Below are 71,592 nucleotides of genomic sequence, written 5' to 3'. Positions count from 1 at the left end.
TTGCGTTATGATAAACTACAAAATTAAATCAATATTGAGTTAGATCAACAAACCAATTTGAGGGTGGGGCTTATATAAAACTTGAAACTATATGGTTTTTTTTAGAACTCTAAAAATTGAATTCGCATGAAAACTTAATCAAATGTTAAGTTCTGGTTTTTTTATATAAAAAAGGTAAGCTTATGTTCTTTATACTTTAATTTTGTTTGTAAGTTTTTTTCTTTTTTATTCAATGGTGGGCTCAACAAATATAGAACTACATTTTTGGAGGGTAATATTCTTCTATTATATAATTATAATTAATCTTATTTTACTGAAAAAAATATTGATCTTCAAGTACATAATTACTATTTAATTAACAACCGAACTTCTCGCCATCCCATCCTTGACAAAATCAACCTTAAAAAGAAAAGAAAAAACTAACGATGTGGGATGTCATGGTCGGGTGGGAACATAATTGAAAGAAGTCGTCCCTTAAGAATGTCTACGTTTCTATGATGAAAGTACTCGAAAATCCTTTTGCTTCTCGTATCTAACCAAGACCATGTCGGGAGTAGTGACAAAACTATTTTGTTCATTATACATAATAAAATGTTGTTTTCAGCATAATTATAAATTTTATCAATTTTTTCACTGTATAAAGTTGTAGTGCTGGTAGAATTATAACTTTTTAGTTTTTTTTTAAATAAAATTTTTCTTATAATTTTCTCTCTTTATACTTGGTATTTTTATTATTTTACACTTAACCTATTTATTATATATTTTTTTTCTTATCTTCATTTTATTGTAATATTTTTTTAGTTCTTCCTTCTCTCTTTTTCTTTACTCTTTTTTTTTTTGGAAAAAAAATATAATTTTATTTTTTATTTTTTACACTTTGAATATTTATCATTGTACACTTGTCCTATTTATATTATTCTTTTTTTATTTTTATCTTTATTATTTTGTAATTTGTTTTTAGTTTTTTTTTCTTGACACTTTTTTGAAGAATTGTTATACAAAAACTAAGGAAATTGTGTTTTACTATAGAAATTACAACATTATTCCATTTTTCTACTACATTAAAAATTAATTTGAGATCTTATATGTTTTTATTAATGTATATGATCTTTATTGTATTTTATTATATATAAGTATCTACCTTTTGATTCACAGTTATATTTTTTACTAGATATTAATAACACTTACACATTAATATTTTTACATTAAAAAAAAAATTATTTGACTTGCAACGAGACTAGTTGAATAAACACACTAACACTTAATTTTTTTTATATTTATTGTCATAAATGATTACCGATATATTTAATTAAATGCATGCATATGATTTTAAATTTATAATTATAATTTTCATATATATATATATATATATATATATATATATATTTGAAAAACTTACATATTTGTTTCTTCCTTGCCAAAACAAAATTATTAGAATTGCAAGTCAAATAACTAGTTTATTATCTATTCTTCGAAAAAATGTTATTATGCATGTATGCGGAGAAACATTTCAACACCAAACATAATATTTAAGCTGTGTAATTAGTTTCTTCAAAAAAAAAAAAAAGTATTAATGAATAATGTTGGTATAATTAAATTTTTTAATTGAATTCAACAAAAATACATAGGTAAAACGACAAAAAACCAAGAGTACCATTGGTTATATTTTATTTTGACAATCTCGTTAGCAATTGTTCATTATACCAACAATACTCATCAATTAATTAGATACATCACTGATTTACAGGTCCCCGTTGCGCTGCAAGTTAAACAAGAAAAATATTGAACGAAATAAAATAATTTAAGTTGCAGAGAGCTATTAGACATTGATATTAAACTCAATTTAATAGGTCTACTTTAAAATCTCATGATCATACTCTTTTCATAGCCTGAATTTAAGATTATACCATATAAAAGTTATTTTTAATGTAATCTAGTTGACTTGGCATATCCAAAAAATAACCCGACTGATTTTTAAAAACAATTAAAAAATAATTAAAAAATAAATAATGAAATTAATAGAAAAAAAACTCTCGACTTAATTTCTTGCTTATCAAGAGTTTAAAATTAAAAATGTGAAAGTTGCTTTGATATTTGTTCAAATAATTTTGTTGGTTTAAATGCAACTTAGATGACAATTAAGAAAAGGATGATAAAATTAAGAAAAAGATGGAAATTTTTTAAATTAAAATTAAAAAAAGAGAGCTAAAAAAAATTAGTGTTGATGCTAAAAGTGTAGCACCATAAAGAATCTCAGTTTATAAGATAATAAATGTACTGAGGCAAACTTGCAATGTTGATTTTGTTTATTAAATCATTTTAAGAGAATATTAAGCAATGGCATGTAGTACAATTCCGATCTAATCTTAAGAAATTGCTTCAGATGTTTATATGAATTCACCATGTATAATCTTAAGATTCATAAAGAGTTAATCATGGAGTTTAATTTATTGATATTAATTTTTATCTAATTTCTTCACATATAGTTCCTTTAATTATATTTTCTAAATTTATTTATTTTTAATTAGTTATTGAATAAATCAATAAAAAATTATGTTATCAAAACTGACGAATCAATAAAGAGTTTATTTTCAACGGAAATAATGATATTTTTCTAAGAAAAGATTTTATAGTAATGAAAATTATATATAAAAAAAATTGCATTGCAATTTGAGAGCCTAATTTCAAATTAGTTTAGCAATCCACCGAACAAAGACAATTTCCTCACATTATGATATTTGGTAGGATTTTAAACTAGTGATCGAAATTGAGTTTTTCGTGGGAAAAAAAAATAAAATAAAACAAGCTTATAAGATGAACATATGATACGTGTCTTAGTTTTATTTGGTGGTCATAAAGTCTTCCACGCTTAGGAAACACTTAGATGATTCCTTATTACGGATTGGATTAAATTTTTTAAATATAAAAATAAATATATATATTTAATTATATTTTTAGTAAAAAAAAAATTTTTAATTGTGTAAGGATTAATTTGATATAACCTGGCTAACTTTGCAGGTTTAAAGATAACTCAGATATCCAAAAAAAAATATAGTTTGGCTAAAAAAATCAAGATAATATTTAAAATATATATATTAAAATGATAATATACTAGACCGACCAAGGTTTAACATGTCAAATCTGCAACTCTGGTCAAGAGACCATGATAGCCCTATAAAAAGTAAATGGAAATAAATTATGAAACTCAATTAACAATTAATATAATGTTGAAAGATGAAATTGAAAAAAAAATAAAAATAACTCAAGTTAACCTAGGTTAATTTGCTTATCCTGCAATTCAAGTCATAAGACTAAAATAACCTTATAGAAAGAAAATGTAAAAAAAAAAAATTATGAAAATCAATTCCCATTGAACCCAATATTAAAGGACGAAATTGAAAAAAAATCAATTAAAAAAAACATAAAAAAATAACCTTAGTTAACTCACAAAACTCATGACATAAGTCATGAGATTAGGATGACCTTATAGAAAGTTAAGAACAGTAAAAATGAACCAAGTCAACCTTGGTTAATATACCAAACCTATTATGAGAGTCATAAGGCTAAGATAACCCAATATAAAATAAATTATGAAGCACAATTCTTAATCAACCCAATGTTGAAGTATGAATTGAAAAAAAAATCAATTAAAAAAGGACTAAAAAATTACTCGGGTTAATCTACCAAACTTGTGACTTGAGTCATAAAACTATAATAACCTCATAAAAATAAAATTAAAATAAATCAGAAAGCCTAATTTTCAATGAATAAAATATTGAAGGGAAAAAATAATAAATAAAAAAAGAAAAAAAACACAAAGCAACTAAGTAAATTTGTCAAATCCTTGACTTGAGTTATAAGGCTCGAATAACTCTATAAAAAATTAAATCAAAACAAATAGTGAAAGTCAATTCCTAACAAATTAAATGTTAAAAGATAGAATTGAAATTGAAAAAAAGAGTTAATCTACTAAACTTATAACCTATATTATGAAATCTAATCCTCAATAAATTAAAATATATTATTAAAATAAATAGTATGTAATAAAGGGGTAAACAACCAAAACTTAATTTAATGCTTTTGTTAATCTTTATAATAATTATCAACGTACTAACCTGTCTTATCCTTATTTTTTTATAATTAAAAAATAATAAAGAAAATCAACTATATGGGACACACTAATAACATGTGGGACACATTATCAACCCCCCCCCTCTCTCTCTGTGTGTGTATATATATATATATAAACAAATTATTTTTTAAAAATTCAGTAGTTCAGTTTCTAGGAATAAATGAAGCATGGTTACAAAATGTGGTAAGTATAAATATTCTTCATAGGATCAAATTTCCTTTCCTAAAGAGGTTGTTTGCTTATTCTCATGAAAAGGCCCGTAGGGACCCTTAGAAAATGAAAATTAAAACCTAATTTTATTTCTCGCGCTCTAATCAATTTTCCCATGAAGCAAACAGAAGTTAAAGTCTCTTGCTGTACCTTCTAAGAAACCAAAACAGCGATTAAAATTGAAAACTTCAAAATAAATCAAAATGAAAACTTTTTTTTTTTTTTTAAAAAAAGAAGAAAGCAGTAAAAGACAACTCATAATGAATCCAGCCAAAACCAAGTCCCCACTAGACCCCACCACCACCGCTTCCCGATATAACCCACCAAATTTCCCATTACCCCCTCTAAAAGAAATTCCAATAGCCAAAGGGCTCTTTAAACCAACGGCCGGCGAGGTCCTCCGACCTCCGCCGCTTCATCCAGTTTCTGGGGCTGTCCCCATGTCCCTCCCCTACCCCCGCCCGCCGCCGCCACCTCGAGAAGAACAAATAGAATATCAACCACCCATACGAAAACAGCAACAACAACAACTACTAGGGCCGTCTCCACTTTACAAACAACATTCATGGTCACCTGATATTTACAGGGACGAGGCGTGGCTAAGGAGGAAAGGAAACTATAAGAAAAAGAAATGCAAAAGCGTTACTGATGAAGATCTCGATGAGCTTAAAGGTTGTATTGAGTTAGGTTTTGGGTTTGACTCTCCAGAAATGGATCAACGTTTGTCTGATACTTTTCCTGCTTTGGAACTTTATTATGCTGTCAACAAGAACTACCATGACCATTCCGTCTCCAAGCCTTTCACTGATACGTCGTCTTCGTCCATGGCGTCTGATTGTGACTCACTCTCTCCCCTAGGTAGCCCTCACAACATTTTTGGTCCAGGTAACTTGCTATTTAGCGTTTCAATTATTATCATGGATTAATCAAATCTTTTACTATATTCCGACAAATGACTCGAGATAAGGATGACTTACAAGAACAATCATGACATGTTTTTTGCTGTATTTACATGCAAACTAAAGGTTTTTCCCCCTTAAATTCTGGATTTAAAGTTTGTATAAATATATTACTGGATTTATTTGACTGTTAATTATTAATTTGTTTCTTGTGCGCAGGTGACAATCCACAGACGGTGAAGACAAGGCTAAAGCAGTGGGCACAGGTGGTTGCTTGTTCGGTGCGGCAGAGTTCAAGTTCAAGCTGATATGTATCGGAATCCAACTACTGTTAACCAAACATCCCAACTTGTTTGATATGATAGTGATTCCCATGCATGTATCCACGCCAGCTTTCTTTGTCTGGTTAGAGATACTAAAAGAAGAAAAAAGCAATAAGAAAAACCCCTCCATGTAAGAATTTATGAAAACCAGCTTGGGCCTGGATTGACTTTTTCTTCAGCTTGTGATTTATTGCTTTATTTGGGTATTTACTGCTGTTTGTTTGGTTGTTCATTTAGGTTTGGCCAGACCAGTAAGTTCTTGTCTGGAAATCTTCTGTGTAAATTAACGTCTAAAGAAGTTTGCGTGTTTTTTTTTTTTCCCTTTAAAAACTAAGGAAACATAAGGCATAAAGGTTCTTCTTTCTCCCTCTTTTTTTTATGGGAATGGGGTGTTCTCGAATGAGAATCCGTTTAACTTGACGGATACAGCTTGTTCTCTTTGATGGGTTGCAATCATTTCTTCCGTGAAAGGCAAGGTATTTCTCTTTTTAGTGAAAGGTTTGTGTTCTGTGCTCTGGACCGAGTTAGGCTTTCGGAAAGGAGAAACAATGTTCATTCGTTTCAGGTACTGGGAACATGCAGTGCAACTCAGCAATCGATTTGAAATTATAATAAAACTTTCTTAGAATTAATATTTTTTTAATATTTTTTATTGTTTTGATTTTTTTTTTATTAATATGGATGTTAAGCGTATCTCAATTAATTTAATGAACTCTTCTAAAAAGCAAATCTAATAACAGTTATAAACTAAGCTGGATACAAGAAGGATTTGAGGGCAAAATTCATTTTGCATCTAGTATGATTCAGGACAGATTGACTTGTGAACAGTGAAATCTTCTTTTGAATCTATGATGGCTACTACTGAAATCCCAGCTCAAGCATGTGGGCTGCCAGTGTCCATCAAGTAGAGCCATGTTAACTTTTACTGCTAGCTTCTTTGAAAGAGAATACGTAGTGTTTGAGAATGCGGTTAAAATTGTGTTTTTAAAAAATTTAAAAGGTTTTTTTTTTGTTAAAATTTAATGCAGTTTGTATTTTTTAGATCGTTTTGATGTGCTGATGTCAAAAATAATTTTTAAAAAATAAAAAAAAACATTATTAGCATGCATTTCGGTACGAAAAATTATTTGAAAAGTAACCGCTACCACACTGCCAAACACGCTCTATTATATCCGTGCCCTATCCATGCCCAATTGTCGTCCATGTGTGTATAAAATGTGTTCATGCTCTATGTATTCGAAATGTTGTATGAGAACCAGTTTTATTACCCTAATTCAATTAAATCAAGGTTAAACCAGACCTTGAAACTACATTAATAATCTCCAATTCAAGGAAAAAGTAACTTATTCAAATGCTTTATATTGGAGGTAATTGTGCTAGTGTGGGGAATTAAAAGGAGCTATTTTTTGCCAAGATCATTAGTGTGAACTACATCTTAAATAGTATCACGTATGCTAAGACTAAATGACGATTGAAATCTCTATGAAAATTATATTATAGTTTATTTGGTAATGCAGTAATAATTATTTTTTAAAATATTTTTAATTTTACTTGAATGACATGCACATTATTAAAATGATATGAAATCATAAAAAAAAAATTAATTTAAAAATAAAATTTAAAATCTTCCAAAAATATTCTTAAATGACATAAAGAAACACGCCAGTACAGCTGCTAATGTGAATGGGCAACTTGAATTATCATTTTGAATTGGATGCTTGGTGAATCATGAAAAGGCAAAGTGCTCATAAAAGGTTTGTTTAGTGCTGCCAACTATCACAGGGCCATGCAAATAAAAACTTCCGACCAGATTTAGACCCTTGTAGGCCTTGATGGACCCTATTCGGCTGCTAATCGATCGATACACCAATGAGCTGTATTATGACCTTCAAAAGGAAATTATTAAGCCCATTGACCTGGGTCCATTGCCAGGTACCACAACCTCTTAAACAAGTTAGATAGTTACTAGTTTTTTTTTTTACTCGCACCGTAGATCATTTTTTTTGGAACAATTTTTTTTTTTATAAAAAAAACTAGAAAGTCAGAAATTTGATATATAATAGATGAATAATGTTAAAATTATTGACATCATCATTTATCAAATGAAATTTAAATTAAAAAAAATATATATTGAGATACTAACACATTGGATTGACTAGAACCAACTATATTTAATCTACGATCCAGAAAATGAACCCCTGAAAGTACCATGACATCCAAATCAAAATAAATTAGGAACTCCAATTGAAAGTAACCAAATATTGAAAGCCTAAAATAATAAAAAAACAGTCAATAAAAAAAATAACTCAAGCAAACCTAGAAATGTTTCCTTCAGGTAAAATGCTTCTCATCCATTTGACAATTCTATCATAATCGACCTCAATCAACCCATGATCTAACTTGATGGTGAACAATTATGCAATGACCTATAATTTACTATGATTTGTGCAACAATTTCATAATGATTTGTCAAAATCTTTCAAAAGATAAAAAAAAAAAAAAAACATAGCTGCATCTGCATTCGGTTCATCATCTATGATTAGACATTGACCGACATGACCCTAATTCATTCCAATTGTATCCATAACCGTAGTCCTATAAGGATTACTATTGTCATTTATAAGTCCATGCACGTTGCTAGCACTAGAAGTTGAATCAATCATCATTTTTACCATGGTCTCGTGAGGAATATATGATTCTTCGTGTGCATACCAACACATGTATTGCTCCATGAACCTTTTTTTGTAGAAGATACATCGTTACAATAACTGAATTAAAAAACTTTTTATTTTTACACCTCTTGCATGGATATTTTATATCGCTTTTACTAACATTTCTCAGATTAGATATTTCATAATTAATAAAACCCTGAACCACATTACAATAATCCAAACTTCGTAATCCTTAAGGTGAATCTCGATACATTCATGAATGATCATCCATCACTTTTATCAAACCTATATAAAATAATGATGACAACATGTATTAATTAATTATGTTAACTAAATAAATTTACAAAAGTATTGGTTTAACTCAAAGATTATTCAACCTATTTTAATATTTTTCTTAACTCATTATCAATTATTTACGCAGATGTAAATTTGTATACATTTACAGAAATTATAACTTGGAACTGAAATTGAAAAAAATATAAAACATATCTATTAAACAAGCCATTATTTATTTCATCACAAAACATCTAAGTTGGTAATTCGACATAAATAAATTTGCAAAAGTATTGGTTTAACTCAAGATTATTCAACTTATTTTAATACTTTTCTTAAGTACTCATTATCAATTATTTACGCAAATGTAAATTTGTATACATTTACAGAATTTATAACTTAAAAATAAAATTAAAAAAATATAAAACATACATGTTAAACAAGTCATTATTTATTTCATCACAAAACATCTAAGTCAGTAATTTGACATAAGTTTCAACAATTTACTAATAAATATAATTTTATAAAATCTAAATCAAACCATAACATATACAAATCATAAATCCAAACAACAAGTTTATTTGAGAATAATAATAATAAAACAAGTAAACACCCAAAAATATATATATATACTACAAAAATATGCAATAAAAATCAATATTTTAAAGTTGTGTTCAAATTAAAAAAGGATAGATTTGCTTATTTAAAGTGGAGAATTTTCAATAAAATTTCAATTAGAACACAAATGTTGATAAATAGAGTATTGTGGTGGCTAGAAAGGTTCTGAGAGGTCGAGTTATATTGAGATTGGGAGGGGGGAGTGGCTGTTTTGTTGTACATAAAAATTTTACAAGGAAGAAGTAAAAATGAGGGAGGGGAAAAGAAGGGTCAAACGCCAGGTCATTTATTAAATATTATCGATGGATTTACCGATAAAATTATTCATTGACACCAAAGTAAAAAATATCAACCTCAATATTCATTGACCCCAAAGTTAGGAATATCATACCTTTTCTTCACGTAATATTTATCAATGTCAAAGTTGAAAGTATTTGTAGTTGAATATTCACTAGTGCTAAAGTTATTAATATTATAAGCAGACCATAAAAAACAAAACAAGCCTACTTCAGGTAGGATGCCTAAGGGATGATAATATCTTTTATTTTGCATAACCAGTCCTATATCATATAATCTTTGTTGATTAGTAAAGTTCTAAGTGACCATAATATTAGGTGGCGACTCTTTAAATTAGACCTTCCCCCACAAGGACAAGATGCCAGATATTTGTTTTTTTCATAATATGAATTTTTAAAGGTTGCCGTGATGTCGGGTGCAACAATACTCGTGTACAAATATCTGGTTTTATTATATATATATATATATATATATATATATATATATATGACTATGTATAATTTCTATTTAAAATATTCACATAAAAATAAAACAACCATTTGATTCTTCGCTTGAGTTTGATTTGTGGTGACTTGATTTATTTGTAAAATCAAGCCATGATTTATGCTTTATAAGAAAATGAATTTAAGTGTGTATTTTCGTTTTTAAAGCATTGTTGAATAACTCTTATAAAACATTTAGGTTTGATCCAATAAAGCTTTTTAAAAGGTGGGATTGAGAATTTGACTATCATATAAGCTTTTGGAGAATTCAATGAAACCAAACCTTTTTATATAAATTATTGTATTTTTTAAAATTTTTTGTTTTCTGGTTTATTTGAATATGTTCTTGTATTTTGCTCTTTCTTTAGTTTTTTTACATTGTTATTCAATCACAAATTGATTGATTGATTTATCAATAGACCTCTGGCTAAGCAATAATAACCTCCACCATCATGCAACAGGTTACAGGTTTGACTATTGCGTAATAGCTAGTTTGTCATGGACATTACCAACTAAACGAGTGTATTTGCAATGCTAATTCATGAAATTGTTGGAGGGCTTTTTTTTTTCTTTTTTTTTATTGCTTTTCTATTTTCACTTCTTGCTGTTAGATTGATCTTAAATAGGAAAATTTATTCTTTATGGTTTTACAATAAGGAGATAAGCATCATCACGATTTGAAAATTATAAAAGCAAAAGTAAAATATAAAGAACAAAACAATGCTAATTGATTATAAGATGATCTTCGCAAAGATAATCTAGAATCTTTATCCTTTTTTAAAAATCTCACTTTGATATAGTATACCCCAATATCTCTCATTTTGGAATTACACACCTAATTAAAAAAAAATAGAAAAAAAAAGATAAAATACATACACCTAGAATCCCAGTAAATATATTTTATTTGAACCTTGATTCAATTGCTGAAAGGGTGTCATGCCCTCTAAATCTTCTAGTCCTTCCCTTGTTTTATTTTGGAAATTAGACAATATATAAGTTAGTTAAGTTATGGTCTTGAAGAAATAAACATGTCAAATAATGGTAATGTCCTAAATATTACCCAATAGCTTTTTATAGTATGGCCAGACCCGCAACCTATTGTAGTGTAGTTTGTTATAAAATAACAAATTATACTCACAATTAAGTAACTATTACTTGAATATTAAAGGAAAAATGGCTCATGAGCATGGTCATAGACCAAACTCTTTGGATGATTTTTCATCTTCGAAGTTGAAAATGAGGTTAGAATTTTTTTGACAAAATTTATATAGAGCTTAAGACAAAAGGTGTAATACTTTTCATCACAAGTATAAATATGTGTGTGGACAATATGAATCATGTTTAGGATCTCTACAATATATATTATATGAAGCATTAGATTGAGAATGGATTTGTCATCTTTATAAAAGTGTATTAATAGCTTGTTAATTAATATTAATTGTAGGCAAAATGATTCAAATTGAAAGAAATGCAATATTAGTCATGGTTGCTTATGTGGGTTATTTAGTTTGTATGATTCAATATATGTTTCGTATTGAAAGACCAATCATCTAACCATGAAGACGTGATAAAGAACAAGAATGTCAAGAATTGCTAATAGAATTGCAAGCAAATAATAACTCATATTGTGTAATAGTAATGAATTTTTTATGATGTATTTAGCTGATTAGTTGAAATATTTCTTAGGAGAAAACTTCATAGGGATAGTCAACACAATGTTGTTGAGGAATAAGTTGCCCAATTCTACACATTTTAAGTGGCCAGTTACGTACTTGATCATACAACTTTTTTTTTTCTATTAGTCTACTAAGATTGTTAGTCGTAATTTTCATTAAGTACTCAGAGCTCTAATAACATTTGAAGATCAATTTTTAGTTTAACCAAATGGTTCTACAATCTCATCACAAATACTTAATAATGGAGGGAGATGTATCAAGGTATAGAGGACGAAAATGTTTTCCTGCGATAAATGTATTGGTTGTTTGCACTTTTGACTTAAAACTCACTTATATCCTGCTTGAGTGGGAGGTTTCAACTTCAGACTCAAGATATAGCAACTGGATCTCAAGGCGAGAGTGCTAGATAAAATGTTCGAATATGAGGGGGAGGGGAGGAGAGAGAGGGGGAGAGAGAGAAAAGAGAGATGAATATTAATGATATTGATGAGGTGCAAGCAAATAATGAGATTCATGTAGAGAATTTTAATCCCTATAATTGTGAAAGTGCTTTATCAACACCAAGAACACAAGGTTTATTATCATTTACTCTATAATTGTCTAGAACTTTATCTTCAAAAGGTACAAAATGACAAACAACAATGACAAATGATTATTCTTCATAATTAAAAATAAATGATTAGTGCAATGCATAATATTGCACAAGCTAGAATAAACACAAAACATCAAGTTTGGAAGTTGATCAAGATAATTGAAGCAATGGGAAAATTGGGATTGGAGGGATCAATTTTTTTGAAGAAGTTAAATGGCTTGTAGATCATCCCAATCTTATTGGAATATTTTTTGAATATCCAAAAGAGCCAAGCTTTAAATGATTGACGAAAAAAATAGGTTGATAATATATTATTAATGAGTACAAGTTAAGTATGAGATTTAGAACTAATATTTATGTAAATGTCAAAAACTTATTTTGTATGGTGATATTATTTGAATTATTAGAACTAAAAATCATAGTATCTTTATTGAGTTATTAACATTGTTAAAATTATGTTACTAACTTATTATTTTTTTTTTATTGTGATGAATGGATGATTCCAAGTTTAAAGTTGTTGCTTGAAATTTCTACTTGAATTGTATAGTCCTCATTTAGTCTATCATTTATATTCTTGAAATTTTCACTTGTATTGTACTAGAAAGCTGAATCATAAGATAATGCCATCATGGGTTGCTTGGTTATTACTTTCATTTTTCCTTCCACAATTCACAAGCCTAGTAGCATATATGTCATAATAATTCTACTTGGAATCCAAAACCTACGCATTAGGAAACAAGCCAATAAATCTTTGCAAGTTTTTTTTTTTTTTACACATATATATATATATATATTATTTTAAAAAATATTTAATAAAAAAATAATATGAGATAAATATATTTATATTTTATTTGAAATGACTATATTTTATGTTATTTTAAATAAATATAAGGGTCTTTGTAATAAAAAATGATTTATGTAACAAAAATGAATTCTAAATTAAGAGTAAAATAATCAATATTACTAATTTAAATAATTTCTATGGATATTTCAAATAATATAATTATATTTAATTATGTAATTTCATATTTTATTTTAAATATACAAGTTTAAAATTGAATTCAAATTTACTCGTCAATTCAACATATTAAAAAAAAAAAAAAAAAAAAAAGCTGTTAAGTAATAATAATAGTAAAGTGGATAAACGGGCTCCAAGCCCAATTTGGTTTCCGCGTTGACAAACTCTACCACTGAAACAGAAGGCGTAAAGGGAAAGATAAACATCATTAACGACAAATCAGACAGGCACGGTTTCTTCACATTGCCTAAGATTTCAATCCCAGGATTTTTTTCTTAATCTCATCCACTGAAAACTTATGGTTAGTTTCTCCATTCTTTCCCACTTCTATTTTTCGTGAATTATTTGCTGGCTCGATTTCTTTTGTTTGCTCTGCATAATTTGCGTGATTCGATCGCTGTCACTGTTTTAGAATAAACCCCATGTGTAATTTTTTTTGTTATTTGATTCTAGTTGAATTTATCCGGGTTAAATCTTATTTAGAATCATTATTTTTATTTATTTTTAATTAGCTTCGTAAAAGATGTGAAATCACGAATACAAGCTTGAACTTTTTATTTGCTTATAGTAATTTTTAGTTAAGTGCATTGAGTTTCATTTGAATTTTCTGCACTGGGTTTGGAAGAACTTTCCACAAAGGTGATAAATTTAATGGTGAAACAAGTTTCACTGCCACAAGTTTGGGCGGAGGCATGGAGGATTGTGTGAGATCTAATATGAGTATTCTATAATAGTTCAAATTACAATGGTCTTTTGTTTAGTATCATGTTTTTGTTTGTTTTTACCTGCGGTTAATTTTTTAAGATTTGTAATTCTTGGTTTATTCAGACTAATAGTTTCAAATATTTTCTGAAATGTGAATGATGGTTAATTTATTTGCTGAACTAAGTTTTGATTATGCGTATTCTTGAACTTTGTGCTTCTTCAGGCAAGTTTTTATAAAGGGCAAAATAGGAAGGATAAACCCAGAGGACGACATCATGGGTTGACTCAACAGAAGAAGCAGGAAATTAAAGAAGCTTTTGATCTGTTTGATACTGATGGCTCAGGTACTGAAATTATCAGTTGCCATTTGTGCTTTCGATACGTGTGGTATTTTCCTTTTCATTTATTTGTTTTGTTTACTGCTGTATTTTCCAGGCACTATTGATGCCAAAGAGCTGAATGTTGCCATGAGGTATGAATACTGGATCATATTTGATTGGTTTTTGCAAGCTGTGTCTTGAAATAATTATGACTAAAATATGTGATAACAGGGCACTTGGCTTTGAGATGAACAATGAGGTACCCGCTGTGCCTAACTTTGTGCAGATGTTGAGCTTTCCATTTATCTATTATGTTTTAGAATACCATTTCTCACAAGATGGATATATGTGTGGATGCTATATCATCCTACAAAATTTGTGCATGCTTTGGAATTATGTTCTTAACTTGTAAATGGCACAATGTAGCTTATCATTTTACTTTGGATTGGTTTCATAATTCATGCATATATCAGCAGGTCCATTCTTGCAAAGCATTTTTGAAGTAGGTGCATCTCTTAAAATAGTTGTAAGTTTTTTGGAAAAGGATATTGCAGTGGTCTGTCAAACAGTTTCCATCATTGTCTCCATTCCCGCACAGAAGTTTTTTTCACTGGTCTGTCATACAGCTTCAAGAATAGCCTAAGTTGGTCCTCTTGTTCTAAGGAGATCAAAAGCCCTTCTGCATACTCTTTAATGGTTTGAAAGTCAATGTCCCCACAGCAGTTGTTTTCTCTCAAGAGAAATGGAAATTGTCTAAAGATAAGTGTTTGAAATGGTATTCACTGAAAAAACGCAAGGAATAAGCAGGAAACTTCCTCTATTTTGGAGGTTCTTATCTTTTTCTTGTCTTCAAGGAACCTTTTCCTCTTATCAGTGATCATTATTAATCTACATCTCAGTCTTTGGTTACTTTCACTTTTTTGTCTCATAATTGAAAAAGGATAAGCATTTGTAGCACATAGAATCCTATTGGCATATTTATATGAAGAATTGGCTGTTTGAACAAGGAGATGATATGGGTTTGAAGACTATTGGAAAAAAAAAAAACAATGAGAGCCATGTGGTAAACTTTAACCAAGCAGATATCTTCTGCAATACATTGCTTGATCAGTTTCTTACCTGACATACATCGTCCTGAACTTAAGCTTCATCCTTCTTGTGAAACCTGGCTGCATGGTTAACATATTTCTTGATTATGCCATTCCAGCAAATCGAGCAAATGATTGCAGATGTTGACAAAGATGGCAGTGGTGCAATTGATTTTGATGAATTTGTGCATATGATGACAGCCAAGATTGGAGAAAGGGACACAAAGGAAGAGCTTTCAAAAGCATTCCGCATTATTGACCATGATAAAAATGTGAGCTTTCATTGATTCATTGTTGATTTTGCTCGTACTTGCTGAAGACTTATCATCTAATTCATTTTGCTTCAGGGAAAAATTTCTGTAGGTGACATCAAGCAAATAGCCAAGGAGCTTGGCGAAAGCTTCACTGAAAGAGAGATTCAAGAGATGGTTGAAGAAGCTGATCAAGATGGTAAGTTAGCATGTTATTATTTCATCTTGGCTTTGGAAGTTAAATCTTGAACCTGCTTGTCAAATAGAGTGGAAGCCTGCTTGTATTACCAAGGGCATGCCTAGTTTTCAAATTGTGCATTAATCTTCACAAAATTAACAGTTAGAAGGCAAAATGGTGTGTAACAAGCTAATGAGAATTCCCGTGTCATGTGATGAGTGGTTTATTTACAACCAGGCTGCTAGCTTTTTGTGGACTTGACCCGTTTGAGACGTCCATGCTAATTTGTTGCATCAAAAAGCAGTGTCGAGTAGGATATCAAGCTGGCAAACAATTCTTTACCCATGATAATTTTATAAAACGTGATGCACTAGCTTTATTTACTCACCGATGCTCTGCTTCCTGTGTATATAATGGCTTGTGCAATGCACGCAGGTGATGGAGAAGTGGGTGTCGATGATTTCATGAGGATAATGAGGACAACGGCATATGGGCCCTAGAAATTGAGTGGTGTTCTGATCTGCGGCGAGATCCCAAGTGGTTGGTTGGTTTGGGGTGATGCTATAGCCGTGGCATAGTTGTATGCAGAATTATAACGAAAAACCCTTCAGGGAAGTGTGCTTTAGTTAATTTATGCGTGTGCCTAGCTTTGTATTATAACCGAGATATTGTAGTTTATTTTTATTACGTGGAGTAAATCAAGTATTTTATTTGCTTTGACTGTCATCTACAGCAATATCATTGGAATGCTCTTTTTATCTCCGAAAATGTTGTGTGCGATTTCCAGTCTTTTGAGATGATGATATGACTTTGTTTTTATCAAATTGGTGATTTTAACACGAGCATGTTAGGGATACCTGTGCCATTAGAGGGGGGAGAATTAAGAAAAAGAAGAAGAATGTTATGATGCTTGGAGTGTTTTTTTCAAGTCAGTTCACATTTCTATCTACTCGGTAGCTCAGCACCTATGGCGTTAACTTTCCGGTTTCTAGTAGAATAGCTTTCACAAACAAAAGACAATTCGATATTCGAGTGAATCTTGCGATCTTATCTATGGATGCAAGCAATTCCATCTCTATCAAAACGTTTGTTTTAACGTAATTGCCTTTAATTTTTACTGACTTGATGACCAAACTAGGAACAAGAAGAAAATGAACTTGTTTCTTGGGTTAAGACTATGTTTGTTGTTTGGAAAATGGTTTTTCAGAAAATTCATTTTCTAAATTTTTCTGTGTTTGTTTGCCATTAAAAAAGTTGGTCAATGAAAAATATTTTCTAGTCAAAGAAAAATTTGATTTAGTTTCCATGAAAGTGTTTTTCTAGAAAATTTAGGCGGAAAATACTTTCTGGAAGTGGAAAATTTAGAAATGTCATATTATTTACTGATTATATCAAATTTGATCCTCAAACTTTTGATTGCTATATATATTTTGTTTTGAATATTTATTTTTCAATTTCACCTCTTAAAATTTAATTTTTATATTAACTTTGGTTTTTATTTTTATAATTGTTATTTGTTTTTTCCTTATCATTTTTTTATTGAAATTTTTTATCTATCAAATTTGGTTCTCATTCATTTGATTGTTACTTATTTTATTTGAAATAATTTATGAAATTTAATTATTATTATTTTAATTTCTTCATCTTTTATTTTATTTTATTTTATTTTTTAGATTTGATCTCTATTATTTTAATTATTATTTATTTTATTTGAGATAATTTATGAAATTATATTTTTTTTCAATTTCATTATCATTCAACTTTTTAATTTGTAAGATTTGTTTCATTATTTTAATAAACTTGAAAAAAATAAAACATTAATAAGTTATTTTCCAGTTTATTTTTCATGACATAACTAAACACTGGAAAATGTTTTCCAACTTATTTTCCATTACACTACCAAACATCAGAAAATAATTCACTTTTCCGGAATTCACTTTTTCGGAATTCACTTTCCAAAAAAAAACTACTTTCTAGCAAACAAACGGGGCCTAAAAGTCATACATGTAATGTATTTCCAACTATTATCATCTACCAAACTATTGTCATTTTGTCTCCTTTTCCTTTTCAAAGAAAACACCGTTTAAAAATACACCCCTTCCTATTTGATCATAATTATAAAATCTAGTCTGATCATAATTATAAAATTATCATAATTATAAAATATAGTTTGACTCATGTCTCGATCTAAGAGTTAGTTTAACCCAAATCAATTGAGAAATATGTCAGGCTTAGAGGGTGGCCCCCTTTTTTCACGTAAAAGGGATCAGATTCAAAACATTATCTATCCAGAAATAATGTTATTTCAAAATTCTTTTAATAAAGTCAAATTAGATCTTACTCTCAAAATTCTTTTAATAAAGTCAAATTAGATCTTACTCAGGTTTTGATCGGGTCGATTGATTCACATGTTAGCTTGCTTAGTGAACTGAATTTGATTGGGTCACCTCATAACCAATTTCAACATAAATCCAGCTTAAAAATGCACCTTTGATCTTGAGATCAAGGTGCGGCCTAGTCATGGGTATTAAACAACTCTAACTAGTTCGTTGACCCGAGTCAATTCAAAACACCGTTGTTAAAAAACAATGTTGTTTTAAAATTCTTTTAATAAAGTCAAATTAGATCTCACTTGGATTTTGACCTGGTCGAATGATTCACACGTTAGCTTGCTTAGTGAATTGAATCTGATTGGGTAAACTCACAACTCATTTGACATAAATCCAGCTAAAAAATATACTCTTGATCTTGAGATCAAGGTGAAACCCAGTCATGAGTATTGAACAACTATAATTTTACTCTGCATAACGATTCTTAGACCAACATGTTTTCTTTTAACTAATTCATTGACTCGTGCTCCACCATGAGTCCAATATAATTTTTTAAAAATTTAAAAAGAAATTTGAAGAGCGCGAGGATTCTTTGGCAATGTCCTTAAACCTAGGCAAGCATATCAATCTTGAAAACTCTTGATCCATCTCCTTTCTTAACTTGAGTTTCCAATTAAATCCCATTGAACTTGACGTAATATGATTTGGTTGATTTCACGAGTCTAAAAACAACATGGATGATTGGTAAAAACATGATTTAACTTTTAAAAAAACTTCAAGATGACAATTCGTTTAAAAAATATTGTGACAACGACATATTAGATTGACTTCGATCATCCCGCAACCTCGATTATGGACTCTGCTGAGTTTAATAACTTGTTTTTTTTTTTTTTAATTTTTGTTTAATTTTATGATAAAAAAATAGATGCTTTTAATCTCAAACATTAACATTAAAATATATGTTTGTTTGAAACCGTAAAAAAAAATAAACAAAAACAAATCATGAAGTAAATCCAATATTAAAGGATAAATTAAAAAAAAAAATCAATTTAAAAGAACAAAACAAATTGGGTTCTGTAGGTAAACTTGTGAATTGAGTAACCAATGTCAATAAGCTAAAACTACGAACTGAATCATGGACTCTACTAAGGCCTCATTTGTTTGCAGGAAAGTAGTTTTCTTTTGGAAAATGATTTTTTTGGAAAGTGAATTCCGGGAAAATAAATTATTTTTCGATGTTTGGTAGTGTTATGGAAAGTAAGTTGGAAAACACTTTCCATGTGGAGAAACACTGTAGCAATTCATAATATTTTAAAGAAAAAAACTACAAAGTTAAATTTATAACTAGCTCAATATTAAAAAAATAAATTTCGACAAAGATAATTTACAAAAAAAAAATAAAAAAACATTATATCAAAACAAAAATCATATAGGAAAACACTCTATCAATCAACAATGTTTCAAAGAGAAAAACTACAAAGCTAAATTTTTAACTAGTTCAATATTAAAAAAAATAAATTGACAAAGATAATTTAAAAAAAAAACACAAAAAAAGAGAAAAAAAAGATAAATTTTGAAAAAAAAAAAAAAAAAGAGAAAAAACATTGAGGAAAGTATAGTATTACTTAATTGTGATTTATAAGCATGGTAAATATTTTTTTAACTTTTCATTTTAAAAGTAGTGATCCTCATGAACAATCATAGCTTCTCAATCAACCTTTCTATGAATGTTGCCATGAATTCTACAAGTGTCTAAATCGGCCATCGACATCTTAACTCCACCTGATATTAGTTTCATAAGTATCAAATCATGGTTTGCCCCATTGTAAAGAAAATTGTTAAAGCTTTCCAGACTTTTCACAATTGTGAATAACAAAAGTGGGCCATATGTACTTTCTCTCTATTTGATTTCCCTTTAATGTTATGGAATCACCATATTCTTTCTTTTTTCCTTTTTAGATTTTTTTTAGTATTAATATATTAAAAAAAAATTTGATATTTTTTCTAGACAAAAGCATTTTGAAAAATATTTTAAAAAGTAGATCGTAACCAAAAATAAATGCTAACTAAAAAATAAAAAAATTATTTGGACAAAGGGACCAAAATGAAAAGGAAGAAAACAAAGGACTAAAGTGAATTTAAGTATCTATTAGACCAAACATTAAAAAAAAAAACAAAACTTTTCAACTATAAGTAGATGGTTATCTTACATAATGGAAAAAGGGGGAGGCTAGAGAAAAAAAATAAGAAAATAAAATAAAAAATCAAAAAATTCTCACTCTCTCCCACAAAAAAAAAACCCTAACCCCCCTCCAAACCTAGCTATTAGGAACCAAAAACTTCACCTACCTCCTTTTCCCTCTCAGTTGTCACTACCACCCCTACACTAGCTCCTCCACAACTCCAACAACCTCTATTCCATGCTATTATCTCCTCATCATGGCAACAACACCACAACATCATTGACTTCTCTTCCATCCATATCTTTTTAGCCCAACATTTCTTCTCTAAACCAATAACTTCTACCTTAGCTCCTTCATATTGTGACCAACCTAGCAACTGTTGATTTCATCGAGAACAACAATAAGAGTTTTTTTTAGTTGCACCAACCATGGGTGATAGCCACAATAAATGCTTCCATCGTGTTCAACATTTCTCCTCTTACGGTAGTTGTTCAGCCAAGCACCGAAAAAACTACCAACTTCCATCACTTTCCTATTACCTACAAAAGCCTTTACATTATACACCAACCATTAACAACCCTTTTTGTTCCAAGTTACAAACCATGACAGCAAATAAGACCACTATATTTGCTTCAGACAACAGGGCCACCGTCAGCCACCACTAGTGACTTCTTTTTTATTGGCCTTCTAGCACCAACAACAAGAAATGCCTCTTCTATTCAGTCACGACGACATCTCCTTTAGCAGCAGCTTCAGCTCCAAAAAGACCCAATTCAAGCAGTACTAGCACAATATTGTGATATCACTTCCATCACAGCTTGGAGCCTTTCATGCCGTGAGCATGAGCCTTCCTCTTAGACCAGTACCGTGAGCAACAACGGACTTTACCAACATCTTTGCTATCTTCGTGGCAGGCTAACAATGGCAACATACACCTCCCCAAGCTATGTTAGCTTTCTTCTCCCATCTTCATTTTAATTACTCCCTCTTGTACAAGCATGCAAAACATGAATTATAATTCATGTTCTGTAAGTTGTTGCACAACTTAGTCACTAAGATGTGCTAGTGACACATTATATGGGATGGATTGAGCCTAGCGCATATGGCTAGCTAGGTTAAGTCCACCTATTTTTTTCTTTTTTAAAAAAAGAAAAAGAAGAAAAAGTATTGTTAGGTCCTCTTTTAGCCAGCCCAAAAACACTAGGCTGAGTTTGGGCCTCAAATCCAATAAGCTCAGCCTTTAGGCTAAAAGAGTGTTTGCAAAATACAATATAGTGCATTTTCTTTAGCTTTAGTTTGTCTTTATTTTAATGTTTAGCCAAACAAGCCTTAAAAAAATTCTATAAAATCTCAAAGACCTTTTTGAAATTATTTTTGGGCCCCTTACTTGTTTTTTTAGTTTTACCCAATATCAAACTATAAACTTATACTATAAGATATAGGCCCTATATTAAAAATATTTGTTTTTTCTAAAAAAATCTTGAATTTTTTTGAAAAACTAAACAAATCTTGTATTTCAAAAACATAATAATATGTTTCTTTTTAAGGATTTCACTTAATATTAGGGTTGCAGACTTATAGAAACTGATATTGTAAAATACAGACCTAATATTAAAACTATATGATTTGTTTAAAGTACTTTACAATCTTGACAAGGTAGTCTTTAATAACTATATTTTCCTTTTCCCCATCTAAGTAGGTGTTGTACATACATTAGACCGTAGTCTTATGTACGTAGAAAAATAAATTTTTCTTTTGTTGTATTGGATGGCTCACACTTTTATATGTAAAATAAATGTTAATGACTTTTAATCAATAGAATTAGTATTATATGAAAGACATATGTATGTTTCGCATGGTATATATAATTTGTTTTGTTTTATATAAACTCTTATTGTTTGTGAATTTTAAGTCATATTAACTATCAAGAAAGAATAATATATTGATAAAAGTCCTGGATGACTGGACTTTTGATGATGATTGATTTGTGAATTTAAGAGACATTGTTGATAACTTGAGAAGGCAAAGATGCAGGGGATACTCTACTAAAAATTAAAAAAAAATATTCATAGAAATCTAGATTAGTGAACCATTAATCAGTAAATTACCATGGACAATTAACTCGAAAAATTTATATTTCTCCCCGAGAAATAGGGGTGTTACAATTGGTATCAGAGTTAGTCTTGATTTAGTGGATTTAAATTGATACTAAAAGATATTTGATTGTTATATGATGGTCTAGATTTGATATAGAGCTAGAACCGATAAATCCCTAACATGAGGGAGGACTAGGATCCACAACTAGAGCTAGGTCAGGGGAGGCCCTCTGGCATATACAACATCTAATATGTTAGTAGGACATATCCCCAATGAAGGGTCCAACTAGACCCTATGATGACTCTGCATCAAGACAGACAGGGGTTATTCAGTTAGAGAAGTTAAATTGAAAGGGACAAATAACTGAGCTTCTACTTATAGCTCCAATAGTAGCCTCTAGGACCTATATTGATCCAGTATACTTAGAGCAAATAGTAAATGTAGTGATGTCCAACATATCTAGTGTAGTGGCACCAGTCATACTAGTAATAGCCCTAGCACCAACAGATAATCTAGTTACTCTTATTCAATGCGCAAAGAGTATGAGATAAGTAGGGTGTCATAGTATTATGGTAAACAAGATGACAAGGTTACAGGAAAATAGATTAATAAAAGTGGAATAAATATTTATAGAGATTGAGGTACTAGTGGAAGTACGAGTGAAATATGTTGTACAATTAGTCTGGTAGTGCACATACCTAATAAGAAGCTGTGCGTATAAAGAGAGCCATAAATGTACTTTTTTGAACTAATTTCAAAATAAAGTTTGAAAATAAATTCTATATAAGACACCATAAAAAAAAGAATGAACAAGAGATTTTAACACAGAAACAAGAGGGGATGACAATGATAGAGTATAAGAGGTATTTTCATGACCTTTCCATATTTGCTCTACATCATATTCAAACTAAGAAGCATATAATTGACCAATTGTGAGATGAATTTAGATATGATCTAAAGCAGGAATTGATTGCTTATTAGTTTAAGATTATAAAGGAACTCATTGAAACAGTTTAAGCTTTAGAGGCGTGCACTATAGAAAATCAAGGTCAATTAGAGTTTGAGAAGAGGAAGACTATTCATTATCATCTAGTAGACCACCCATTATAAAAAAACAAAAATAAGAGTAGACATATGTTTAATAAGAGAAGGGGTAACTCCAGCCAGAGTAGAGCACATGTTAGATCCTTTCAAGGTACTAGTGGAGGACTTACATCTCTAAAGGCCAGTATAACTTTAGGTTCCATAACATAAAGAACGATTATTTACCCCCACTGTGTAAGGTGTGAGTAGAGCCGCTTGGGGGATTGCTCGGCTTCTCTAGGATGATGTTACATATGTCGATAAAAGGGGCACTGTTGGAAAGAGTTCCCATATCTGAATGCACCATGATATCACCGCGAACAGACAGGGCATCGCAAGAAGGAATGCCTCTTGAGAACTATTGAATAGAGTAAGAGTTAGAGGTAACCGACATAGAGCCTACAATAGTCATTTATAGTGAATAGGCTAGGTCAACCAACCTAGTCAAGGGAAAGTGTTAATAGAGGCTGACCAAGAAGACAATGAGAAAGGACTTAAGGTCGAGGCTACTACATAACTTAGAAGGAGATTCAAACTGCTTTGGAAGTAATAGTAGGTATGCTACAATTAAACATTCACATGGTATATACTTTATTTGATCCTAGGGTAACCATCTCATTTGTGTCGGATAGAATTGAAAAGAAATTAAATGTATAACTGATAAGTTAGAAAAAATGATTGGTGATTAGTACTCTTTTAGGGGAAACAATTGACATATATTTTGTTTTTTGGGGATACTAGTTAATATTAGGGGTATAGAATTAAGGTAGACTTGATGCCTTCGAAATTATAAGATTTTGATACAATCTTAGAGATGGATTGGTTAAGCACTCAATGATCTTAAATAGACTATTTTTCTAAAATAGTAACACTTCAAGGGGTACATGGAAAACATATAGTATTTAAAGGAGAAAAGAATGTTATACTGAATTGTCTAATTTCACTTATGACTACCTAAAAATTGTTAAGGAAGGTATATCCATCATATTAAGCTTATGTATCAAAGTTAGAGAATGAGGAAGTAGAATTGAAAGATATTCCTAGTTAGAGAGTTTTCAAATGTATTTCCAGAAGAATTATCTGAATTACCACCTGAAATAGAAGTAGAGGTACCAATACATGTGATACCTGGAACTACTTTTATAACACCGATTGAGTTAGTAAAATTAGAGATACAATTGCGAGAGTTACTATATAAAAGATATATATAATCTAATAACTCCTCGTATAGAGCTCTAATGTTGTTTGTAAAAAAAAAAAGATGGGACCTTCCAATTATGTAGCAACTACAAACAATTGAATAGAGTAGTGGTGAAGAACAAATATTTGTTACAACAGATAATTGATTTGTTTGACCAATTAAAAGGAGCTAGGGTGTTCTCGAAGATAGATTTGAGATCGTAGTACTACTAATTAAGGATAAAGGAATATGATGTGCTAAAAACTGCATTTAGAACTCAATATAGACACCACGAGTTCTTAGTAATACTGTTTGGTTTGACCAATATTTTGAAAATATTTATGAATTTGATGAACCGAATCTTCCCATTTGGTTGGACAAACATGTAATGATATTCATAAATGATATCTTGATTTATTCTAGCTCATTTCTAAAGCATGAACAATATTTAAGGGTTGTGTTCTAAACCTTAATAGATCACTAGTTATATACAAAATTGAACAAGTGTGAGTTTTGGTTGAATGATGTGGTTTTTTTAGAACATGTAATTTTGGAAGATGGTATCTTTGTGGATCCAATAAAAGTAAAAGGTGTATTCAACTAGGAATATAATGTGCTAAAAACTATATTTAGAACTCGATATAGACATTACGAGTTCTTAGTAATGTTGTTTGGTTTGACCAATATTTTGACAATATTTATAGATTTGATGAACCGAATCTTCCCATTTGGTTGGACAAACGTGTAATGATATTCATAGATGATATCTTGATTTATTTTAGCTCATTTCTAAAGCATGAACAACATTTAATGGTTGAGTTCTAAACCTTAATAGATCACTGGTTGTATACAAAACTGAACGAGTGTAACTTTTGATTGAATGATGTGGCCTTTTTAGAACATGTAATTTTGGAAAATGGTATCTTTGTGGATCCAAGAAAGGTAAAAGGTGTATACAACTAGGAGAAGTTGATGAATGTAATAGAGATTTGAAGTTTTCTTGGTCTAACTGGATATTATAGGAGATTTATTAAGAGATTCTCCACTATCACAATTCCTCTGACACAATTAACTAAAAAGGATGTGAGTATGAATAATTAATTACCTAGTTCACGACCTTGAAAGAGCTTTATTGGTGGCCGAATATGAAAAAATAGATAACTGCTTATGTTACTAGGTGTGGTATTTACCAACAAGTGAAAGTAGACCACCAGAAGCCAACGAGACCTCTACAACCCCGTTTGATCCCTGAGAGGAGATAACATCATCATGGATTTTGTATCGAGATTGCCTAGAGAAAAGAAAGAGAATGATTGAATATGAGTTATTGTGGACAAATTAACCAAGTATGCTATGTTTTTGCCCATAAAGGTGATATACCTGGTGGAAAAATTAGTGAAGTTATATGTGAACGAGGTGATAAAGTTATATGGAATTCTAGTATCAATTATTTTTTATCGGGATTATGATTGGGTAGATTATGGCCGCCTTTTATTTTAGAGTGTTTGGATGAAATTTTTATGTAATCCTATGGTTTCAAATAAGATACTAGAGGGATAGACGTTGGAAAACAATGGTTTCCTATTTCTTTCGAAACCATTTGGTTATCTCTCATATTTCTATTTTAATTTTTTAAAATCTTTTTAATTTTTGATATTTTTATATTCCCTTCATTTTTCTCTATCTTTTTTTTCTCTATTTGTTTTTTAAATTGCATGTTAAAATAAAAATAATATACAGAAATTCTAAAAATGTTAAAAAAAAAAATCTAGGAAGAGCAAATCTTTTGGAAAATTGGAGATTTTTCAATAAAAATGCATTTTTAAAAAACTTTTGGATTTTAGAGAGCTTTTAAAAAATAAGGATACAAATAATTATGATAAAGGTAAATGAAAAACCATTTGGATACAAGGTGCACTTACACATAGAGCTTATTATTATTATTATTATTATTATAGGAAAGATTAACATTTGAAATGCTTGTTAGACCTGCAAAACTCTTGTAAGTAATCTGAATAACAAGAAAGCAAAATTAATCCGGTGACAGAACAAAATTAAACATCCCAAGCTAGACCGTATATGAGATCTCTTTTATTTAGTTTTTAAACTCATCGTCATTATTTATAATATACTTCAAATAAATTGGTTTGTCCCTGCCATCAAAGCTAGAAGCCAGGACTCTCCCAGAAATGGGATTTGAAAAGTCTGTCCTTAGGTGTTGGAGGGTGTCTCTTGGGTGAAGCTAGCGGCAGAGGAGCCGACTCGGCATCAGCGGCTTCGTGCCGCACTGGAGAGGCACTTTTCACTCAACTGTTGCATGCATCTACTTTCAAAAGATTTCTTGCTCTCCTGGCGGGAAACGCAGAGCCCCAGCCTCGGAGATCCAACCATAGGCAAGCAATGCAAGGCTATAAAATAAAATCTGCAAGAAATTTCCTCGCTTCCAACTCTCTCTCCATGAATCTGTGACCACCTCTGTCTCACTATACCCCTCAGTGATGGTCTCTCTTAAAAACAAACAAGAATCCGCTTCAATAATGTGCAGTTCACTCAATTCAAGATCCAACCGTAACTTCTCCAATATCTGCAAAAACACCAACCACTTGAAGTCTTTGAAAGCTCTACTCATAGTTAACGGTCTAATACAACACAAGCTTTTGCTGAGACAATTTTTGGAGTCTTGTTTTAATTTGGGTTCTGTTGATATAGCTCTCTCGACTTTCAATACAATTAAGAAGCCAAGCTTGTTGTTGCAAAACTTGATGATTAGGAGTCTAAGTAATAATGGGTTACACGAAAACGTCTTGTCTGTGTATAAAACTTGTCAGGTTTCGAATTCCCTATCTGATGATTTTACGTTTCCTTTTGTGATCAAGGCATGCTCGATTCTTGGTGCTTTTGAGATTGGAAAAGAGATTCATTGTGCTGTGTTGAGAAATGGGTATGAGAGAAATGTTGTTATAGAGACTGCTTTGGTTGACTTTTATGGAAAGATTGGTCATTTAGGGACTGCACGCTCTCTGATTGATAGAAGTCCACAACCAGACTTGGTTTCTCTGAATGCTTTGATTTCTTGTTATTCTTTTCATGGGATTGATCAACCAGTGTTTGAGGTTTTTAAGCATATCTTCGCGGTGGGTTTGAAGCCTAATTTGAGTACTTTGGCTAGTGTAATTCCTGTTTGTACCAGATTGGGACGTTTGACTACAGGTAAGTCTCTCCATGGATTTGCTGTCAAGTCTGGATTTCTTGCGAATGAGTTCTTGGTGCCTGCTTTAATTTCAATGTATGCTCGTGATGTGTATGTATCTAGTGCTATAAATATGTTTGAAGATGTAAAAAGGAAGAATATTGCTGTTTGGAATGCTATGATTTCTGCTTATACACAAAAGGATATGGCTTTTGAAGCATATGAAATGTTTCGACAAATGCTTCATGCTGATGTGCTGCCTAATTCAATTACTTTTGTGTCGGTCATTCCCTCATGTGAGGTTGCTGGTGGTATACTGTATGGTGAATCATTTCATGCTTGGGTGATAAAACACGGTTTAGAAAATCAGGTTTCTGTTGTGACAGCCCTCGTGTCCATGTATGCTAAGCTTGGAGAGATGCATGAAGCAGAAAATCTTTTTGATCGGATTTCCAATAGGAACCTCTTGTTATGGAATGTGATGGTGTCTGGGTATGTGTGCAATTGTCTATGGGATACAAGTCTCGCTGCATTTTGTGAAATGCAGCTTGGTGGATTTAGGCCAGATGCAGTCTCTATTGTTAGTGTTCTTTCTGCTTGTTCCAATCTGGAGGCTGTTTTGTTTGGTAAGTGTGCCCATGCATTTAGCGTTAGAAAGGGGATTGATTCAAGCCCCAATGTTTCAAATGCTCTCTTGGCATTTTATTCTGATTGTAGACAACTCACCTCTTCTTTTAAGCTCTTTCACAAAATGCACGTTAGGAATACAGTATCGTGGAATACTTTGATATCTGGGTGTGTGCATAGTGGAGAAATGGAAAAGGCAGCTGACCTTGGTCACAGTATGCAGAAAGAGGGTGTGGCATTGGATTTGGTCACCCTAATAAGCTTTCTCCCTGTTTACTGTGACAGGGACTATTTAGGTCATGGGATGACCCTTCATGGTTATGCGATAAAAAAAGGGTTTGCTTCTGATGTATCTTTGGTCAACGCACTTATCAGCACATATTGTAAGTGTGGCGATCTTGATTCTGGGAGATTTCTTTTTGAAGTCATGTCCGAAAGGTGCATAGTGTCTTGGAATGCCCTGTTTACTGGCTTGCGGCATCTCAACCTACAGAACGAGGCTATGGTCCTTTTCAGTCAAATGACGGAGTATCAGAGGCCAAATTCTGTAACTCTGCTAAATGTATTGCCTTTGTGCTACAGCCATTTGCAGGGTAAGTCTATCCATGCGTTTGCAATTAGAACAGGAGTTTTACCGGAAACGCCTCTTGTTACTTCTCTGATTTGCATGTATGCTAGATTTGAAAATATGAATTCATGTCTCTCGCTATTTGAAATAGGAACAGAAGACATACCAGTCTGGAATGCTATTATTTCTGTGCATATCCAAACAAAATATCCTGAAAAAGCAGTTTGCTTCTTCAATGATTTGCTTCGAATGGGTTTACAACCTGATAACATAACAGCTCTGAGTTTAGTTTCAGCATGCGCTCAACTAAATTTCTTGAGTCTTGCTCATTCTGTAATGGCCTATATGATATGCAAGGGATTTGAGAAAGATTCTGCCGTTAGCAATGCCCTTATAGATATGTATGCAAGATGTGGAGACATTGTTACTGCTAAAAAGCTGTTCGAGGGCTTGATTGAAAAGGATGCTGTCTCTTGGAGTGTTATGATCAATGGATACTGTCTGCATGGGGACAGCAAAGCTGCCCTTGAAACTTTCTCCCAGATGCAGTCATCAGGAGTGATCCCTGATGTCATTGTATTTTCAACTATTTTATCAGCTTGCAGCCATGCTGGTTTAGTGGAGCAAGCTTGGATGGTCCTCAACTCTATGGTCGAAAACGGTATATCAGCAAGAATAGAGCACTATGCATGCCTGGTCGACCTGTTAGGGAGGAAAGGTCACTTGAAGGAGGCCTACAATGTCGTTAAGAAGCTACCTAGTAAACCTTCAGTTACCCTGCTTGAGTCGCTGTTGGGTGCCTGTAGTGTGCATGGCAACGTCGAAATTGGGGAGGAAATTAGTGGGCTGCTGATTGAAATGGACCCAGATAATCCTGTGCCTTATGTGATTCTTTCCAATATCTATGCAGCAGCTGGTCGATGGGCAGACGCCAATAAATTGAGGTCAAACATAGACAGGAGACGATTGAGAAAAGCAGCTGGTTGCAGTCTTCTATTAAGGGAAAAAAGTGACATCATGTGGTAAATAAAGAAGCCTAACTATCTATCCATGTATCTTTGTATATTATACATTTTCTCTAGCTTTAATATATATATATATATATATATATATATATATATATATATATAAGAAGGTCCAAGTTCTTTGAATGAAACTCGTATATCATAAGAACTGAAAAGAAATTAAAAAGATACTTAAATGACTACTGAATTCCTACTGTAATTTGTTAAAGCATTCCAATAATAGAGTAATGGAGCCAGCCAGACACCAAGTGCAGTTGTGAGCTGAAAATTCACGTGCATTGTTAATTCAATTAAATACACTAATCCGAACAAATCTACACTTTTGATTTTCTAAAAGATAGCAAAGTTAATTATTTTTTTCCAAATTAGTAAGTTTGAATATAAATTCATTATACAACAATGCTAGTTTTTTCTACACATCGTTATACATGTACAGATTTCTCAATAAACTTTTTGATTTTGTATATATACATATATACAAGCTTCATAAAAAAAATTCAAGTTTTTCTCTCTTGGTTTTTTTTTTTAAATAATTTATTTTCCTGCATAGTCAATTATAGCTCATATAATAATGTCAACTAAACACTTGCACGCCATTTTGTTTTTTTTTGCTCAACTTGCTTTTTAAAATGTTTTTTTATAAATAAAATATTAAATTATGTTTTTTTAGATAATTTTAGATAATTTTTATATATTGATATTATATAGTTCAAGCACTTGTTAGAATTTTATCTTCGTTTAAACAAAAAAGAACTGCATCAAAAATTGAAAAAAAAAAAACAAAAAATAAAGCCAATTAAAGCTAAGCAAAATAAAATTCTAGAAAGAGAGATTTTGGAAGCAGGAAATCTGGAGGATCATAAACGTTTTGATACATCAATGCCAAGATATTACAATTGGGTCTGTGCGTGCATCCAGACAACAAGGTTAATGAAAACAGTGGTGGACCAAACCCAACTAATACACACAGTACTTGGAAAAAATAGCACCAGGCCAACTGACACACTAGACCAGACCTCCCACTTCCTAAAATCCAAAAGACAAGGCCAGGCTATAGTCAACCCATCTTATGGACACTGGTAAAATCCAAAACCCAGTCATTCCCTACCATAGATTCTGCCAAAAATAAACCAAAATTTTTATTCTCGAGAGATGCTTCTATCCTGAAGCTTTCAGCTTGTAAAATCCAGCAAAATCAGCTTCAATGCTCCTCATGACATTGATCTCCCGGTTGCAGTCCGTTTAGCTACGTAAATCTGCTTCGTTTTTGAAGGGGGGTAGTTCTTTTCTGCACCCAAAGTTTGATTCCTTCCTTGGTATGCCATTCTTCGATGAGACCATTCAGGCCCCGAACTATTGTTCTGAGATCCTCCACCTCCTTGCTGATAATTATACCCAGAGTAATTGTAATGCTGCGCAGATGTATTCTTCTGGTGCGAAGGCTTTGTCTTCAAAGCAGACCTTGAGTTCTGGCCACTACCACTGCTAGCCCTGTCATTCTGCATAACATCTGTCTTGCCAGCCTCTGGAATGGCGCTTGCAGATGTGCTCTTAGCACCAATGCTCTGAGTTTCAGTCCCCACACTGGTGGTAATGGAGTCTACCAATCCAAGTTCATCAGGTAACTGGCTGACAGTGGCATCAGTTGCTGCAGGGAAGTTCTGCCTATTGTCAGGAGGAGTTGCTGTTCGAGATTCAGAGAACCTGTTAGCAGCTAATGGTTGGTCAACAGGAAGGCTGTGGTTAAAATGAGATGATGCAGGAACACCCTCTGCCTGTTGCAATGGCTTTGACACAGGAAGTGATTGAAGAGGGGATGCAGACACATGAGGCCAGCGAGCTTGGACTGAAATGTCAGAAGACTGGGCAAAACAATTTAATCAAAATGTTAGGTTATGGTACACCATTCTTCAATACATTAGCAGCATCACATGATAAACAATAGGAAAGAAATCATTAGTCAACCTCCAAACAATTGATGTCAACCAATTTTGGTCCAAACATCTGCTAAAACACATAACAGAAGCTTCCATTTAATTAAACAATTTTTGGCAAACAAGGCAAACACTTCTAGAGGGAATAGAATGGGAAGTAAGCATCATTTTGGCAAGCAAATAGTTCTCAGCTTCCAAACCATAGATCAAATTTGTACCTGAAAAGGAGAAACATCAAACATGGCCACAGGCGAGGCCATTGACAAAAGCGGAGAACCAGGGGCAAGATGCTGGATAGCAGGCATATTGGTGGGATTGCGCTGTGATGACACCATATTCATGTTATTCATGTCCCCTTCACCAACACTCATGGCAGAAGATGCAGGGTTATGCTTCCAATCAGGTTGTTTTCCAGATGGGATATACGTGGTGCCCATATAACTCAAACCAACTTGTCCAAACTGTCCCACTGGTGCAAAGTGATTGTAGACAACCATGTGAGGTGGACCTTGAACCCCCGGGATGCTCCCAGGTGAGCTGATGAAAGGGCCTGTGAAACCAGCTGGAGGACCATAGAAAGAATCTACAGCAGAATGCTGTTGCCAGGCACCCAGTGGACCTGAAACTGATGCATTACTTTTCTGGGACTGTGACTGAGTAGGTGTTGATTCATCATGTGGCCCAAAAGCAAAGATCGGTCCTCCCAACATGGGATTCATCTCATAGAATGGAAAATGAGAAGGTGGAGCTCCAGGGACATGCGAAAGCATATGGCTTCCAGAATTCTGTGGAATTGGCAAAGGTGGCCATAAGGAAATTGGAGTCTCCACTGAAAGGTCAGCCGGCAGAGCCACACTAAGAGACTCTTCAACTCTTGATTGACTTGCTAATTGTTGATCAGCAGAAGCACCTACAAATTATTAACAAAGACAGCTTAAAGATAATGAAAGGAAAAGAAAAGTGAGGCTCCCAACAAATATTGCAGCAATAAAAAAATCAGTAACCGCTGATATGCTATCAAGATCTGCACCTCCAAAATTTTTTGAGTCTGAACCAGAGATGGGGCCTGCACCCAGTACATTACCACCAATCTCATCACTACTAATAGCTGCAACAGCAACAGCTGAAGCAGCTGCTTCTGCTTCGGCTTCGGCTTCACAATCTTCCAAATGAGCACAGGATTCATTGGAGTGTTTCTCTTTTTCAAAGAAAAGAGAGCAATCTTTTTTGGGTGCAGAGAGATTATGAGAAATATTAATGTCCGATTGACATAGACCTGGAGGGCCAATCCCGTGGGAAACAGCCCGTCTGTTAGAAGGAAGAATTGGAGATGTCACAGCACCTGAATATAAGGGAACATCACAAATTTTAAAATAATGCGAATAGTAATTCTTTAGATCAAACACAAGTTCACAAGAAAGTAAATGCCCACCAAATTGAATTTTCTCCCCAGCAAGTAATGAATTGATTGGGCTACCAGCAGAAGAAAACGACCTGTCCTTGCTCAAAAGGGATGATGATGGCAAGCTGGGTTCACTAACTGAGTTAGTTGGATCACCAACAGATGAATGTGAATCAAATTGCACAGGCTTCATAGCCTCATCAAGTTGAGTCTGTGTAAGCGCCATAACCTATCAGATACATTTATTTAATCAATTTCAGATGCAAAATTGATGTCGATTGCAGATTTACCAAATGGTCATGGATGATTAATAACAATGATGTTATTGCAAAAATATGAAGAGATATCAGAATAATTATTTGCAAAGGAAACTAGATCATGGATCTTGAAAGTTGAAACTGTAACACAAAGCCCACTAAAACAAAATTTATCAGCTTGCTTATTCTAAAGGCCTTGCTGTTTTTTTTTTTTTTTTTTTCCTGCAGTTAATTTGCATGATCAACATTATAGACTGGATCTATTTGCCGGCCAACAGAAATTGGTCTCGCAAAATTTAAGAGAAACTTCTCACTGGCATGAGTTGAAATGATATCAATTGACGCAACAGCACACACATATGAACTCTTTAATGGCAGGAGGTCACCCAGGTTATGTTGAATGCTCTGATGGAACATTGTATTTCAGAGCTTCGCAGAGAGAATAAATCAGCATGAAGTCAAAATCAATTATAATACAGCATGACAACGTGCTCCCATTTTCACTAAAACAGTGAAGCACACTGAAATGGTCACCATCACAAATGCCACAGGAAAAGAAGCACATTCAAGTCACCTGTTCTTATTTACAAATCCAAATCTAATTAAGTTAAGGCATAACTCAAGCATACAAATATGCCTTGTTGTCTCTCACTATGAGTATGATGAAATCATCATGAATTTCAGAGTTGTTTGGTATGTTAATAAAAAAAGTGGTTTCACTGTGATAAAATCTAATAGTGTGAGGCTAGCCTCTTTTTTTTTTTGGCATGACTTTGCGAGCTATGGTTTCAATTTCTAAACCACTAAACCTTACACCCTATCCCAATAGACTACCATCTTCAAACTTCGTCTAAACATGTCATTAATTGTAAGCATTTTAAAATTTAAAGCACATTAAGCACATGATCTACATATGATACCTCCTATCACAGAATTTATATATTTTCCTATGAAGTGCCTGTCCACCTTTTTCAACACAAAGACGCAAAAGAAATTAAACAGAAATTCTATTCTCATCCTTTCACTCCCATTCCCCTTCCTTTCCTTCTACTATTTCACCTCCTTTCCATCTTCTTTGGATGGAAAAAAAAAGTAGCATTGGTTCTGAGGGCTTGAAGACAAGTGTGGTAGGACTGGACAGAGATGCTAAAATCATTAAGCCAGATCTTGACTGAACTAAGGGTAATTGTTTTCAGTGCACTCCAGAGAAACACTGCACCAAACTTAGAAAGCAATTAAAATGACCCAAGAAACCCAATATCGATGAATGAATCATAAAAAGAAATAGCCACTAAACTGAAGAACTTCAACTAACAACCAAATTTTCCATCGTGTTTTTTTAGTGAGATCATAACAATCATATTCATGCAAAATGATAGAACAGAAGAACCCTAAGAGAAAATTAAACTATCATGGCACTTTAACAGCAATAATTGGAAAAATGATGGTAAGAACTAATTAGCATACCTGTTGGTTAATCCGTGAACTACCCCAGGAGCCCAAAGAAGTTTGGACAGTTTCTAGAACATTATTCTTGCTATCAAAAATTAAGCCGGAAGCATGGTTCTTTCCACTACCTGACACACCGGTCAAGGAGCTAGTATGGAAGGACCTGCAGAAGAACATATGAGACTTGCAAGTCTGTCCATATATATTTGGATATATAAAATTCTGAAAGTGTACATACTTGACAGCCTGAGTTTCAGTTTTCACAGCAGGAGTTCCAATTGGAGGCAATGGTTGAGACACTATAGGTGTATTGAATCCAGCTGATACTTCAATGTTTGCCAAGCCATGCCCCTCAGGTGCCTCAAAATCAGAATGAACGCTGTTTGTTGCCTCTCCACCAACTGGTGCGTGATTTTTATTTGAGATGGAAGACACAGAAGCACTTTGCGAATAAGATCGAGGTTTTCGTGGCATCTAATAGCAACAAATTAAAGTAATTAAGCAACATGATTTTTGATGCAACAAAAGCTAATTCAAAGTAAAACTACAATAGAACCTTTGAAACCCGAGACTTCGCCTTGATCTCTTTCTCTCTTTGTTCACGACGATCATTCAGCATTTGCCTCTTTGACCTCACCTCAATGAAGTCATCATCATCGCTAGGGGCTTCTATGCCAGGTTGCTCAAAAACACGCACGATTCCACTTTGCAAAGGAGCATCTAAGTCCTCTCTGGAGTGAGAGATGTTCTGGATCTTTCTCACAGATTCTTTTACGGCTACCTTTTCAGCCCTGCTTCGAGAATCTATTTCCTGCAAACTTACAGGCCTTGAACTAGATCCCTCTGATTCTGATATCTGTTTTTGTTGTCTATTTGCAACAACCACCCTCCTAGACCCACTTCTTGCACCAGCATGTCCACCACTGATATTAGACTTATCATCTACCTCTGATCCAGCAGATTGCTTCTTATCTGAATTTTCACGAACTCGAAATTCGGTTCGCAAACGTCGAGGTTTCCCCTGAAATCCACTAGAATCTGAGCGAGAAATATCTGAAGCTTGAAATGATGATCTTGGGCCAGAATGTTTCGCCGGGAACGCATACCGTCTCCCTCTCCCACTTGACATTAGGCCAGGACCCTTTGAAACTCCTAAACCTTTTTCTTTCGTAACAGATAGAGATGACACTTCCTCCGTTTGAGACCGGTGTTCCAATTCTCGAGTGGGTACAGTTTTGAAATTCTTCACAAATGAATTTTCTGCTTGAAAACCTGATTCAGGCCTCGAATTGATATCACCACTGTGCAAACAATCTCCTTTGCCCTTGTGTATTTTTATAGTGCTATCAGCTCTTTCTCTCAGTGGCAATGAATTTCCCTCTTTGACTGCCAGATGAGATAGATCCAAGTGTCGTGGAAGAAGGCCTCGTTGGTTATCCATTGAAACTGAAGAAACATCACCTTTAACAATGTCTTGACCAGGTTTAATAGGTACAGCAACTCCAACACTATGATTGAAAGAAAAATCACTTGGAATATCAGGTCGAACCAAGGACATCGATTGAGGATTCAAAGGTAAAACCCCCTGTGGAATGGGAGATGTATACCTCAGCTGACCAAACTGAAAGAGCGGAGGCTGTGATGGGTGGATATGCGTGAGGGATGATCCAATTGGGGGATGGAGATGAAGTGGCATCTGTATAGAACCAATCTGTATGGCTGGAACTGGTGAAGGTATCAGAGAAGGACCAGAAAATAGCCCAAACTGAAGCTTAACAGGTACCTCTGGCTGATTATTAGCAGAAGGAATGGTAGACATGACAGTTTGATCAGATGACGATTGGATTTGAGGCTGAATGGACAAGCCATGATTAGATGAAGCATCAGAATGATCCATGTGCTCGGGCAATGCTGAAGTTTGAGAAGCATTTTTGGATTGAATTGCCTTCTCTGTTTCCTGGAAGATTCTTGTAGAATTATTGAGATTCACTTGAGTAGAGCCATCCACATGTTGAAGGGTTTGCCCATCACTGCACATTGCATCAAAAGATCCCTGCTCTTCTGAAGGTTTTGGTGTCACAAATTTGGTTTCTTCATTCCTTGAACTTCTTTCAAAATCATCATTAGGCATCCCAACCTCAACACCCTCATTGAAGCCTAAGACCAAGTTTTCCATCATATCAGGAGCATCTTTCTCATCTAAATGCATGTCTTCAAAATCTTGAGTCAGGTTAACATTTTCATCTTCTCCATCATGCACTTCGTCTTCTTCCTCATAACCATCTTCATCCTCATCATATTCTTCTTGCTCCTGCAATTGTATCATCATTTTTTTTTTTGTGGATGAATCAAAGGTGAGCAAATAAAAGGAACAAATCAGTTATCAAGATATTCAAATGGCAAAAGTCATCTACAATGGGGAAATACAAGAGATCTTAGGGCTGTTCCTAAAACAAGATAGGAAAAACACAGAAGATGATGGACTGCAAGCAGCAAGATAGAGAGCCAAACAAAGCGGTGGCAATTTCATGAACTCAGGATAACAGCGTTTCAAACACCAGTCTCTCCAAGGTTCAGTAATCCATAAATTAAAAATTCGAGGCAAGAAGATTTTAAACACAGATGAATATCCAACAAGTTGGAGATTTAACCATCAACATTAAACGAGCTGCAATGAGGTGAGTTTGCAAAAGAAAGCAGGACCAAAACACAATAAACATCAAGCATTATATGCTAAGTGAATGTGGAGACTTATGATTAGGAAGTTGGTATGCTAGAGATGCTCATTTTGTAAATATCATATCAATGTATCCTTCCATCGAAGCACCACCCCACCCCCCACTTCTATCTCTTCCTAGAAAGAATCTTAATTTCATATACCATACCACGTAGCACAAAAATGATTTGTGAAATAACCAGAACCACGTAACAACATTTGGAGTGCACCAACCCAACCACAACAATCACATTAACTTCATTTTATGCACCAATTTTATGTAAGAAAACCTATCATTGAGAAAGAACAAGGTTTCTTGCAAAACAATATTAAGCATATATAGAATAAACAAAAATACCCTTAGACCCAAACGACAGTCACTATGGCAGCAAACTCTAGCAAATTTATCAAGGAAAGACAAACTTCCAAAGAAAATCTCAAACAATACCAGTTTATTTTTGGAAAATATACCTGCAACTGTTCATCATTCTCAACAGCCCACTCCTCATCCTCACCATTAGAGACAATACTTGAGCCACTTATCACATTCTCTTTATTGGCTTCAGTAGGCAAGGCTAAAGATTCATTCTCTTGACCCAACAAGGCACCATCTTTTCCTTCACCAGCTGATAACACTGGAGAATCTCCAGATTCATCCAAATCATCATTAGAGAGATGAACCGGAGAATCAGGGGGGCTTGAAACAGAGAGTGAAGACTGCGAGTCACACCTTGTTTTGTTCGTATTCAGTTTCTGCACCTCAGTCTCAGAATTCTCCAGCTGGGCAATTATTTCAGCTCGTCCAATATTCTCTTGATAACTGCTACCATACCTTGCCTGCATGGTAGAATCATTTCTAGCTCCATGATTGGACAGCATCTCACTCTCTGGAAAGGTTGAGGGACCAGGGCATTCATTCCCACCTCTATAAGGGTTTCTGTGCAATGAAGCTATTGATGGAGGGGGTAAAACACGAGGTTGCCGCATGGGATACCGTGACCTCCCAAATGAATAGAGACCATCTGGCTCGTGATTTTGATACATTCTATCATGGTATTGAGGACCTGGACTGCTCCCAGTCTGAGCATGCCCCCATGCACTATCAGCAAATCTCTCTGTAAAGTTCTCTTGAAACTCAGATTCAATCTCTGAGTTTCTACTAAAATAATCTCCATCCCCAGAAATATTCCACCTTTGACTTCTAAATTGTTGACTAAAATCATCAACCTGAGGATCAGGAATCCCTCCTTTAAGATAAGGCCTAGAGGGTATTAATCCAGGTCCTCCATAGAACTCTTTCCTAGAAAATGCTCTCCCTCCAACAGATGCATCTTGCCTGGGACTGGGTTGACCATTCTCCTGGTCTTGTGGAACAAATGCTCTAATGTTCACATTGTCAAAAACATCTCTCTTCCATGAATTCACTTGTTTTCCTCTGTCTGAAAAAGCTGAAGAGCCATCTCTAGAAAAGTGTGGCCTAGAATCTATCTCAAATGGTCTATTCACTGCTGAGGAATCAGAAGATACTGAAGCTGTGATGCTCTCCACCATCCTTTCACTTTCTTCCCAATCAGCAACATCTGTCACCCTGGAAACATCTTTTTCTGTCACCATCCCTGTCATTATCTCATCTGTAACACCAGAAGAATTGTCATTACCACTCTTTGCTGCTACAGCTTGCCTCTTCGCAATCTTTTCTTCCAATTCTAAAAGCTTCTGCCTTGCACTTTGTTTCCTCCTCTCCTCCTCCATAAAGATTCTTTGTTTCTCCTCCTCTCTAGCTATCCTATGTTCTTCTGCCCTTCGGATGGCTTCCAGACGCTCTTGTTCAGCTCTCCATTCAGCTTCTTTAGCTTCTTCTTCCAACCTTCTCTGCCTTTCTTCTTGTTCCCTAGCTAGCCTCATTCTCTCCTCTTCTTCTCTCCGAGCTAGCTCCATAGCCCTTTCCTGCTTTTCAAGTACCAGCTGCCGTTCCAGTTCCTGCATCTTTTGAACTCTCTCAAGTTCAGCCTCAAAAGATTCCCGAACAGGATCATGGAAATCAGTCTGCTTAAGCACATCCTTCTTCTTCTTAACCAAACCGACAAGGGTGCCAGAGAAGGGATCCCGTCCATCAAAACCAGAAGTTCCAAAGTCCTTCATGAAAGGGTCCTCTACATAAGGTTTTTCACTCTTTGAAAATGGGCGTTTCTCCCTACCAAAATTCCATATGGGGTCATTGACTGGAAGCCCTTTACCACCCACAGAAAATGATGATTTGGCAACCGAGTTATTCTGGTAAGTATCACCCCTGTACCTATTGTATTGTTCACTGCCATAATGTTCTCGAGTATCCCGGTCAGGCCCTCGATTGCCAAAAGAATCCATAGTATTACTCCAAGGCTGTTTCCCTCCTTGCCCATACCCTACGTCCCTCCTCCCAACATCATCCTGAGAATTGACCCGGAGTGCCGAGGGGATGTACCTATTCTCTTTGACTGTTTCTCTGTTAAAACTAGGTGGTCTTACACCAATACCATTTCTTTCATTTCCAGCCTCTTGGGTGATGAATTTATCTTTTGTAAGAGGCGAAGAAGCTCTCCATGATTTCCCTTCCGTTCCCTCTCTACTAGGTGTTCTGACATCTCTTAAATAAGTGTCTACCTTAGTGACTTCACTAGAAGAAATCTTTCCAGTTTCATTGTCACGCTGTCCTCGCCTGTCAAAAAGATTGTGAGCTGGTTTCTGCGGTAAAACACTCGGTCTTGGAAAATCAAAACCCCTATCCCAGTAGGCCTCATCCTTTGGAAAACCATGATCTCTCCCTCTGTCAGTCAAACCATGCCTTGTGTCCCGCTCATCATCAGCCCAATCTGACCTAGGATTCAACCGAACTAATGGCAAAGGACCCGCAAAGTACTCCTGTTGTTTCCGCTCTTTCTCAGATGTAACAGAATGACCCAACCCTTGGTTGTCAACACCATCCTCATCCATTCCATTACCCACATTATTCCTCGCCTGCATTTGGGGACGCATATCAACAACCCTGCTCAAACCAAATCCATCCCTCTGCTCGTTACCCAACTCCTCACTCAAGACCTTCTTATGTTTCTGATTCAAACCATCCTTCTGCTTCTTTTCCTGCCCAGAAACAGAAGGCAAAGTTGCCTGCAATGAAGGAAAATCCTCACCCCTCCAAACCGTAGCTTTATCCACCACTGAATGACCCCTTGGACCATCAGAAACAACAGTCAGCTCCACTGACCTCACTGCAGGCGGCATATACACACCACCGCTGCTACCAGTGCTTAATTTATTAACCCCATTGCCCACATTACTCACTCCCTGATCACCACCACCATAATTATTTCCACTCTCAGCTCCATTATTATCACCACTAACATCAAGCCCTTCTTTTTCCTGAACTGCAATCGCAGCAGGCTTACTCCACCCCATACCAGAAGAACTAGGACGAAGCCCATTTCCTGGACCACCACTACCATGCCCACCCCCGGATCCCAATGAATCAAACCTTTCATGCTCCTTACGCAAGGATGGCAAATTCAGGGGGGGCGGAACAGAAAGTTTCGGCCCAGCAGCTTTTTGAGAGCTGCGTGGCCTCGAAAGCACCACCATTCCTCCTCCTCCTCCTCCTCCAGCCACACCAGGCCACCCCCGACCCTGCCCATGATTATACTGATTATTATGGTGATTTTGTTGGTGTTGTTGGCCATAAGATTTATTCAAATTCACAGATACATACTTAGACCCTACTCCAGGATTGGCCATTTCACGGTCCGACCCGAAATAATCAAGGCGGATTCCGATTCAGATCCCCGCCAAAGCATCAAAAGTAAAATACAGCAAAACCCTAACCCTAATCTATTCCTCTTCTTTATTCCAATTAAAGCAGATCTCACTGTATCAATAAAAAAAAAAAAAAAAAAAAAAAACAGATTCCACAAAATCAAACGTTAGAGGGTAAAATGATAGTCTTTATAATCCTGATCAAGCAAGCAACTAAACGTGAAATTAATCAGCGACTAACAACAACAACAATGTTAGTGAAGCTAGGGTTCAAAGAAATTGGGTGAGATGTTCGATAAGGGGTACCTGCAAGGGCGTAAGATAGAAACGGCGACGATATCGTGCGCCGCGGGGGTGAAGAGTGAGAGATGTTTTTTCTTACAAGAGAAGTCCAGAGAGAGACAGAGAAGAGAGTAACGAGAAGAGAGAAAAACGAAGTTGAAGCAGCGAACGGGCGGAAGGAAAATTATGCAAAGTTTCCTTTTCCGTGGTTTTTTTTACTTGTTTATTTATTTTCGTAATGGTTATTTTTGTCTCACCTGACTTATGTTCTGTTTGATTATGATTTAAAAATAATATGTTTTTTGTTGTCGAAGTAGTTATCCAATAAAAAATTATTTAAAAATATTTGGTTAAAATAATTTTTAAAAGTATTTTTATGATTAAAGATAAAAGGTATTAAATTCATCATTTTAAATTAAATAAAAAATATATGATTATTAATATATAAGAAATATAGCAAAGCAAACACAATATATTCATGAAGGCATATGATATACATGGATTTCTGAAAATGTCATAACATTGGTTTAAATATTATCAGGAATAAAAATTAGATGATGATCAATTTCTACAAATACATAATTTTTTTGAGTCTTTCTTCTAATATAATTATGTATAATCATTGATAACACTATAATTTGAACTTGTATTTTGTAACAATAAACAATGGACATGTTTTATAAAAATTTCCTATCACTTTTTCAACACTTCAAAAGTATATTCTATCACATTGTGGGTAGAAAAGTATGCACAATGTAAACACTAAAAAACTCTAGCAAGTGATATATTTCATATTTATATGGATTTAAAAATTCATACTGATTTAAATATCAAACATCTTCAAAATAATGTTTTTCTATTATAACAAGTAATGAATTTATTAGTTATTTCACAAAGAAATATTATCTAGAAAAATGAGTTAAAATAACATGAGATTTTTCTCGTGTAGTTACCTTGATTTAAAAATTCATACTGATTTAAATATCAAACATCTTCAAAATAATGTTTTTCTATTATAACAAGTAATGAATTTATTAGTTATTTCACAAAGAAATATTATCTAGAAAAATGAGTTAAAATAACATGAGATTTTTCTCATGTAGTTACCTTGAGATGGTTTTGAAAATTTTATGTTGGAATTGTTAATTGCCTCTAAAAAAATATGTGTCATATGTGTTGCGTTCTCATCCAATGCAAACAAAAGTGAATTGCATATCAAAGCTACATGTGGTCATTACATTCTGAGTCGATATATAATTTCTATCAATAAATAAGATTTGATTATATAAGAATACTATAAAACGCATTTTTGTTTCCATCAATTGATCCTACACAATTCTACATCAAATAAAAAAAATATGTGGATGTTAATGATTGAACAAAAATTATCCAATTAATTTGATTTAATATTAATAATACAATAGTATATTACAATTTATATTTGCTCTATAATTATATCTTGGTGAAATAATAGTCAATCTTTTCTTTTAAAGTTAGTCATTTTGTATTTTCATTCATTTTTATTAAAATGAGTATTCAATTTCTTACTCTTATCAAATTTTTGGATACAAATATCACAGAAAATATGCAACATATCACTTTGACAACCTCTCATTGCTTTATTTAATTTCATACCCTTATTAATTGTTTTGATACAAATATCACAAAAAATATGAAATATATTTTTAGTCCAAAAAGATTTATCTTGACTTTGACAACCTTCTATTGCTTTATTTGCTAGATTTTATGTTGACTTTGATAACTTTTTATTGTTTTATTTGCTAGACTTGTTAAACATATAGAAGCATGCATATGAGTATTTAAGAAAAAAAGAAAAGAAAATTTTTGTTATCGATTTTAAGTTTAATTCTCTCTATAAGAAAACCTAGTAGTGTAGTTTTTGTATTTCTACATTTAATATCTGGATAATATATTTCATCCATGTCATATGAATTTGGAAAAAGCAAAATCAAGAAAAGTTTCAACTCCTTTTTTATATTGAATTTACCTTCTATTTATTATTATCATCCAACTTTTATTTAAAGCCATTTTTTTTGCTTCCTACATTAATTAATAAGACACATATAATCGATCGAGCTTGAAGTTAATAATTTATTAAGAGTTTTTTAAATGTTACCTTTTATTAATTACTAGGCATATTATACATCAGTTCAATTATTTTTAATATATATAATTCATGATTTTTTCATGAAACATTAAATATGGTTTTATTATGTATTATCTTTGATAAAAAGAATGAAATCTCAGGTTTTCTTCAACCATTTCCTTACCCTCAAAGATTAACTCATCATCTTTCTTACAAGGTTCAAGAATATGTTTTCCAATAACCTTGTCACTACAAAGAGTGATGTCTGATTTGACTTGGTCCATGTGTTGGCTTTCAAAATTACTTGCACTTGAATTGTATTGCCCTTTTGGATTTTGCTAAGGTTAAGATGAAAACTTACATTTCTTCTAAAAACTGAGAACAAATGTGAATTTTGCAAGAGTATCTTTCAAATCTGCCATAGTTTGAGCATTTTGAGTGTTGATTGTCTCCTACTTTTCAATGAATACGTGCAATGTTTCCTCAAGATTTCTTCTAAAAGGTGGAGCATATCTATGAGAGTTTTGGAAATTATGGTGTGCTTGAAATGGTGGCTGTGAAGTTTGTGCATTATTGTTATCACTCTTTCCAATTGAAATTTGGGTGATTTCTCCAACCAAGGTTGTATGTTTACGAGTATGGGTTATGATTGAGCCTTTAAAAATTGTTTAAAGCATGGGTTTGTTCATGGAGGCATTCTTTGAAAAAAGCAAAGTTGGACAGTTATTGGTTGAGTGTTCATTGGTTTCACAAATTTGACACATAATGTCTTGAATAGATTTTAATTGACTACTCTTTTTCAATTATAGTGCCTCGACTTTTCTAGCTAAAGATGCAAACTTGGCTTGAAGGTCATGATATTCCCTAAGGTTGTACATTCCTCCACTAGATGTATGATGTTGAGTTTTACCCGGTGCCTCATAAGTACCTGTAATATCCCAATTTTGAGTATTTTCAGCTAACAAGTCTAGATACTCCATTGCTTCATCAAGGTCTTTATCTTCAAAAGTTCCATTGCATATCAATTCTACTATTTTTCTATTGTTAGGTGTTAAGCTTTCATAAAAATATGAAACTAATCTCCATGTTTCAAAACCATGATGAGGGCAAGTATTAAGCAAGTCTCGATATCTATCCCAACATTGGTAAAATGTTTCCCCTGGTTTTTGAGTGAAAATTGTGATTTGTCTTTTGAAAGAGTTTGGAAAAAACTTTTAAAAAAATTATTGTTACATTTCATCCTAATCACAAATGGATCCTAACCTAAGATTTTATAGCCATGTTTTAGCTTTATCTTTTAATGAAAAAGAAAAAAGCTTTAATCTGATGGTATTCATGCTATAATTTAAGTCATTATAGGTGTTACAAACTTCTTCAAATTCTCTCGAATGCAAGTATGGATTTTCTAGATCTAAACCATGAAAAGAAGGTGAAAGTTGAATAATGACTGGTTTAAAATTGAGGTGAGATGCATTAGGAGGGAAAACTATACATAAGGGTGCACTTGTTCTTGTAGGATTCATGTGGTCTCTAAATGTTCTAACTGGATTATTCTCATTATGAAGTGATTAATTATCCTCTTCGGTCATATTTTCTAAAAATGATGAAAATTTCCTAGAAAGTCTACCATTTAATGTACGTGACCAAACTCTCATGCATGTGTAGAAAGAGAATAAAAGGAAGAAGAAAACAAAAGAAAAATAAACAAGACAAAAGAAACAAAAGTTAGATACAAGAAAAGTGAAAAGAGAAAATAAAATGAATATTATAATTTATATAGGAATTTACCTCCTCGACAATGACGCCAAAAACTAGACAAGACCAAAAGATTGATGTCTTCTCCTAAGTGTAGGAGTGTCAAAATAATAAATAACCGGACAAAACCGGGGTCGAACCACAGGCAAGTTAACTATATAATAATAATAATAATAATAATAATAATAATAATGGTGATGGTGATGGTGATGGTGATGGTGATGGTGAGTTAAAGAGGACTTTGAAATATAAGATTAATGTAAAGATTAAATAATGATAAAAATAGTTGTCAATGTTAGAGGATCCACTAATGGTATTTCAAATAGTATAATATAAACTCTTTTTATTACTCAACTGGAAACCACACATAAAGGAGGTTCCAATTAGATGATTTATCATTAATAGCTCATTATAAATTATTGACATGATCATATTAATTATCTTATTTAAGTAACACCAAACTTTTAAATATTACCAGAAATTCATGATGCTAACTTATGTTAACAATAAATCAAGTTCCTTTCATAACATAGGTGTAGGTTATACCATGCGATTGGCTATGAAAGTGTCAAGCATTTGTTGTATCAAGTGTTATACAACACAAATTTAGATTAACTATTTAATAAGTAAGGTATTAAGAATTAATAAGATAAAAAGAATAAAACATGTTAATAGCAAGTTGTTTAGGATATAATCATTGAAATCCATATTGAGTTTATAGTATACTTATCCTAACACCATTAGTGAAACTTTTTAACCTTGACATAATAAACTTAACTAAACATAATGAAAGAGAGAAACATAAATAAATAAGATATAAGTTAACTAAGTAAATGAAAAGAAATGAAAAGTATATACAAGAGATTAGTATAACATAAAATAAAACTTGAACATTACAAAATACAAAGAAAAAGAGTAAAAGCAAGATCTTGATCTAAACAACCAAGATACCTAAATGCATGGCAAATGCCTCCTTTTATAGGCCAAAATTCAAAACTATTGATTTGATGACTAATTGTTGAGTGGGTGGCCATCTCTTGACTTGGTAACAATCCTTATCTTTTTGTTTGTAGAAAACATCATTGCTAACATCAGAATTTGAACAGATAGTCTGCATGAAAGTTTGGGAAATTATCTCAACTTTCCAACAAAACAAGAATGGGTAATTTGAACTTTTAGAACTCGATATATAAGCTGAACATTGAACAGTGTTTGGGCTGCAGGATAAATTCTAACTTCTCTGTTGTTGCTATAATTTGAACTTGAAAACGATCTTTTTGAATCTTGGACTCTCATAAAAGTTTTAGGCCTATTTCTTAGCTTTCTATCCATATAAATCAAATCTAAATCCAAGTTCTACAGCTTCATTTATGATCCAATAACCGAATGGTGTTCTAATTTAAATTCAACCAGCATTTCATTTCTAAGCTTAGGTCTCTCTTTATCTTCTCAATTTCAGTAGTTAAACTCATCAATCAATTCTTTGATTTATATGATAGGCCTGTATTTCAAATAAACATTTACCATAAATTAAATGTATCTTATATTATCAAACTTGTTATTATAAAACATGTTCTAGTTAAGGAGTTATTGATACTTCAAGTACAAAATGATGATATAAAACCTTGATAAAAATACACTTTTAAATACTAATCAACAAGATTTCTGAATATACCTCCTTATTTGGGCTTAAAGGAGGAGCAACATTATCTATAACACACGCTCTTCAAATTAGAGAACATTCTCAAATGTTTTTAGTAGAGGTTATAAAACCACTATAACACATTATAACCTAATCACTTTTTTTATTTGATATTGCTAGTGATTTATCTTAAAAAATATCTTTCAATGGATTTTATGTCCTTCTCTTAAAAAAATAAAAAATAAAACCATGTCATAACTTTCTTAGCCTCAGGAGAACTAGACAAATTATAACAATATTTAAATGAGTTAAAAATAGAAACTTAACCTTTAAGTCTCAAATACTTGTCAAAAGATGCTACGATCATCCATCTATTTGGATGCAATCAACTCGCATACAATTTATATTAGAAAAATACATCTCTAACAAAACTAGACAAGAAAAGTAAATATTCAAACTTAAACATGCATATAGAGACTATATTCTCAAAATTCCCAATTGTTACCTCTAATATGGGCTAAACATGCATATGTCTATCGTCTCTTTCTTTTTTCCCTCTCTTTTTTCTCTTTCTATTTTTCACTATAAGCTACAACTCTACATGGAAAAACAATAAAAATATAAAACTGCCATTTTAGTAACTCATATATTGTTTTTAGATATTTTTGTGTTTTTCCAACTATATATATTCCATGTTTTAGTAAGAGAAAAGTGAGAGGATTTTTATCTTAACAACTCAAAAAAGAAAAGAAAAAAATATATCTTTATCTACTCTCCATACAAAATATTTACCTAAATAACTCTAAACTAACTTTAGTATTAAAGCTTTTTTACAGGTAACACTGACCACTTAGCTCGTAATTGTTTATGAAGAAAGCCCAAGTCCAGTGATATTTTTTTGAGCCTTATCACTAAGTAAATATATAGACATGCATAAGATATATAAATATAATTCTAGCATGCTCACTAAACATGCATATAAATTATACTTAAACAAAACTGGTTCGTGATACTTGTTGAAATTCCTAAAATATAACCAATCTAAATTTATTATTATTATTATTTTCAAGATTTAATTCTTGGTATAAAAGGACTCATTTGAATAAGTCTATCAGGATTCCAACACCACCATATTGTTTAATTGCATTTCTAAATAAGGTCCAACAAACCAAGAAAAACTAAACTCAAAATCTCTCTATAAATATTGATCCTAAGTTCTAGATTAGAAGAAAAATTATGAAGAAATAACTCTTAAAAACAAATGAGCTTAGATGAAAACAAATGAGCTCATTATATATATTTTTAAAAAAATATATGCAGAAAAAACCAACCCCAAAACATTTTTCTTGAACCCATTTTATAAATGACTTTGGAACCAAAACTAATATAAAATTATTCTTATAATTACTAGAATAAAGTCCCTTCATTATCAACTCTGATTACCAAACAAAAAATTAGAATTATTTGATTTAAATTAAATTTTTAAGTTGAAAAAAATGTTCAGGTTTGCAGAAAAACCTTCTAAAGAAAACTGATCAATTCTATCATTCATAGTCTATGCTAGAAAAACAATGGGTTGGTATGAATTAATAATTTTATGGGCTAAAGAACTATAAATTCAAACCCTAATAAGTTGGAAAACAAAATCTCTTATAGCAAGAAAGATTATTTATAATAAACCTATGCATGGGCCCAGATCTAAATTGAGTTATATACATGAGTTTAAGTCTAAAGCATGTTTTGTTTAGACCATCTCCCCTCTAAAATCCAGGTGCCATTTGGGTTCAGTTTTAACTTCCACTTTCCTACTAAATAAATGAGTAGGAAATTTTGTTTTTTTTTTTACGTGGAATAGAAGCTTTTAGAGGGTTTTGAGTTTTTTTAAAACATGTCAACCAAAGGTTTTTTGAAATCAATATTTTATTCATCCATAATTTATTTAAATCATGTTAATGTTTCATGTTAAAGAGCTTATGTTAAAGATTAAATTCCATTAAAGTTCTAACCCCAAAAGTGAACGGACTCCACTTTAAATGTATTCATTAACCATGGTTTCGAATAAAATTTTGACAAGAAAGCAGTGTAAAAATAATGCAATGTCCCCTTAGTTGTCGAGAATGAATAGAAGCATTTGGCATTTAATCATCTCAATCTTCCTAAAATATTATTCCTATTTTAGGTTCTCTCGATAATTGAAAGAAATTTATTCCTTTTTTAATAACATGGACCGAGGAACGTAAAAAATTGTCATACCCTGTATTTTAGCAGCTCGTGAAGCCTTTTGAGGTACTAGACTCCTATTTTCTAAAGCCTCGATACGTTGTGTATCATTTGTGTAAACAACTTACCCTCTGCAAAAACCTTTCTTCACCTTCTTTCAATTTAATGGCCCTTATTTTATCTCTTAGAACTATCAACAATTGAAATAACCGGTCAAACAACTTGTCATTTATTCTTTTTTAATGGAAGCAAAAATGAATTACAAGGTAGACCAACACTTATAATGCCACCATTGGGCTTCAAATAGTTATTGAGGTCAATAGGTATTATTGCACCAACATCCAAAATATCATAGTCCCTCTCATTTCACATGACCTAATCATATTTTCCCAAACTTTAACATTTAGAGCCTAATTAATGAAAGCATTTTCAATTAAAAATAATAATTTAGAAGAGCCAAATTGTTAATATGATATTTTAAATAGTATAAATATAGCTTCTTTTTTCTTTTTCTTGTGTGCTCTCTTATGAAAAATGCTATTTAGAAGAGCCACCATGTTAACTCATCTCTTTATCATGTTCAAGTTTTAATCTTGTAAATCAACAGCTAGATTTCCTCTCTTCAATTATAGTTTCCCCCCCCCCATAAAAATATAAAGGAATAACATTTTGTGAGAGAAAATAAATTTTATCTATGAGCATACAAATTAAGGGGTGATAAGCCAAATTATATATTTTTTCCTTTTGAATTTTGTTTTAGCATGAGCATTGAATTTTGTTTTAGCATGAGCATTGGAGATGCCTTAACATGAATAGCTTGTAGGGAACTCGAGTACGTGGAAGTAGAGAAAAACCTTCATAAATACACCTTATCAGTATTATACAATTTGGGGAGTACACTATTATGTCGAATCCTTATAATATTATATTTGTTTTGCAACTTAGTCCTTCCATTTGTTTTCCATGTTGATTTTTCTTCCTAGTAAGATTTTTCAAATTACACCTGCTACAAACAAAATGGAGATTAACAAAGTAAAGAGATTTTTCAAAATAAAGATTTTTCAATCCATAAACCTTGATTGACAAAGCAATAAGTCGCGAAGTAAAGAAATCTAGACATAACATGTCCTAAAATCTCTTGTGCTGAATATTCACAATCTTAAATCAAGTAGCACAAGATCTATAAATAACAAGTTCCAAAATCTCTTGTACTAAATATTCACCATCTTAAATCAAGCCTATCTTCCCATATTTCCAAATATCTCATAAATTCATAAAATTATATTTCCCATTTAAATCCTTAATTTGTAAATCCATCATCAAGCATCTTAACAGCATAGAGTTCAAATTGTCTTGGAGTCAAGTATGGCAAGTCTGCAGAGACATTTTGACATTCTAAATATTTAGCATCGATTTCTTGCATGGATTCATGTTTCAGTGAGGTTGTTGATACCAAGCGGTGGAATCTCACATCCCAAAATTTCTCCCTCTTTCAAATGAAAATGAGTTTCAAACCCTAAATCAAATCTAAAAATTGTTGTTTCTAATTGACTTCTTTATTTCTTGACATCAAATTGAAATGGTTTAGATAAAAGGAAAACCAAGCAGGTATGTGATTTTAAGATAGATAATGAAGGGCTATAGATAGATGTCCTATGATCAATTGCGCTTGTTCAGTTTTGGAGAGATGGAAAAAGCCTTCAGTTTTAATTTGAACCCCTCAATTTTTCCCAAAACCTTAATTTCTTAATCTTTCTTATAAAGCCTTGTTTTGCAATGCCTTTTTTTTTTGTTTTAGCATTGAAGCTGGAAATATCGACGAGTCTATTGCTATCATGACTGCATTGAAGTGCCCATAAATTGAAGTAATAGTTGTAAACATTTTTTGGCCACAAATTATTGCATGTGATTGAGGGAAAGAGTTCCACTAATTGCAAATTTAGTGTGAATTAGCACTATGATCTGGTATTTGATACTCTTGAGAGAATTTACTTTTTGACAAGCTTTTATTTTTTCTACACGACATCAGTTGACCTGTAATGAAAAGTTATGAACCTGGTAAAGAGCGTAGAATATCTCTAGATGAATATAGTGTTTGGAAACGTAATGGCACCTGTATTTTAAAAAAAATAAATTTTTTTTGTTAAAAATTATTTTTATATATATTTTAGATCGTTTTAATGTGCTGATTTTAAAAATATAAAAAAAAATCATTTTAATGCATTTTAATATAAAAAAACTTTAAAAAACAACCGCAATCATATTCCTAAACAGACATGAAATAGTTTCTATGGAATCAGTTGGTTGAATTCCTTATCTATATTATTTGTCCCCTTTGATGCAATTATCTGAATTGTCAAACTCTTTTACTTGTTTCTTGAATTTTCTTGGATTCACTTTTCGAATCTGTGGGAGAATTATGTATGATTGCATTCGAAGTTTTTGAACGAAATACAATTTTGGGTTTTTTTTTTTTTTAAGAATTTAGTAAAATTATAATATTAATTTGATGGTAAAGTTGTAATGTTAATATTGTAAGTGCTCTTTAATTATTAACTAAAAGATAATAATAAGTTTATAAATAATTAAATGTTTTTTATTGATTTTTTTTTAAAGAGCTCGAGTAGATAATATAAATGGCTACGAGCGCAATAAAATTTAAAACATTTTTAGACTAAATTACAGGATAAGAGGGTAATTTTCTTTTTTTGTAGTAGTTCGGTAGTGGGTGGGTTTTCATCGTTCATGGCTTCAAAAGCAATGTAGCGGCAGTGACTTTTGACAAATTAGAAAAATACCTCCTTCCATCTAATTTGTCAGGCTTTTTGATAAAAAAAATAAAAAAATCATATTAATATTATTAGTCCAAGCCTAGTTTTAATACTCTCTCCGAGCAGCAGGCTCAATGGATAACATATAATCCAATTCTTGCTTGATTATGCATTTAATTTCTCTTTTTAAATCCTATTTCATGTCCGGTAGGAATATTTTTTTTTTTTTTTTTTTATATATATAAAAAAAACAGCAATGGTGCAGGACAGGCGCACATAAATAAGGCACGTGATAAGAAGAGCCAGCCAAAACGACCTTCATTAGAACAGTTAAGCAGTCGTTTTGCACCTTCTCCAATCGGATTACCGAGTCGTCCCAACCCAACGCTTACAAAAACAATGTTGTAGCAACAAGCAACATTGATTTCCAGGACAGGACAGCGCAGGACAGGGGTGTGGTTTCCTGTGGTGGTGATTCAGAAATTCCGGCGAGGAAGGAACTATGAGCGGAAGAGTGAAGAAGGAGGTAGAAGAAACTGATTTCATTAAACCGCTGCTGTTTAATAAAGAGCAGCTCAAATCTGTCAAAGACGTACGTCTCCCTCTCCCTCTCTCTCTTGCTGCTTATCTTAACCTCCTTGGTTTCTTACGAGATTTCCAGAAACTAGCTCCTCCGGACACTTCAGATCTCGCCTTTTTCTACCTGTTTCTTTTTTATTGCAGCAGTAATTAATGTGTTCCGATTTTTTTTTAAAAGGTGATTAGGTTTTTAAATGTTGGCAGGGTAAACAGAAGAGTCCGATGGAGGCTACTGAAAAGCATCTTAAGATTAAGAGAAGATATTCGGATCCGAAACTCAAGTTTGTAAGAATATCTCTTCTTTCCTGTTGTTGCTTCGGTATTCTTTTCCATCCAAAGTCAAAAGCTGTGAGTAATGCCTGACATGCGCAGGAGTTACAATATTGTGTAGGTTTAGACGAAACTATCCTGTTAACAATGGACCATTTCTATTGTTTGCTATCACGGCATTGCTTCGATGATTAGTGCTGTATTCTCTAGTCTGATTTTATGAGCATGGATGGATATAAGCCCTTTCTTGTTAGAAAAAATTGGGGGACAGAGTTTTTCCTTTATGTTTTCCATTTCCTTTGCAAGTATAAAGTATAAACCACCCTATGCATAAGACCGGTGCCATTATGTAGCAAGCTGATTTACTACCCGTAAAACATTAGTTTTATCTTGATGCTTTTTCCAAAACTATTTACCCATCTAGCATCTACTGAACTGAATTTAATCAACTAAGCTTCATTTGTAAATTACCCGTACACTTTTCTATGCATCTGGGATTTTCCGACCCTGAGATAACTCGGGCGCAACTGAATTTTTAGACTTTGTTTCTTGCCAATGTCTCAATTTTCTGAAATGCATGAGATGGTTTTCCTTGTGTTTTCTAACCTTTCCTGTGGTATGTTTTATGTCATTCTGATTTTGTCTTCCAAAATCAATCTAGATGCCTTTAGTTCTCTATTATAATGAGGGTATCAATGGCATTGCTCCTCAAGATGTATGTGGGGCATTGATAAAGTCTTGGGCTTGCAGCATCAAGAGTGCTGTTTATACTCTTGAGAGCACTTAAAATTGCTTATATGCAGGATTGTCTGTAAATTTTTCCTCTCAAAATCCCACTCAGTTCACGAGGACCATAATTAGATATTGATATATGTTGCTGTTTCGGTTTTATACTAACAGGAACTGTAATAAATTCTTGAACAGGTGATATCAGGTCATGCAGGGAAGTGTATCTGGTCAGTGAGGAAGCCACTATGCCTTTTATGTGTTCCAGTCTTCGCTGTTTGGCTTTTGAAAATCTAACTTGTGATCATTTTCTCCCTGCTTTTGCTGAAGTTGTAGGCAGAATAAGGCTCCGGTTGAAAGATCGACCACTGTTGGAGATGGTAAGTCATCTGCTATGATTCGGGCAGAAGAGGTTCAATCCAATCTAGAACCAGCATTCCCTAGCTTTGTGAAATCTTTGGTCAGATCACATGTTGCTAGTTGTTTTTGGATGGTAAGAGCTATGGAATTGCATGAGCTTGAGTTGGTTTATAATTATAACCTCACAAAACACAGTTCATATATGCTATTACTTGGATATTTTTGCATAACAGGGGCTTCCTGGAACATTCTGTAGAGCACACTTGCCATCTGTGGATACTACTGTGACTTTGCAAGATGAATGTGGGAAGGAATTCAAGATGAAATACATCGCATATAAGACAGGCTTGAGTGCTGGTTGGAGACAATTCTGTGTTGCTCACCAATTGTTTGAGGGGGATGCATTAGTCTTTCAATTAACTGGGTCTTGCACTCTTAAGGTGATGGTTTGAATTGATTGTCACATTCACAAACTGACCTTTTCTTTCAGCACTTCTGCAATGGTATGTAAAAACTTAGAAATGACTGCTTTTAATGTAATGTGCATGGCTCTTGTGCTCATTAATGTAGAAAATGTCTTAGAACTTGCTGGAAATGATTCATTATCTTCCATTTGGTTGGTGGGAGGATGATTCCTGTTTGGAAACTAGGAATTTTGTTGAATGATGGCTGAATTATGGAAATAACTCTACATCATATTGGATTTGACAAGAGAGTGCCAGGAGAAATGACCAATAATCCTTTTGGGACTGGATCCTGAACAACATGATAAATGGGGCAAAATTAACTCCTTACTGCTTTCCCAGGATCATTTAGTGCATGTTACATCATCTGCGGTCTATGTAAAATGTCGATGACACACTTTGTTATTTGAAGTCCTACCTCTTGTGAAGCCAGTCAATTATTTGAATGCACATTTGAGAAACCTTTTGAAAGTATAATACAAAGTGCCTATCCACCTACAATACATAAAAGATACCTTTAGAGAATAAGTAACTTCTGTGAAAAATAGAAGTGAACACTTTCCTAATGTGTTTGGTGCCATTCCTTGCCTTGCCTACTGATTCTATTGAAGTAGGAACAACTTTCCTTTGTTTACTATTCGAGTCATTGCTTCATTATAAGTATCTGATTTCTTGATGCAGGTGTACATAATAAGGGCTAATGATTTGACGGAAGTGGATGGTGCTCTGTGTCTGCTGAATTTGGATGCTCAAATTAAACAAAATGTTGCAGGCAAGTTGGTTAATGTCTCTGTCTTGCAATTTTTGGTGTGTTGTGTATGGTATTTCTAATATTTCTTTGTTGCTACTGGGTGTCAAACTTGATAAAAATAGATAGTGCTGAAATGAAGACCGCTGCTTGTAAAAGTTCAAAGAGGAAGCGTCCCAGGTCTCTTCCACAAGCTGTTGTCCAAAAGAAGAATAAGAAGTCTGTCCAACTGAGACTGTCAGTCCCGCAAGCTGGCCAACCCGCTGAGCAATCTGAAAATGATAGTGAAGAGGTTGGTTCAGAAGTTCTAGAAGGTTTCAAGTTATCGTTGCCTACTGTTCATTTCAAAGACATCAAAAGCTTTGAGGATTTCAACATTCTGGTTGATGGGTTAGTTTTAGATTCGGAACTTTCAGAAGACATTCGGAACAAGTACTACAAACTCTGCTGCAATCAGAATGCATTTCTTCATGACAATCTTATCAAGGGAGTTAATTTTAAGCTGATTGCTGGAATCATTTCAGAAACTGTTAATATTGCAGATGCAATGAGAGCTTGTACTCTTACCACCTCACGAGATAAATTTGCTACTTGGGACAAGGCTTTGAAGGCTTCTGAGCTTTTTGGGATGAATGTTGGATTTTTACGTGCCAGGCTAAGCCGGCTTTTGAGCCTTGCCTTCGATTCAGAAGGTGCCACAAAAACAAGGAGGTATCTAGAAGCTAGATTCGAACGAGTGCTAACAGAAGATGAGATAAAAAGTCATGAAGCAAAGCTTGTGGAATTGAAGGAAGCCTATGAAAGGTATGGTGCTAATGTTGAAAGGCTCAAGTCGAAAGCTGAAGGCTATGACCTCAAGTTCCAGGAGCAGGTTCTTGCTCCATGGTGATGTATTCGTGGCATATTGTTGTCAGTGCGTTGTCTTTTTTCTCCCTGGTGACACCCCGTGCTTTGTTTGGCTGTAGACAACGTTTGTAAACATGTATGTTTTTATGATTTATCATGTAGACAATGCTGTGACTTTTGAACGTTTGTAGGATTTCACTATACTGGTGGTTTGCGCTGCTGTGGGGTGGCTCAAATTTCCAACTAACGTTAAAAAAGATGAATATGAGATACAGGTGTTTTTGAAGAACGAAGAAAATTTTGATTCTGAGTGATTGATTTAATTGAGTTTAATAAACTCAATTAATTTAATAATATAATAAAAAAAATTAATAATATAGTAAAAAAATAAGCAATGAAAGCAAGTAAACTGAGTTAAAATAAAGACAATGAATAACTACCCCCCAAAAAAAAGGGCCTACTGATATTATAAATGAGAATGTGGTAGCTTTACAAAATGAAAATAAAATTTTTTCAGCTTAGCCTTGGTCCATAAATTCATAAATATCCCTACAAGGCTACCCATATAATCTAGTTGTGGCAAGTTCACAACTAACTTATTAGAATCACTTGTATCAAAACCACAACTTGCATTTTATTAATAATTTTAATCATGGTTATTTGAGTTAATAAACCTTTGTTGATATGAATTTTATGCTTTTGATCTAATTGAGAGTTGGTCTAAAAATTTATTTTTAGGCATAATGACATGGGTCAAAATTAGCAATGGTTGTTTTCTCATATCTTTCTTTCATTTTTTTTTTTAATATGACCAATTTATGTTTGTTTAGCATTATTGTGTTTTTAAAAGAAAACTCCTATTTTAAGTTAAAAAAGTAGTGCTTGATTAAGGGGCAGATGTGTTTCAAAATCAAAATATTTGGAAGAAGCTTTGCTTTTAAAGCATATTAACACTCCAAATAAATGAAAGTAAAGTAATATAATCATAGGTGAATATTGAGGGAATTATTGGTGGAATTCAAATAATTAAGAAAACATCGGGCAAGTATTCCTTTGTTAATTCCATCAACAAATTTGACGTGTCAATATTTTTGATGAAATTACCGATGATAATTTATTGCCGTTAATTTTTATTAGGGAATCCATCGATAATATTAAAGTTATAACAATAAGCATGACCCTCGTCTCCCTCTTCTCTATTTCTTTTTCTTCTTCTTTCTTTTTTTTTTTTGTAGAAAACAACACCCTCTCCCTATTTTGTCATCAATCCAGCTTTCATTATCATAAATCTAGCCACCTTAATACTTAGTTTGTTAGTATCATTGTTAAAAGGCTTTTTAGGTCTGAAAAGCTATTATTTATACCATTCCTTGTTAAAATGCTTTCAGGTCTGAAAGGCTTCATTTTCCATTGCGTGCCAATCTTTTTAGTTTTTCCACCCCTAATTTTTCCCTATGTAAAAGAATTATGTGAAAAATGAGACACCTGTATATTTTATAGAGAAGTTTATAATGATTTTCTTATGCCAACACTTTGACTTCAACATGATCGATATACCTCTTATTTGAAGCAGCACCGGTGACCAACTCTAACCTTTATCATGGTCGATCAGACATTGTCTATTCTTTTTGTCCATATCGATTTCAGCCTTTCTTTTTCCTGTACTGAAATAAACAATAATTATTCCTATTTATTTGACACATGTATGTTTATTTATTGTATAAACACACGATGCCATGTGGATGATTGACGAGCTATTATAGTCCTACCAAGTAGTAGCATACAAGTCGTTAACAAATAACAATGAAATTATGTTCCTGAAGACAAAGCATTTGACATATGGATGCTTAAATTTAAATGATGTGATGATAACTGTGAGCATTACGGTCATAGATTCTCAGCGTAGGCCAAGGTGGTCATCACAGTGGATGATTTAGCCAAGTTAATGGACTTATCGAAGCATAACTACGCAACAAGCAGAGAGAGATCGCACAAGGTTAAAGTCCTTGATGTTCGAGGCAGTATTATAGAAACCGATGCTGACATCTGATGAATTAATGGATGAAGCTATTACTAATCAAGTGAAATAGCGGAGTTCTCCCTGACTTCGATTCAATAGACGCATTTGGACAGAACATGGATATTGAGTTGGAAGCGACTTTGAATCCAGGTTTTGCTTTGAAGGTCCATGATTGCAGTGGAGATGAAGTTGTTAGTGAGATATCAAAAGGAAAATTGAACGGGAAGATACGAAAAGGAATGAAGCTCTTTGAAAGCTGCAATCAAAATGTTTCAAGGTCAGGTTTTTTTTCTTTATCATTGTGGATATTCTTTCTTGTAGAGGGATGGAAAGATTGTGTAAGAGAAAGACAGTTAGGAATATAATCAATGCTCATCAGTTAAGAATTTTTTTAAAAAAATATTCTGGAGACAAAGTTGTCTATGTGTCAGGATTTTTTGGTTAATAATATGTGGGCAGGAGATAAAGTGAAATTATGATAGTTCTGAAAGAACATCTACAGGGTTTATTAGTTATATGAAATAATGCCACTTTCAAGATCACTAATATTGAATGCATATAGCAAACGTTGAACAGCTCTTTTGGGTTACTTTTTCGAGCATGATTTTCATTATGTTGTAGTCTCTATTTATGTTGATTGTGCCGTAAATGAAAGGAAGCCTTTATACGAGGAACTTTCTCTGATTTTGGTGACCTATGGATCCTACATAGTGATCTCAATGAAACTCTTCTGGCTAGAGAACGAGGAAGAGGGCGAATAAACTGTAGCGATGCTAGAGATCTTGATTCTTTATTTGTTGTTTGCAAAAAGGAGTTGCCTCTGCTGTGGTGTAGCAATACAGTATCTGCATAGTCTTGCGAGTCGGATTAATCGTGTTTTTGTTAGTCTTGCATGGTCTTTCAAATTCTAAAACTCCACTCTTGCATGTTTATGCAGGAACCTCTTGGATCATTACCCCATCTTATTGGGTTTGGGATTCTCTTCGATGGGTTGGAAGCCTTTCATAATATATTTCCGGACTGCTGCTGGTGGTGGTGGTGGTGGTGGTGGTCATATCCGTTGTTTCTAAGGTCTTTTAGTGAGTATATGCTAGGAAATTTGTCAATGTGAGTTAAATAGTATCAGAATCATCGAAACATGGAGTTTTCTGCGGACTAAATTAAAAGAGTGAAAATTCTCAAGTCTCTGGGAACCTTAACATGAAGTGACAGATTGACTCCCTAGAGCTCATTAAGGAAACTCTAGCCCTTTCAAGCTCTGAGTTAGCAGGCCTGTCCAATTCATACTCCAATTTATAGGAGACTAGTAAGAAGCTTGAATCTCTTTGAGGAAAGAAATCGAGGATCAAACAGTGTAAGTTAGGTGAAAGGAGCTCCATACAAAGCTGAAACTGTCCGTCTTCATATAGAAGAGTATAGAAGAAAGATGTTATGTGGAGTTGTGACAGCTCCAAAATAGAATTTCAGAAGGAAGGCCTTTTGAGTCCATCTTGTGGCACTAAATCCTGTGGATTTTGGATCATATGGAGTTCAACAAGACTTGGCAGCTATGGATAAAACAATGTATTTCAACTACAAGAACGGCTATTCTGATAATTGGATCCCCTTCAACTGGGTTTGTCCTGGGAAAAGGTATTCAGCAATGTGACCTCTGTCACATTTCTTTTTTACTTTGATCTCGGTTTTACTTTGCAGAGCTGTTTCTCAAGCCCTACTTTGTGGGTTTTATTTAGGAGGTATTTTATCAATCAGTAACTTTCAATACGTTGATGATACTATTATTTTTTTGTCCTTTTGATTATATATAATTAGATAGATTGCTTGATTTTTTTCTAACATGAAAAAAAAGTTAAGGGGATGCAAGTGTTCTAAAAAAAAAAAAAAAAAAAACACACAATTTATAACATCTGTGACACATATAAAGATGTTGAGATAGTAATTAAATAGATAATTCAAATATTGTTGTAAAAAATAATGTTTGATTACTTAACGGAGCAACACACGTCTCTAGAAAAGCTCTAGGGTAACCAACGAGTTAACATCTGCAACACACATGTCGATTTTTTTTTTTAATAATATTTTATATTTGTTAAATTACTAAATAAAATCTAAGTGAAGCTAATTTTAATAAAAAAATATAAAAAATACCATGATCAAAATATGAAAATGCTCTTAGAGAGCTTAAGAATTTTGCTGGTTTAAAATTGAATTTTCACAAGAGCTCATTGATTAGGGTCATTATTAGTAATAAGAATACTACTGTCATAGATGGGACATATGGGATGTATATTTGATTGCCTTCCATTCAAGTACCTAGGCTTGCCTTTAAGGGCTAGCCCCAGCCGAATTCTACAAAGAAGCCCTTGTTAGATAATGTCAGAAATCGCTTTTATTTTTTTTTTTTTTTTAACTCGGATATCCGGTCAGCTTGCGCGCACCATAACTAATCCTTACTTGTAAAGAAAAGTTGTTTTTGAGAAGTGGATTTCCCTCATCAAAATGGTTCTTAGTAGCATTCTTATCTATTACCTATCTCTTTTTAAAACGTCGAATGGAGTGGTCAAAAAGTTGGTTTGAGAAGATTTTTTTTAAATAATTTTTTGTATTAAAATATGTATTAATAATATTTTTTTATTTTTTAAAAATTATTTTTAATATTATCATATTAATTTAAAAACACTAAAAACATATTAATTTCAAATAAATAAAAAAAATAAAAAAATTAATTTTTTTAAAACGCAAAAACAAACAGTAATTTTGTTATGTTTTGGACTGATAAGTAGCTTGGTTTGCTGTAAAATAAAGTGTGCAAAGTTTTCGTTATGGAAGAGTAGAATGACAAAGCTTAGATTTGGCGTTTTACGTTGGAAAACAGAACTTAAAGGCCAGGAGATTCCCAAAGTTATTTTATATCAGAATATTTGAGATAAATGGATTCGGATTCACAATCCAAAAGAGGATTATACTGCAAAATCTAGCTGCACTTTGCTGGAACATTTATGGCTACCAAGAGAAAAGTTGATAGTCTTTTATTTGAAAGTCTTAGCTCCACCAAAGACTTTGAGGTTTATATATGAACATTTTGTTTATACATAGACTGGTTTGCTTCATAGTAGTGATGGTATTAAGAAATAGAGTAATAGATGTAAAATTCGGAGGAACTCACATCTTCTTATTGAGGTAACTTAACTCTCTGTTGAGAAACTTTTATTGAAGAATGAAGTCTATACTTAAAAAATTTCTAAGTGATCATGGGTATATTGAAGAGTGGTGCTATTATATTAAGAAGTATAAATTCATTTCTTAAAAAGTTTTAAGAAAAGCTTTTATTTCTAGAAAAGCTTCGTGTCAATTTCATCATTGAAGAGTTATGCAATCGCACTAAAAAGTTTTAAATTCATATAATTTCAAGATAAATTATATAATCATACTAGAAAGATTAAGCTCATCATATCCTTAAAAGTTTGTAGGGGTTAAGCTCTTCTCCGAAGCTTAACCGAAGAAGAGATAGGTTATTTTTTTTGGTTAAGCCCAATGAAAATGGGTCTTTTTCTTACTGAGTTCAAAGGAGGTGGGCTCTTCCTTTAGCTTAGCTTATAAATAGGTCCAAGCATATATATTATTTGAGAACTTGAGTTTTCAAGGTTTTTTATACTAGTTAAACTTTAGGTTCTCATTATTCTAATTGTATACATATCTTATTAATTCTTGAGGTATATGATATAAATAAGGCTTTACTTAAATAAAAGTTTTATTTACTAAATACCTCTATTTTCCTATATATATACTTTTATTCTTATTATTATGTTTTTTTTTTGTTGAGAACAACAATTATTGATTTATAAATTTGCTTTCACACTTGCACTTTTATTTTATTCTTTTATAATCAAAGACTCCTATATTTTATTTCACACCACATGTCCTCACAAGAACTTTCAAATAATGAAAAAGTAATAAAACAAATTAATTTAGAAAAAAAAAATCAAAACAAAACACTTTAAGATGGAACAAGATAACCTTTCTGTACTTGACCTCATGTTGGTAACTTCCATGGCATGGTGCGTGCACTTTGCCGCCTCCTATCCCAGCCCGCCAAATTACCACACCATCATCACTCTCTCTCTCTCTCTCTCTCTCACTTTCTCTCATGATGTCTCTATCATACTTTTCTTTTTGTAATTTCTTTTTATTTTTTTAAAAGAATTCTATCATTGTAAAACACATAAATCAGAATTAAATTAAATGAATAACGACAAAGGAAGCAATCCCTTTTTTCAATTTCTTGCTGAAAAAGCTGAAAATTTTGCGGCACCACAAAGAGAAGAAAGCATCGGACTTCCCTGGAAGTGGATAGATAGTTGCCCAGAAATAATAAGAATCTAATACAATCAGCTTGATTATTTACACTCTGTGCTCCTCCCCAGGTGGGTCTCTTCTATCAAACACTGCAAATTTTCTTCTTTTTTTCCTTGCAGCAGAAGAAAAACAGGAAAGAAGCTTCTCCTCGTTATGATCACTACTACCAGTACCGTATAGTACAAGGACAGATGAAACTGAGCTTCTAATAAACATAGAGAAGAGACTGTACATAGAACAACAAAGATGGATTTTTTTTTAAAAAAAAAAATCTTCCTAACTGAGGAGTGGGGTAGTTCTAAATTAGTAATTGTAAATTTAATCAATCCAGAGCAGGGGATCATATTTTTTATGATCATGACCTAAACAAACGCCATTGTTAATTTCTTCTTTTTTCTTCATGGGTTTAATCGAGCCCATTCATAACGTCCTTCCAACGGCTCATCTTTGTCAAAATCAAAGTTATACCTGCCATGGACAACAACATAAATTAAACAAATTTAATCCCATTTAGTTTTACAGCCAAATTTTCTTATAATAGATTAGTTTTCATGTGCATGCACAATATCTCTTCTCCTTACTTGTCTTTGAAGCATTTTGGAATGTTATTCTGTATTTCGCCGAAGAACTTTTCAATCTCTTCATCTGTTATCCTTATCAGCCCCGCCGCGGGCGTTGATCTTTGATGAGGATTCGGCTTCTTCAATGGTGGGTTTGCCGTTGAATCCATGTTCTCTGAGGTCGACTCCTCTCCAAGATCGCTAGAAGTCGGTGTTGTCTCTCTATAAATTCAGCAGCCAATAAAAAGAAGATGGAAATTAAGAGACTAACGTATAGAAATACCACGCCAACTTAGAGAGAAGGAATTTGAAAAGAAACAAATTGATTTTCGAAAATATTTTTGTTGCGAAAATAAATAACGCAGCAAACAAACCTTTCTCCACTTCTTCTACTATAATACATTGACGTTTCAACTTCAACACTCCCTTCCTGCAAATAATAATTAATTTATATATTAAATACAAAGAAAAACCGAAAATTAATTCAAGAATTGAAGAAGGGAGAATTGATGTAATTCTCACCTCCAGATCTGTGAATTTAATCCTCTCATCATCACACGATCCATTACTAGAACAACAAGAAGCTGACATTAATGCATCGTCATCGTCATCGTCTTCCAACTTAGGGCTTGAAGTTGAACATCTCTCTTCAGTCACCGTCCGGTCACCGGAATTAGCATCCGGTTTACATGGAACTGGATTTTCAGACCTAATTATAACGTCTTGGCGGCGGAGGCGGCGGCGGTGGTTAGTAACATTGCTTCTAAATTCAATAGAAATCCTGATATGCCTTGATCTTCTCTTTGAAGTTTGCGCTGAAGCTCTACTACTTGTCACCCCAACTTGAGCAGCAGCAACTTTCACCATTGATTGCTAGTTTCCAATCGCTCTCTCTACGGCCACTAGTAGAATTGCTAGAGCTTCGCAGTCTCTGATATTTTGCTGTTGGTGTGTTTCTTGACGGAGGGGATTGATTTGGTGGTATTTAAGGGATGGAATTGATTTGTTTTTTAATTTTCTAGGTGGGTGGTCCAGAGTCCGTTAACAGCGACGGGAAATCTGTAACGGGGAGATTGACGGCGCCGTTATGAGGATTAAGAGGCCGTTGTGAGAAAGCGCCAGATTCTGTGCGAATTAGAGAGAGCCACGTGGGGATGCGAAGGTTAGAGAACGGGGAGTAATGATTTGAGTGCGAGTGAGGTTAAAAAAGAGGGAGTTGGTACGGTGGAAGTTAGAAATGGTTTTCACGGAATTCATTAGAGGAGGAGGCTGAAGGGGAAGCGTGTGGTTGGTGTGGCAGCTCACACGTACCCGTTTGGTGTGAGCTGGTCTTAAGCATCATTATTTTCCGTGTTTTCACACATTTCCACTTTTTTTTTTTTTTTATTACTTTAAAAATTAAAACAATCATTTAATATCTAGAAACAAATTCGAGTATGACTTTAGTTTATTTAAGCAATGAGAAGTCTATCGAATATTTCTATAGAAAAAGAATAGACATAAACTCTCTATATTAATTATTGAAAAAATTACTTTGAGCATTTATAGTTTTGTTTAAATGGTAATAGCTATCATTTAAAAAATTACACTTTTCATTCTAATTAATAAAGATTTTAATTCTAATAAAATAACTAAATTATTTTTATATTTAAAAATAATCAGGTGGTATTGCATTCCAAATAAGGTTGGGTAAAATTTAAAATTTTATTTTTTTTAATTAAAATTAATTTTTAAAAAATAAAAAATATTATTTTTATATATTTTTAAGTAAAAAATACTTTAAAAAATAGCTGTTAATAAATTTTCAAATACCTCCTTAATTCAAATTATTTTTACGAGAAGCTAGTGATGTTGTTTGCAACTTTTCAAGGTGTATAGTTGCCTACAAGCCCCATATTCCCAACCAATTCACTTTACACCAACTTATTTTGGATTTTTGAACAATGAACACAAATTAAGGGTGTAGAGGCAAGTGACGACAATAATTTGGGAATTGAAAGGAATTTCCCAAATCTGGCTTCAAGGTTTATGGGTAATTTGATTTTTTCCTCCTTCCCCAACTTAACGGGGGAAGACAGGGCACACGTTGTCATTTAATTTAGGGCCATAACGGCATAGCGGTTAGGTAAGTTTATGAATTAATACAGAAATGCTTGTAACGTATGGTAGCATCACACGTGGGGTTCAATTATTTCGACTGTTCCACAACTTGGACCACCTCCGTAAAATATTTTGCGTCTGTATCCTACGAAAAGAAAACAACCATTATTGAGGTTTTTCGGTGAGAAAGGGCCTTCTGAATTAGTGTTCGTGTATAGCTAGTTCACAAATCACAAATATTAATTTATTAAGTGGATTGGTACGTAGATAAAAGTTTATATATATATATATATATATATATATATATATATATATATATATAAGACTATGGAAATATATTTAGTTTATTATAGAAAGATTATAGTTTAAAAATAATTAGCATGAATTGGTGGTTTGTCTTCATAAATATATGTTAAATAAAAAATGTCTTATCAAAGACTAGGGTTTATATATATTTAAATTTATAAACTCAAGAAAAACATATTTAAAAATACTCTTGAATTAAAATAAAAAGAATGCTTACTTGTTGAATCACTCTAAAGTAATGAATTTTAATTATGTTGTTGTCAATGATGAATCATTTATCTTTATAAAATTTATTGCTTCTAAAGTAATGATTTAGATGCACTTATAAATAAGATCTTTAAACTAAAGATTATGTAGCTCAAATTTATCTTAATAAGATGAACTTAAACTTTAGATTTAGAAATAAAAAAATAAAAATCAAAGTATAAGAACGAAAGAAAACACTAAAAATAAGGTGAGAAAAAGTCTGAAAAATTTTAATAAAGTTAAGTTATAAACTTTTCCTTCACTTTTTTTTTATGCTTAAAGGGAAAAGAGGCAAAAAAAAGTGAGTTGTACAGGACTATAACGAGACTCATGAAATTATTTGAAAAATATAATGCTATGAGAATTTATAGGGTTAGAACACTATTGTTGTATAATTAAGGTACAATGATTTCATGTTTATATTCTTTAATTGAAAAATTTTAAACCCCTAATTAAATATTGACATTCCTATTGTATAATTGATTAGACACAAGGATGTCAAATTTTACATATGAGAAAACAAAGTTTTGAAAATATGCATATTCACTATTTCAATGTGATTTTATTAAATGTTTTACATTATATTGTACACACACACTTTATAATGATGATAATGATAATGTAATTAGTAATTTTATTAAATATTTTTTTCATATATAAGTATAACAATTATACTGGTTGATATTAGCTTAGGTAAGTGAAAAAGTAAGTAGATGCTATTTTTTATATTACGAAAGAAACTTATACATATGATATCGAAAATACTCTTAATCTTGATCTACTGCATGTAGATAGTAAGTATTATATATAGTAATCAAACCACTAGACTATATATTATATCTCTGAGATGTCATATAACATGATCTTGATTTGTTGCATAAGATAAATTTTGTAAATAGTAATTAATATCATATCGAGAGAATAATCTTGTTTATATCTTAATATACTGAAATTCAACTAGTTATATTAAGATGATATTGACGACTTTATCATCACTATATCATGAAACTATTGTAATGTGATTCTAATCTTAATTTATTTTTCACCTTAATATATTTTTATATGTTTCAAATTATTTAATTTTTGTTTTTATCACTATATTATGATGGTGCTAATATATTTTTTTATGATACTTTTAGAATAAAAAACGAAGATAATATATAAAAACAAAAGGAACATATGTATTTTCTTATCCATTTTATTTTGAAATTTTAAAGATTTGCTTTAAAATTGTTATTAAGAAATAAATTTATCTTATTTCTTTGTCTCTCTTTTATTAATCAAACATATTTTTACCTATTTTGTTTAAGTGATTTTAACAAAAACTAACTATTAATGTGGCTGCAGTTTTTGCCTTAACAAGCTATTTGTTTTGAAAAGAAAATAATAAAATACAAAGAAAAAGTGGGAAACATTGAAACAACCTGTAGATATTGTAAAAGTTATAGATATTGCGTCTTTATTGTTGGATATAACAAAGAAGACTTTTAGATGTGATTTTTTTTTAATTGTTTAAATTAATATAATTACCATGCAAATCTTACAATGTCCCACCGTTCTCACTGTTGAAGGAGACTTGCTGTCTGATCATATAAGTGCAAGATCTCCATGAAACTTTGACAATTATATACGTAGTAACTTTTGAAAGCCTATAATTTTCTTCCTTCTACGAGTTAAAACTGATTTTCCTTGTTTATTTCTTCGTTCCCTTATATTTGGCTAAGCATAGGAATAAATTTGCTTTCCGTTCAATGTAAATAAATTAAAGAATTCAAACCACAATTATGAAAGTATGGGGTATAAAGTTACGTGGAGTACAATTATGGAGTACAAGAGAGAGAAGAGAAAAATATCTTGAAGGTATATAAAGTTTCAGTTATGATACTACCAGTATCATCACAAATATTTCAACGAGATGAATCTAATGACATTGAGAAAGGTTACCAATGGTGAACTGAGTGTGTCACAATTGTCGTCTAAATGTAGTATTTGACTCACTTGCCATAAGCGGTAAGTGGAGCCCACTACGATCACCATTTGTGATCTTTCTTGATGTCATTGGATTTGTCTCATCGAGATTATTTTAATAATACTAAGAGCATCTCCAATGCAAAATGCTATTTTGAAAAGCTAAATTGATAAAATAGCATTTTGAATAGTATAAATATAGCTTTTTTTACCATATCTATTCCAATGGAAAAAAGCCATTTGAAGAGCCATTTATATTGAAGTGGAAGAAACAAGTATTTTATTATTTTTTAATAAGTTTGATGTTATTTTCTTTTCCACATGGCTATATTTAATTGGTTTATTTTTTTAGTGGCCCCACTTTGTTGGTTTTGGCTCTTTGAAGAGATATGTAGGAATAGCATTTGAGGGAGAGAAAATGTATTTTAGCATTTTGTTTGGCTTCCCCCTTGGAATGTGCAAAACAAGTAAAGAAAAGCTAAAATATTAGTTTTTTTATTTTTGGCTTTCCATTTAGCTTCTCCATTGGAGATGCTCTAATTGTTATACCCTAGAATCGCGGAGGCACAACCTCACGATGAACCTTCCCAGGCAGGAGTCTAGAAAGTCTTTTTGGTTGGTTAAGAAGTAATCACTTAGTATTACGACTACTAGGAACTCTAACAGTTTTTTTTTCTAGAGATTTTAGATAGGGAACTGGTTGCGTAAACGGAAGGTATTAAACTCTTAGTATGCTTTACATGGGTAAGTTGCATTATTGTTTTTTATTGTTTGCTATGGTTTGATGGTACCAATGATGTCGTAATCAAAGTTTCAGTGTATTTCAAGAATTTTTTTTTAAAAAAATCTCTCTCCCTCTCTCCTCTCCTTGTATGCCATTCACAATTTTTTTTTTATAAAAAAATATATATAGCAATTCGAAATAGCCACAAGCTTGTATGTCTTTTTTTTCCCATCAATTTCACCAATATTTCTTTAAAAAAATAATTGCTATTTTTCAAAAAGAAAATCTAGAAACTTGAGGCTGTAGTCATATGGTCATGTCTCCGCCCCTTATCCTACATAACCAAGATTTTCAACTTTAATCTGAAAGTGCTTTTGCACTACTTTTGTTGAAACTCTACATGAGTAATATTCCCAGCTAATGTTACTGAAATATATTTTCCTCTTTTATCATATTGTGGTTTTGAACTCAAAAATAAAATGTTTACGTACGCTAGTGTTGTGAGCTGGTTAATTTGCATCTAACAACTCGCAACCTCTTGATGCGTGCATGGGTTATAAAGTTTTCATGTTAGTAAACAATTTGTGTTCGTGTGCATTTATCCATACCATTTTATCCATGCCCTAAGGAATTAATAATTGTCTAGAAGAAAGACAAGATGTGTTCTAATTCATGCATTTGCTGTAATTAAGATAACACGATGCATGCAGCTAGGCTTCTAAAATCGGGTCCAAGCTCAGCTAATTAAGGGATAATACAGCCCAGAGACTTGGTTTCACCTTCTAAGTGGGAAGCGCACAGTTGACTCTTATACGGTGTTGTCTCCATGTTCAATCTCAACAATAATGAAGCAGATAGCGCCTGCGGGAACATCTCTTACACTATATTCAATGGTGGTGGATCCAAGGGGAATATTAAAGGTAGATACAAGCTTGGCATATTTGTTACACTTTACAGGCCATAATCTTACAAGCCTAAAGGAATACCAGCTTTCATACTTTAAGTTCTGCAATCTCTTTATCGTTATGATACTGAACAGCAGAAAGTCGCAATTTCAAGGTGAAAGGGGAATAAAGCAAGATGAGGAATCTCAAGGTAGAGGAGGAGGAGTAGGAGGAAGACGGGAGTGGTTTTTAAAGAAACGAAATGAGGGCATGAGAGCTTTATATGTCCGAGACATGTTCCCATTGATAGTGCGTTGAAGGGTCCTCCTCAGCTCCTAAAGCAGTCCTTTTTTCTTTCCGTGATGAGGACCTTTTGCCTTTGGCTCAGACATTTTTTGGACCCCCTCCTCTTATGACCTCTGTTCTCTCCTTTTAAAAGTGTGACTTTTGCGGCTTGCATGTCTCTTTTTTTCTTTTCTTTTCAAAGTCATCATAGAGAAAAAAAAAAAAAAACAAAACTACAAAGAGATTGCTGTAGGGCGCGCACAGTCTCAGTCCCACAGCCAATATATTATCTAGGTTTTGCTAATTTCTTCCAAAAACACCAGTTTCTTACCTTCAGGGAAATGGAACTTGAAATTCATGAAACGGGTGTGTGTTGCTCTGCTCATTTGAGTTGGTGATATATTGTGGGTCGTGATCTTAAATGGCCATGGGGATTTCGGCTAAAATATTGCCAAATGAAGCCTCTGCGATACTGCTCATATGCCCTTTATCCACCTCAACAGCATTTGGAAGATTTTCTGAATGATTGGAAGTCATAGTTCTTGGACCATTAGGTGTGAATTAGAATGAAGTGATGACAACGATCCAGCAACCTCTCCAGATAAGCCTCTGACAACTAGCCAGGAAAAAAAAAAAGGAAGAAGATTGGATGGATCATGAGCCTCCTTGACATTGGAAAATAATCAATAATTGGAGCCATTGCCGCCCATTATACCTCCTCTCTTTCCTTCATTCTATCAAAATATAAGTTGCTATATATCATATCATCCTATATATATAAATGTAAAACAGTTTTCCTGTCTTTTTTATTCTGCAGAAAACCAATCCAAAGATGCTCTCCAAGCTGTCTTAACCCTCCTTACGTTGGGAATTGAGAAGCTGACAAGCTGATTAGACAAAGCTTTTGTGCAGTTCTAGGACACCTTTTCTTTCCCAGTGAAGAATGATGACGCTGGTGGTTTTAGTAGCCTCATCTCGATCATTCTCAATCGGGAAACTTGTTTTGATCTGGCGGAGTTATAGCATGCACGCCCTCAAATTGACGCCATGCATGTGCCTGGTCAACTCTTTTGATGGCGACTGTGCGAGAATCACTTTACTTCTCGACCTTATCCACGTTTCTACAAAGAATTAACACTGTGGAAAACAAGAAATCAAAAGAGGAATTGTATCTTGAGGGGAAAAAAGGATTAAATAAATTGCAATTGATTTTGAAATTATTATAATTTAGTGCTTTTAGCTTACCAAAAAAAAAAATCCCAGTATAAAAAATAATTAAAAATAATATTATTTTGTTTAAAAATACTTTCTTTTATCACCAATCTTTTCTATCTTTCAGAATAAATTGAAAAGAATTGTAAGATTTACCGAAAGTTAAATTATAAATGAATTTCAAAACATAATTAACTACGTACAAAGACTAGTTAATTATTTTGCTATGATGCAAAAAGCTAGTTAATTATAATTAATTTAACTGTCCATACCCATTAATTACATCATGTGCCCCTTGTAAAACACCTCTCATATATATATATATATAGATTGTGGTCCAGTTGGAGCCAAGTGCTGTGGTGGGGATATCCTCTTGTTCTTTGCAAAATTAACCCAAACCTTTTAAGCCTGTTCCTAAATTATTGAAGGCATCTTTTCTATTCCTGCTACTCTTAAACCTTTGCTTTGTCGCACGTCTCACTTTGTCATACACCTCAATTCTTCCCTAAGTCATCTTTTCTATATCTATTCAGTACACACTAGCCATGTGACTATCGGATAAAAATAATTTTTGAAAAAAAATTGATGTTACGCAAGAGG

The 71,592-nt window shown here is 32.9% G+C and overlaps 6 protein-coding genes across 8 annotated transcripts; 4 read left to right on the top strand and 2 right to left on the bottom strand.

Annotated features, from left to right (window-relative positions):
• Positions 1-4,602: 4,602 nt before the first annotated feature.
• LOC118045815 (uncharacterized) lies at positions 4,603-5,742 on the top strand. Its single transcript, XM_035054531.2, has 2 exons — positions 4,603-5,227; positions 5,461-5,742. Exons 1-2 carry the CDS (start codon positions 4,603-4,605, stop codon positions 5,547-5,549), a joined length of 714 nt encoding a protein of 237 aa, XP_034910422.1. The 3' UTR covers positions 5,550-5,742.
• A 7,592-nt stretch (positions 5,743-13,334) lies between these two features.
• Positions 13,335-16,454, top strand: LOC118045809 (probable calcium-binding protein CML13). Its single transcript, XM_035054525.2, has 7 exons — positions 13,335-13,493; positions 14,121-14,241; positions 14,333-14,369; positions 14,449-14,476; positions 15,425-15,577; positions 15,653-15,755; positions 16,170-16,454. Exons 1-7 carry the CDS (start codon positions 13,491-13,493, stop codon positions 16,232-16,234), a joined length of 510 nt encoding a protein of 169 aa, XP_034910416.1. The 5' UTR covers positions 13,335-13,490; the 3' UTR covers positions 16,235-16,454.
• Positions 16,455-26,596: 10,142 nt separating this feature from the next.
• On the top strand, positions 26,597-30,096 carry LOC118045810 (pentatricopeptide repeat-containing protein At3g16610). The gene is made up of 2 exons (XM_035054527.2): positions 26,597-29,017; positions 29,144-30,096. Exons 1-2 carry the CDS (start codon positions 27,106-27,108, stop codon positions 30,016-30,018), a joined length of 2,787 nt encoding a protein of 928 aa, XP_034910418.1. The 5' UTR covers positions 26,597-27,105; the 3' UTR covers positions 30,019-30,096.
• Positions 30,097-30,849: 753 nt separating this feature from the next.
• LOC118045834 (uncharacterized) lies at positions 30,850-42,050 on the bottom strand. 2 transcript variants are annotated; one of them, XM_073409300.1, is made up of 9 exons: positions 41,868-42,050; positions 38,247-41,673; positions 35,616-37,370; positions 35,298-35,533; positions 35,078-35,222; positions 33,384-33,564; positions 32,982-33,293; positions 32,170-32,861; positions 30,850-31,879 (listed from the first exon to the last, which is right to left on the bottom strand). In XM_073409300.1, the coding sequence occupies exons 2-9, from the start codon at positions 41,541-41,543 to the stop codon at positions 31,229-31,231; spliced, it is 7,269 nt and encodes a 2,422-aa protein (XP_073265401.1). In that variant the 5' UTR covers positions 41,544-41,673; positions 41,868-42,050; the 3' UTR covers positions 30,850-31,228. The 2 variants fall into 2 exon arrangements, with proteins under 2 accessions (XP_073265401.1, XP_034910454.1); XM_035054563.2 differs by having other exon boundaries at positions 33,384-33,582; positions 41,868-42,049.
• A 10,564-nt stretch (positions 42,051-52,614) lies between these two features.
• On the top strand, positions 52,615-56,517 carry LOC118045765 (B3 domain-containing protein Os01g0234100). Of its 2 annotated transcripts, none has more exons than XM_035054479.2 (7): positions 52,615-52,930; positions 53,122-53,202; positions 54,112-54,143; positions 54,250-54,406; positions 54,507-54,713; positions 55,419-55,509; positions 55,611-56,517. In XM_035054479.2, exons 1-7 carry the CDS (start codon positions 52,841-52,843, stop codon positions 56,372-56,374), a joined length of 1,422 nt encoding a protein of 473 aa, XP_034910370.1. In that variant the 5' UTR covers positions 52,615-52,840; the 3' UTR covers positions 56,375-56,517. The 2 variants fall into 2 exon arrangements, with proteins under 2 accessions (XP_034910370.1, XP_034910369.1); XM_035054478.2 differs by having other exon boundaries at positions 52,616-52,930; positions 54,244-54,406.
• Positions 56,518-62,835: 6,318 nt separating this feature from the next.
• LOC118045812 (uncharacterized) lies at positions 62,836-64,247 on the bottom strand. Its single transcript, XM_035054528.2, has 4 exons — positions 63,790-64,247; positions 63,642-63,697; positions 63,289-63,489; positions 62,836-63,175 (listed from the first exon to the last, which is right to left on the bottom strand). The coding sequence occupies exons 1-4, from the start codon at positions 64,132-64,134 to the stop codon at positions 63,106-63,108; spliced, it is 672 nt and encodes a 223-aa protein (XP_034910419.1). The 5' UTR covers positions 64,135-64,247; the 3' UTR covers positions 62,836-63,105.
• Between the last annotated feature and the right edge of the window lie 7,345 nt (positions 64,248-71,592).

This window comes from Populus alba, chromosome 5 (assembly GCF_005239225.2).
Source record: "Populus alba chromosome 5, ASM523922v2, whole genome shotgun sequence".
NCBI lineage: Eukaryota > Viridiplantae > Streptophyta > Magnoliopsida > Malpighiales > Salicaceae > Populus > Populus alba.
The sequence above is the reverse complement of the archived record's forward strand: the minus strand, read 5'-3'. Positions and strand labels throughout refer to the sequence as shown.

What these genes read in the sequence shown, in the direction of transcription:
- LOC118045815 (XM_035054531.2), top strand. Translation starts at nt 4,603, where the DNA reads ATGAATCCAGCCAAAACCAAGTCCCCACTAGACCCCACCACCACCGCT. An exon ending in TCACAACATTTTTGGTCCAG is followed by an intron (nt 5,228 to 5,460) that starts GTAACTTGCTAT and finishes TCTTGTGCGCAG; the next exon opens with GTGACAATCCACAGACGGTG.
- LOC118045809 (XM_035054525.2), top strand. An exon ending in GAGCTGAATGTTGCCATGAG is followed by an intron (nt 14,370 to 14,448) that starts GTATGAATACTG and finishes ATGTGATAACAG; the next exon opens with GGCACTTGGCTTTGAGATGA. An exon ending in TTATTGACCATGATAAAAAT is followed by an intron (nt 15,578 to 15,652) that starts GTGAGCTTTCAT and finishes ATTTTGCTTCAG; the next exon opens with GGAAAAATTTCTGTAGGTGA.
- LOC118045810 (XM_035054527.2), top strand. Translation starts at nt 27,106, where the DNA reads ATGGTCTCTCTTAAAAACAAACAAGAATCCGCTTCAATAATGTGCAGT. An exon ending in GTGCTACAGCCATTTGCAGG is followed by an intron (nt 29,018 to 29,143) that starts GTAAGTCTATCC and finishes TATTTGAAATAG; the next exon opens with GAACAGAAGACATACCAGTC.
- LOC118045834 (XM_035054563.2), bottom strand. Translation starts at nt 41,543, where the DNA reads ATGGCCAATCCTGGAGTAGGGTCTAAGTATGTATCTGTGAATTTGAAT. An exon ending in ACTGAAACTCAGGCTGTCAA is followed by an intron (nt 35,223 to 35,297) that starts GTATGTACACTT and finishes GTTCTTCTGCAG; the next exon opens with GTCCTTCCATACTAGCTCCT. An exon ending in GTTCACGGATTAACCAACAG is followed by an intron (nt 33,583 to 35,077) that starts GTATGCTAATTA and finishes TGTATCTGATAG; the next exon opens with GTTATGGCGCTTACACAGAC.
- LOC118045765 (XM_035054478.2), top strand. Translation starts at nt 52,841, where the DNA reads ATGAGCGGAAGAGTGAAGAAGGAGGTAGAAGAAACTGATTTCATTAAA. An exon ending in AGCTCAAATCTGTCAAAGAC is followed by an intron (nt 52,931 to 53,121) that starts GTACGTCTCCCT and finishes AAATGTTGGCAG; the next exon opens with GGTAAACAGAAGAGTCCGAT. An exon ending in CTGGGTCTTGCACTCTTAAG is followed by an intron (nt 54,714 to 55,418) that starts GTGATGGTTTGA and finishes TTCTTGATGCAG; the next exon opens with GTGTACATAATAAGGGCTAA.
- LOC118045812 (XM_035054528.2), bottom strand. Translation starts at nt 64,134, where the DNA reads ATGGTGAAAGTTGCTGCTGCTCAAGTTGGGGTGACAAGTAGTAGAGCT. An exon ending in TTAAATTCACAGATCTGGAG is followed by an intron (nt 63,698 to 63,789) that starts GTGAGAATTACA and finishes TATTATTTGCAG; the next exon opens with GAAGGGAGTGTTGAAGTTGA. An exon ending in CCAAAATGCTTCAAAGACAA is followed by an intron (nt 63,176 to 63,288) that starts GTAAGGAGAAGA and finishes TGTCCATGGCAG; the next exon opens with GTATAACTTTGATTTTGACA.